At 33.7% G+C, this 72,089-nt stretch overlaps 2 protein-coding genes across 2 annotated transcripts; one reads left to right on the top strand and one right to left on the bottom strand.

Moving 5' to 3' along the window:
• Window positions 1-16,105: 16,105 nt before the first annotated feature.
• Window positions 16,106-55,369, bottom strand: LOC138321553 (nucleolar protein dao-5-like). The gene is made up of 3 exons (XM_069265300.1): window positions 52,319-55,369; window positions 25,749-26,010; window positions 16,106-23,424 (listed from the first exon to the last, which is right to left on the bottom strand). Exons 1-3 carry the CDS (start codon window positions 55,244-55,246, stop codon window positions 23,234-23,236), a joined length of 3,381 nt encoding a protein of 1,126 aa, XP_069121401.1. The 5' UTR covers window positions 55,247-55,369; the 3' UTR covers window positions 16,106-23,233.
• A 405-nt stretch (window positions 55,370-55,774) lies between these two features.
• Window positions 55,775-70,799, top strand: LOC138321554 (tektin-like protein 1). The gene is made up of 6 exons (XM_069265301.1): window positions 55,775-56,318; window positions 64,651-64,755; window positions 65,500-65,883; window positions 66,355-66,450; window positions 67,812-67,925; window positions 68,468-70,799. Exons 1-6 carry the CDS (start codon window positions 55,944-55,946, stop codon window positions 68,651-68,653), a joined length of 1,260 nt encoding a protein of 419 aa, XP_069121402.1. The 5' UTR covers window positions 55,775-55,943; the 3' UTR covers window positions 68,654-70,799.
• The last annotated feature ends 1,290 nt before the right edge of the window (window positions 70,800-72,089 follow it).

Here is a 72,089-nt window from a genome sequence, read left to right as displayed (position 1 = left end):
GGGTAAATACTTTCGCGAACCTTCTTCGTATCATTTGAAAACGTCATTAATTAATGAAGCTTGATATGTAAAATAACACTTTTTGAACAAATCGGGAGAAACTAAATTTCAGCTAATCCGCGAAATTAAGCAATTATAATAGATAACAAAATCTTCAAAGCGTCCATCAGTTGAAGAGATGTTCTTGTTGTTATTGTTGGGTTGTCCAAAAGGTCAAGGTCATTCTAAATCAGGACAGAAGATCAGTTAGTGTCACGCAATCATCCGATTTTTTGCTTCTAAAATAAACCTTGCTTTCATTAGTAAGTACACTTCAGAACCGAAATGACGGAAACGTCCCCATCCAGACAGGCTTATTAAAACACCAAACCTTTCTAGATAGCTCGTCGGCGTAAGTGCATAGTCCGACATCCATTTTGTAATTTCGTGAAAGCTTTTTGTACCTAATATAAGATTGTAAATGTGTGTGGGTCTTCTAAGATATCGTCGATGGAAAAATTAAACGATTCACTAGGTTCTGACGTTCTGTAACCAAATTCGCATTAAAAACCACTCAATATCAGTTTCAACATATGTCATGCTCCTCGCACGGACGGATCCGTTAATGTTCCCCCAGCTCCCTATTTAGGGTTTTAGAAAGCTCCCGGGAAACGCTCAATTTTAGCAAGTTGACTGTAAAATTACCAATAGAATAAAAGCATTAACGTGATTGAGACTGTGTAATCATGCAGTCTAAACGCATCTATCAAGCGTTTGGTTGACCGTCAGAGTGTAATGGCTGATCGGAACTTGCAGAACTTACGGCTTGTCGCTCCCAGTCGAAAAAGGAATGACGTTTAGTTTCTCGTAGATGAACAACTAAAGCCTAAACAGGCTTTTTTTCTAATATCAATTGATTTTTAATCAAAATTCACGATAGCTGACCGATTATGCTGTCAAGTGTCTTATGGCCGTTGACGTTCACATTCAGACACTAACAAGCATGTCAAGCGTCTTTTTTTCTGACCAATTTCACATCTAGTTATTTCTATGCCCATTATAGACCGTTTTCGCGGCTGTTTGACCTCAGCGGAGCAATCTGTCAGTGATTAATGGTGGATAAGTCAAACAGTTAGGTATTGATTAGAGAGATTTAAGTTAAACTACCAGCTTACTGACCTGACATCTCGGTATTCATGTTAAGTTGTTGGATATCTGTCGTGACGAATTCTGCGATTTTCATAAAAAAAATTGCAAGAAAGGACTTTACTTTGAAATCCACAACAAGAAATGAGACGTATGCATTTTAAAGATAAAAGTATAAAAGTTATTTAAACCCAGAGATGGAAGCTACCATCAACTAACTTTATCACAGAGACAATGTTGAAGAAACTTTTCGTTTTCGATTGAAACGGTGGTTTATTCACTCTATAAAAACAACAAAATTTTCGCTTTGAAGTATTAACATAGCTTTGAAATTCAAGTCGACTTCATTAAAGTGATGGAGTTTTTTTAAGAATGATTCAAGATAAATTTGAGAATAAAGTTTAAGTCTTAATTTGAAACCATCAGATTATCATGTTTGCAAATATTCTTTTATCCGCTTGGTTAAATTCCAAAATACAAACGTATGTTCTTTACATCATAATGCTTGCTGGATAGTCTTCATACCCTAAGGCCGGTATTAAGTCTCGACCAAAAACAACCACTGGGAATTTCGATGTAAAATGTCCCCCATACTACCAAAAGAATTTCTCATTATTTTGCTGCATGGATATTATACCAGAAGTTTCAGCAGTTAATATATTCAACTGGGGTAAATTATGCTATCATACGATGAAACGAAATATGTCATTGTAAAGAATATTAAAAGAAACCACCTTAGCTGTTGGTAAGCTTTATTAGGACGTTCTTTAGTGCTGTAACGGCTCAAAGTTGAAACCGACTTAAAGTGAACAGCAATAACAGAAAGCACGGTATTCTGGAACAAATGTTCCACATGTGTAAGCGATCAGTTTTTTTTTGTGGGTGCGTCCGAGGTAAGGTTCTTTATGTAAATGAAAATGAATCCATATTAAATACACTATATGATAATGACAATGAATCATTTTTAAAATTGGTGATGAAATAAAAATTGGATTGTTTTTGTATTGTACCTTTTTCTTAAATTTTCAATTTAGACTTAATGCTGTTTCTTGACCAGGCCTATATTTTCCAATAACACACATCAATTTTGAAGATAGAATAAAGCTCGTATATCTTGAATTGTTGCTGACATTATCAGTCTATCGATATGCTGGATTACATTTTTTGTAAATGGAAAGACTGGATTGGTTTTATACCTGTGTTAACCCGATACCTGGTATCGTAATACGAGGCTCGCTGGCGGAAGGTTAAACAGCGGATCAATGATATTTATGATACGTATAAACGACCAATTTTCATATATGCGTACGTTTTTCTCATCAGTGTTAGATTTCCGCTAAATACAGCGGCAGGTGTTCTTGTACTGGTTTAGTATGTAACGTATATTATCACCGACTCGTTAGGGTATAACGGTGGCTAAATTGTACCGAGAGACGTTCGACATTGCCATCACCAACATTTTATATCTCCATATATATAAGAATAAAATTCTTCACAATGATATCAGTTTCATTTTTCTCTTCCACAGATTAGCTTGAAGTAAAAGTTTATCAATATTTTGTCATGGAAACGAGCAAAGACTTGAAAAGACATTTTCGAGTCATATACTTTAGTATTTGAAAGATAATTATATGTTGGTATAACGTTGTTTGCAAAGATTTAAAAATCTTTTGTTTTACGAGAAACTTATTATCACGTGTAAAACAAAAGTCATAACGTGATATTTTAGTCAGTAACAATGAATCATTTTTGTCTATTGGTATAATTTTGATGTAATGGGCGTCGCAGTGATAATCATTACAAGCAAAGATGTTAATCGAGTGCTTTAAAAGTTTTGAGATTGTTTGTTCAATGTATCCAAATTAAATTGACTATATTACCAAGAACGTGCCACTCAATGTTCGTTATCGAACGTGTTAAAAGTCTGACACCGTATTTCTCCCCTGGAAGGATGTACGAGGGTTTCCCTATTGGCAGCACTGCATACACAAGTATATTAAGACTAATATGTGTCTATAATAATCATCAATTTCTTATAAAGAACATCTTATGTTTTGTGAGTTAATTTGATTCGCGAAGAAAAATTCTGAGATTTTACCTTGTAAGAGTTATTCCAGGGAGCAATTTGTGCGCTGTTAATTCGGTTATCTTATTTTGGACATTTTCACGCCAGAAATTGTGCGCTAAAATATTATGTTTATATCTATATTTCTGTGTATCGTTCATATATCCCTTTAGTAGATTGCGCAAATTCATCATTTTGCTAACCTGTTCAAAGTCACGTACGATAATAGTATCTAAGTTCTCTGAAATTACATAATTTTAATTCCTTGCTAATACTAACAACTATACGTCTTCTAGTACACTTGTGATATAGATATAAAAATCATTATCCTTTTGACTAGCATATCTTCCTACCACGCTATAAAACTGTAAGACATACGTGAAATATCACAACATGTGTCAATGTATTGTAAAACATTAACAGTATGACCCTAGTGAAAATCAATATTTGTAATTGTGTTAAATTGATTTGTACGAAAGCTTTCAATTAAACTAATATTCAATGACACCGTCTGTGCAATTTTATATTGCATAACATGAAGTCTCTGTGGTTACTTTAGATTTGAAACTTCTAAACTATTTCCAAGAATTATATGTGGTTGGCCTATGCTTTGTGACAACTATTTTAATACCGTGTAAACTAAATTCTGTATGCTTATATATGTGGAAAAAAACAGCAACCAAGAAAATAACGTAAATTTATTCGCAACAAACAGTTCATGTTGTACAGTACGCTAACATAATATCAATCTGGAATAAATTTAGGTAAGGATGTAAATGATATAAATGTTGTGTTTGACTGTTGTGTCTGACTGTGTAAACATAGCAGTGTTTCCCATAGAACACAGACCTATAGCACCTTCCGTGGGACAATATATAATTAGTTAACGGGACCCAATTCAATTACGTGGTGGCTACGAGATTGGGGGAGTGTATTAGAGATAGGGGCTAATTAAGACCAGCCATAACAAACCTTATGTCAGTGAGTTTTACGTCGACATAGTTCGGCACGGTAGGAGTAAATCTCCCCCGAAATCATCCTGTCTGTAGCCGCTACCACGCTGGCAATTATTGGCTAGAATTAGCACTAAATATGTAATGACTTCTTTGTCAAAAATAAAGCAGCATATTTATCATGTTTTTTTTCTACCGATCGATTTCTCTACGGAATTACTGGAAGAATGGCACCGTTCTTCCATTGTTCATGGGGATGTTATTAATAATATAATGAACGCCCAATCACAATATTCCGCCCTCATCACAAATTTTGTCACAAATTGAATTCAGCCCCATAAAACATAACAAAACAATTCCTCTATCTAACGCTTTGTGTTATATGTAACTAGTAACATAAATGTGATATATTTTAGCGTAATCTGACATATTATGAACGACATACATATCCTGACCTTTTTTCCTATTTGGTTTGTATATTAAAATCATTTTTATACATCCGGAATCTGAGCTGTACCAAATAGAACGGAAGTTGTTTTTACTGGTGAAATGGTGTAAATTCTCGTTCTTATTCTACGACAGAAAAATGTCAGGTTATTGTTTTGTAAACCTAATAGAATGACACCAAGTGTCACAAATTACTGTAGAGACAGAGGCAATTGTTCAAGCTCCGAGACTAATTATGATTGTATGTATAATTTTCATTAACGCCCCAAGCAGATAGTGGACGTTTTAGAATAAAATGGTTCTTGGTCACAATTACCAGAAATAATGACTTCTAAACCTAATGGAATCCCCGCCATTCGTCTTTGCCAGACAACACACAAAACCCCCGGATTAATAATTGATTTTCATTACACAGGGTGTCAAACAGTAGACCTTTTAACGATTGAAGGGACTAATTATCTAATTACAGATCCGCAGCTCGATAGTGCAATTATGCCGAGATTAAAACGACATTGAAAGGTACTACATAGGCCTTATCAATGACGCGTCATCCATACTGCTTCGCCATTATCTCATGCCGTTCTGTCAATCAACGTCCGCGAAACGCTTATCACAAATCCAATACATCATATTTTTGTTTAGCCAAGGCAGGTAAACAACGCTCTAAAACATCTGAGCGATCTTGATTTCAGAGAAATTAATCTATAAATGGAAAATTGATGAGGTTGATCAGAAGTCTGTACAATGTATATGAGGTTAGTAGGCGATAGCGGTGATGTATGGTCCCACAGCCTCGACCCCATCAGTATGCTGGAACGCCAACACTGTCACTAAGGAGGATATTTATTTGAAAAATAAATAATTAAAGAAAAAACCCAAACTGACGAAAACCAATCATACCATATTGTTTTCTAGCGAATTTTCTCGTAGATTTAAAAAAACCCATTTATTGAAAGTAATTTACTTTTAGTTTGTATACAACAGTGTTCCATATATTGGACCTTCAGAGACAGGTCTGAAACAATATAAGACTCTTTTATATGTGTACATATGATGGTCATGGATATTCTTTCAGAATTATTAAACCCCTAGACTTGTCGTCGAAGTTTTACAACATTTTGGTATTCACGACATACAGTGTTATATATTAAGCACAGAATTATTAAGAAGTGATTATCAAACATAGAAAATGTAAAAAGATAATTTATATTTGATATGCGATAAAGAACGTTGAATGACTGGTTAGATGTGAGAACAGATGCAAAAAGGAGAGAAGCTTCTGTATAGTTGGTAAGTTTCGCGAGTGTAAAATTTCCCGGTTTACTGCTTGGAACTTTTTCGCGGTGCTTATTTTCGTGAATTATATTTAAAGCCAAAAGCTGTGATATGTAAAACCATGATCATGATAAATTTTGCGAGATATTTTTTTCAGCATATTTGGATAAATTCTCGAATTTGAAATGCCCACAAATATTAGCAACCATTGCATATCAGGTATTTTACGACAAAGGACTAAGTGTACAAAGACACCCTATTTCTTTCCCGAAGGACTGCATGACAAAAGAAAAATATTACCCTTCCTGTTTTGTAACGGGTAGAGTATTTTTCGAACAAAGATACACACGTAATAAATTGCAATACTACATATGTATATTAGTTATTTATTAAGTTTAATTAAACTTACTTTTAGGAAAGTTCTTATGTATAGAATAGGACACTGTTGAAGATATGCACGAATAAATATGCATCCCTATGTTCTGAGGTGTGAATTTGTGGTATCTGCTGTGGATATAGCTGTCTTTGATATATATCAGCTCAGCTCAGTGATTTTCTCATATATAAGAGCGTCAATGAAACTATTTCAAGAAGTTAGATTAAAAAAAGTAGTCTGAGGATTCATTATAGATAGCATGCAACAACATCATTATTACATTATAATGTTTTGTTTTACATTTTCGATATACATGTACAGTAGTTACATTTAAAGGTACCTTATTCACAACTTAATCTATGTAAAACTAACAGATAACTAAACGACAATGACGAACCTACGTATGTGGCTAATTTAATGACAAGTAAAAGATTTCAAATAGGCAATCTTCTTAGACATTTTCTAATTTAATGGGTCAGTTACACATACCTTTGGGAGTATATAGCATTTGAGACTTTGTGAGGACGAATACTTAAACTAGAGCTGTATTACAAATATGCATTCCGTATGTTTACAAATGATACACCTCAATGTGAAGCTGTCCTTATTTGCCTCCATTTCTAATCTGAAACTCATTAAGTACAGAACAGGTTATTTGAAAAAGTTAACGATCAAATGTTTACAAAGAGCAAATTTCTATTCGAAATAGCATTGAGACGGTAACATTATCCATAAAGACGTTGAATCATTTTGATTCAATGAGGTTACAACACGGGAAAGACCAATTCTAATTCAATTCTAATTTAATAAACGGTTTATTTAATGAGGTGATTTTCAGACTTAATATCCTGTATGACTAGGACCAATGTCGAGTTTCCATTTGAGAGTTAATGACGCACCATTCTATTTATAAAGGGTGTTTGTCACATGACATGGATACTTCCGGAAGTTGACTTAGTTTAAACCTTTTTTTTTCAATTAAGTACATAAATAAGTAAAATAACAATACATTTCAAAGTAAGGTTTCAAATAAAAGTATAAAAGAAGTTCCCTTAAATATTGCCTTAAAATTAACGACAATATGTTTAAACTTACAAAAAACCTATATATAATATTGGAGAAGGTTCTCTGATAAGACTGGAGATGAATTCTTTATTGGTTTTATGGAAAATGTGATCAGTATCAGAGGTAATAAACTTAATTATAGGAAAAATTAGTGAAAATGCGTACTTACCTATTTTTTTTCCATAAATCATTTTACAAAGGAAATATCCAATCATTTTAAAATGAACTAAAAGACGTTTATCATTTCGAAAAACATGACCATGTTTTACTGTTCACTGCAATCTGTGAGTATAAATATTTCTATATATTCAAAATATATACATGTGTATAAAAATAAAAATGTCACGAAACACATATGCTCATCTTACCATTCCTTTTAGAAACTAAAGGTAAGACTTTAGCACGATCATTTCGGTATCGACATGACCAATTTCATTACTTCTGTATTCGATATGTGATGGAAGACCATTGCTCTTTGTTGTTTTGGCAATCATATAGTAGACTAGGTTTATCTGTGAGTATTTTTTTTCTTTTATATTGAAAAAAAAATTGTCATTTAAAATCAAATTGATGTTCTGTGTTGTATGTTACATAACTGAGAGACAGATTAGATATTTTATTATATATACTGTGGACTACATTTTTCGCAGCAACAGAATTTCGCGATTTAAAAATCCTCGAAGAATAATTTTTTATGGATTTGTGGAAAAATTCACAAATACAAAAGAGATACAGTTCTTTCATCATGGAAATTTTGGTTAATTCAATTACTTGGACATTTTATAACAGATATCAATCAATAGCAAAACAATATTTAAGAAAATCGCATTCAAAGGAAAATTCAGAAGAAACATTATCTTCATAATAGGCAAAGACATGCATGAATAAAGGGTCTGGGTATAGGATGGAAAACAAACACAAAAAACGCAACCTTGGTTTCCAATCCTTGATATTATTCTTACTTATATGTCAAAAAACAAATTGGTTGTCATTCTTATTCCATCAATATATTTTTTTTATTTCAGATTTGAATGCGATTCGTAATCAAGATTGCTATAAAGCTTCGTGGATCGTTTCCAGCGCCATGATGCGGTCTGTTCTGGTGTAGGCTGACAATCGGCAACATCTGACAGTACGTGTACAAAGAACGCTCGTTATTGTCAAATAATGTCACTTTAATCCCGGAATTAGGAAAAATTATATGTATTAGTAAAACTGCACTGAAAAAAGAAAATCCCATTTATCGAGATGGATTCTCTATGGAAATATCAGAAAGATTTGCTTTATTTCAATCAAATTATCCAACAACATTTTAATGAATTCCAATACATTTGCCTAGCTCTCTGGGGCTGTTTGTTTCGACATTAATAACATTCACTGCCAGGGATTCGAGTAGCAGGTCGTCTGCTTTCTACGAGCAGTCACGTTTGGTGATTATACCATTCAAAACTAGAAAGAATCGATCACCATTATCAATATACGTGTATGTATACTTTACTCTCTGTTTTATATACATATATACCATTACAAAAAAAATATAGAATTTACACATTATCGAATAACCAAATATTTTCTTAGGATAAAAGATGCGATTTCAATTTGAAACGAAAAATTAAAAAAAAAACAATTGAACGAATTAAAATTGCGCGATTTAGATCAAAAAGAATAAGTGAATTTTCCATTTCTAATAATATCGCGGATATTTTTTTGCGATCACGACTTGACGACAATGTTCTATGAAATCGTGATGATATCTCCGCGAAATTTACCGGCATCACGGTAACGCTTACGACTTATGTCTAAATGTGATTAGACGTTTTGACACTTTGATTTGTCATTTTATTGATGTCTTCTTATTCTACACAATTTTTGCATTATATTTGTCATGCTTTCAGCGTTTTACAAAACATATATAATTAACAATGCACAATAGGAAATGATAACCGATTATTCCCAACCACAAATGCCATGAAGCCGGAATTCTTCGCGAGAGTGATATATATTGGCAATTTGTGGGAGGTTGTTGAAGTCGCGAAAAAATATATCCACATGTCAGCCATACCTTTTTAGCCTGATCACGAAATTCTCATTCGTAACATTTAAAAAAATCGTCTCCCTTTATGCAGAAATCACGAAAATTCAACCCCGCGGGTATTACAAGTTGCACGAGGTAATGTATTATAAGACTCTTTCATATGTGGATATGAAGAATAGGGATATTCTACACGAGGGTCACAAAATGTAGTAAAACCCGAGGCTTGCCTTCCTTATTAGGAAAATAACGCGTCTGCAAGTCAAATCTCCACACATGAAAATTATGTAATATTTTCAATGCAAATCCCGTCATTTGTATCTTTTGAAGTAAATCCAGCTTAACTTCTAAAAGAAATTGTTAAAATTGGTGTCTAGAAAATAGTAATTTTGTTGACTTTGTGACGTCACGAGGCTTTATTGCATGGGTAGCCATGCAATACAGCTTCAGGCGACATGGGTGTATTGCCCTAGACCAGCCAGTATTGCACGTGTAAGTATGAGAGAAAAAAAGTATACACATATTACGTCTGCGGATAAGGTAATTTGCTGTGTTCCATGTACCCCCATTCATTGGCAAAAGAAACTGAAACCTCATCAATGTATTACTCATAGTCACTTTATCATTCTCCACAGAAAATTTGGATGTCTTCAATTTAGGTAGGCTGGCCTAAGAATCGTAAAGGGTTGATATGACTTTTATATGGAAAGATTACAAATAATTTATTACGTAACATTAGGAATATGTTTTCAAAAGAAAATAAAAATAGTAAAACCAAAAAAGTAAAGCAGGGGCCAGATCAATAATTCAAGGAATCCAAGATATTCGACTCATCCGAGGTTGGTCACGATTGAGTAACGATAGTCAAAATGTTTTGTCTCAAACTATGAAAAACAATAAATGTCAATGACATTTTAATTAATGTGATTTTCAGCATTTTGAATTTTTCAAAAGTGGGTTATGATAGCAATATATCAAATTGAAAACCAATGTAGATCTATTACATAAAAAAGAAAGCTTGAAAATTTCTCAAAGGTCGACCATATGTTCGATGAATACATGGTTTAAGATTATGAAACGGGGATATATTTTTGTTCGAGGAATAAGGAGTATTCGACGAACAAAAGAACGACCTGGTATCACTTACCTGTTTAACGAAAATTTTCCGTGAAGGTATGACACGATTATTGCACGTGCCGTTGTCTTTAAGGTCGCAGACTATGCAATGTCTTTTAACGTTTAAAAACAATGCCTTGTGACATTTAACACTTAGCATAACTAACAGAACAAGTGTGAAGTTTCCAGCTAACAGCTGTTTTCATCTTCAGACCTGCTATAAATGACAACTAAATAAATTGCATGTAGAAAGTATTTTCTTCTGACAAGAACCAGTGTTATTTAGTTATCTTTTCGTAGAACTAGTCTCAATCAACAGAATTACATATATGGAACCATTGTGGCTGTTTAACTCCCAAACTAGCTTACTTAAATCAAGGTTCCAGATATCGTATTCATATTGTTATAGTTTTTAGCGTTTCTTTTTAAACCCATATCTGAACAAATATAAAATAATGAAACCATAGGTATTCAGTACGCTGGTATGTCAAAGACTCACTTGAAATGGCCTTTGACATACAAAAAAGTGTACCGGTGTGCTAAATACATATGATGGAATTCAAATCTACGGGGATCCCGAAAACCTAAGTATCCCCGCATCTGAATGAAGTTTCATTTCGTTGAATTAGCATCAATGGGTAAGTTGTTATAGGTTTTCTGTATTATATACCACTGGTAAGAGTATACTAATTCAGTTCGCATATGTTAGACGGGGCGAGAACCCTAACAGCGGTCGTGGGTATCCCTTACAGTAGCAATCAACAGCGGAAAACGAATGTTGTTGACAATACTGTAACAAGGGCCCGTTACGAGTCCATTATGGAATGAATTATATTAAGTTATTAGCTGAACAATTTGTGTTGCTTTCATCATATAGCTGTCACTCTACTCGAAGGACATTACATCAATTAGAAAATAGAAATTGCCATTTCATAATCAAATTCGATCCGGGTCTTTGTTTGGTCTCAGTCCTGTCCATTAGAGCCGTACCGTGCACTATCCGCCGATGTAAGCCTGCTGCCTGGTCCAGATCACATATCGCTCAATGTAGAAATCGTTACAGACTTCCAGTGAAAAATATAATAACATTATAAAAATGTCAACGGCAAACGTCCAATAAAAAGAAATAAAAGCAAATATAATAGTATAGGTGATGACTAATACGTGTTGTTATGTATATTTTTACGGAACAGCCATCGTTGATGTTTCTCCGCTATTAAATATTGCACTATTGAGACTATTGGCGTTAAGCTGAAAATGGTATTTGAAAAGCCTCGTCATATCTGAGGATTAAATATTTAACAGATCTGTATCAGCTTTCAAAGCGTCATGCTATCTCCTATATGTTATTGGGGTCGGTGGAATTTTGTTGTATTAGATAAACGAATTGTTTTATGCATTTTTTGATATATTGGGACTTGGAACTATGAAGCATCCTCTAGAACAGATGACCGTAAAATGTCATTATCACTGTCAGCTTAGAGTTGTTCATTTCCAGACTCGCTTTACACATGTTTTAGACCATTGTCATAAATTCTTCATTCGATATGCAGACTTTTTATAATATTGTGTTGCAAGAAATGTTTAAAAAGGAACAAAAATGATTTAGAGACAAGCTTTAATAACTATTGTATATGTGCGTAGCTGTTTGTCGACATATACTAATTATGTAATCAATTTTTGTCGACATATACTAATTATGTAATCAATTTCAGTCTTCTCTTTGCTTTTTTTTTAACTTCAAGCATAAAAGGCACACATTTGTGCAATGCCAATTTGTTAAGTTAATTTTAAATTTTAGCTAAAACAGGAAATGTAATAAATATCAATATTTTTTATTAGCTTTAGGCAAAAACACACATGTTCGTCATGCCAAGTTGTTTATTTTAATATATGAAATGTTTACTTAAAAATTTACTTTGTGCTTTTATCCTTACAGTGGCGTAGGAAGATGAAACGTCATGGGGGGGCAAAGATCCTCAATATTTTGTAAACCCCCTCCCCCCCGCCGCACCTACAGGAGGAGATTAATTCAACTCCCAACCATGTATGCTTTATATACATTTTTCATATATCACTAAATTTAATCCTTGTACACATTTATAGACAATGGAGTCGCTAAAAGAAAATTAACGAATACACAAATTAGCGTGTGAGCGTCGAAGGTGCGAGATTTTGGTGTTTTATTAGGGGTCTGAGGGTGACCCCGGGATGAGTTTTATGTATTTTGATAATTTTGCGATCGCCCGAAAGCGCGAGATTTTGGTGTTTTGGGGGTCCGGGAAATTACGATTTAGAATGGCTGAGATGAGTTTTACGATAAATTTTAATGATTATAAAGCGTTCTTAACATGGTAATTTTTCGATTTAAAGCTACCTGCATTTAGAAATGATAATTGTGTCGTCATAACATTATGCAACCCTACTCGATCTGAATATACCGGCTTCACACCATCGGCACATTGTTGTGTAACATAAAAAATGAATTAATAGTCTCGCTAAGTCATATAAACAAATTGATCTTTTAAGAGACATTTTTTTAAATAGTACATAGAATCCCTTGATGGACATTTTTAGTCTAGTTTGTGTGTATTGAATTTTTACTATTTAAGGTTTGACATTATGTGCTTGAACGTTTTAAGAAATGCGCCGCGCAGCGGAAAATTTTCTAGAATGAAGTACGAAAAATATACAGGAGGACCCTTTTTTCTTTCAAATAAGCATTTTTAGAAAATTTCAGTCGGCGAAAATGGGGGGGCAAAAAGACATGTTTGCCCCCCCCGTCCTGGGGAACGGGGGGGGGGGGCAGTTGCCCCCCCTGCCCCCCCCCCGCTTCCTACGCCCCTGCCTTAGGTTAAGATACTACCAACATTTATAGTAATTCTCTGAGATGTTAGGTTAAAGTAATGAGTGCAAACTTGCCCCAGTTTAACGAAAATTCCTTGAATTTAATGATTTCCTTAACTTTAAAGTTTCCGTAGAGAATCATTACATATCTCAAGGAAGGCTACTAAATTTAAAGGGATTTCCTTAACTTCTGTAATGCTTTCAATGGGGAATTTTAAGTTAAGGAATTAGTTAAATTTCAGGAATGTACATGAAACTGGGCCCCAAACTTTTGGATTTGAATGAAGCCAACTTCTGGCAGATCAATCTACCAAGGCGAATTGCTTTAAAACAAACTCTGAATGCCACTAGTATACTGTTAACCAACATCCTTTCGCGGCTACTAATTTTCGCGATTTTTATCGAAAAAAACCAAGTTCGCGAATATGAACATTCATGGATTTAAAATTGAAAGGAAATTCCTATCAGTATGAATGCTGTAGATTTTAATTCGCAGAGATAAACTTTGGCGAATTTACTTGAATCGTGAAATTCACGAAAGCAAATCCCACCCCAAAGAAAGTTGCCTTACAGTGTAGTTGGTTGGTATAAACAATATTTTATTGAAAAGATGTGATGATATAACACTCTTTCATAAGATGTTATGAGGGACGGGACTATTCAACCCGAGGGTCACAAAATGTTGTAAAACACGAGGCTTGCCAAGGGTTTTGGAAAATTTTGTTATCCTGAGGAAAGAATATCCCTATCCTTCATATTCACATACATGAAAGAGTATTTTTCTCTCATACCTTGACGTTTTATTGCAACCATGATATCTCGACATTTTGAAAAAAAAAAAAAAAAAAAAAAAAAAAAAAAAAAAAAAAACCAAACACGTCTGCAAGTCAATTCTGTATACAATATTGCCTGATATCTTTACCACAAATCCTGTTGTTTATATTCTGTAAGTCAAACCAGCCTAGTTTCTGAAAATAATGTGAATAATTTTGTTGACGCAGTGACTTCGGGTAGCCATGTAATACAGCCTCAACCGACATGAGTGCATTTTTAGCGTCTAATGCATAAAAAGTATACACTTTGAGTGTCAACCGGTATGATTTTCAGATACAACAGGTTAAATTCTTCCTTCGAAGAGTAATGGAAAACTTTCAACATCATCTTTAATCATCAAAATCAGCCAAAAACCGAAACTTGGCGATTTCGCATGGCAAAGTACTTGGCATAAAACAATCATTGTCAATATGTGCTGGGAAGGAAGGAAAGGGAAAATGCGCACCAAAAAAGGATAATAAGAGATACGTGTTCAGTTAGGTAAACAATCATTGTCAATATGTGCTGGGGAAGGGAAGGAAAGGGAAAATGCGCACCAAAAAAGGATAATAAGAGATCCATGTTTAGAATTTCAAATTTAGGTTTCTTCATATACCAAGTATGTTGATTTTTTTTTTATTGTAGAAGCAAATTTACAAAAATTAAATCTTTTATTTGCTGAATTGTGAAAACGCTACACGAAAATTTGCAAAAAATCAGCATATATTAAAGGGAGGAAACAGCATGTAATGTCGGTTGTGAATTGTAAAATGAGGTAAAAAAATCATTGTTCCTTGATGTCCAATCGAGTGTCTGTTTAATTACAGCTTTGATCAGCACGTCATGATGTTGTTCACTGCGGAAGCGAGAATTTTTCAGCACTCTAAGGGAGGCAATTCTTACAATATCAATTGACTATCCTCCATGGTCTGTAACTTATAAACTTTGAATAACATGTGTAACCAATTGACGATATATTTATATATGACGATATATTTATATACATACAGTTACAGAACAAAAAGAGGCTCAATTAAAAGGGTCTTTTTAAACGGTCTTCTGACAACCTTGGCACCTGTCAAATAGGAAATATTTGAATACGTTTTTTTTCAAGATGCATTGACATTGGTGCACGTCTTGGATTTTGAACTAAAAAGGTCAATATTTTGCCAGAGTTTAAAAAAACTTTTTAGGCTGCCGTTTCTGTCAATTCGTACAAATTCTTAGTACCTCGTGACTGTGGAATCGAAGAAGATCTTTAATGTGTTTTCAAAATGGTGTCATGGTGGCCATCTTGGATTTTGGATCAACCTCAAAAAATAATAAATTTTAAGAACATTTCATCCAAATTGCACTGGTAGATCTTAAGAAGTTTAAAATACCGAAAAATTTTCTGACATTGCACGACATCAACATATTTTAAGAGTTACTTCCCTTTGTTTCAATCCGACAGCTAACTCAGTCTGATATATCAAGAGTTACTTCCCTTTGTTTCAATCCTACATTTAACTCGGATAGTTTAGAAAAAAATTGCTATTTACTCCAGAGATACAGATGACACTAATGATATATTAATAAAGGTTCTGATTTCTTTAAAGTGAATAGTCGGGCAAAGAAAACCAGTCTAAATGCATTCATTGGCCTTCCAAAAGTTCTCATATATTAATACGACGGCCAAGTTCTGCTTAGTTTACCAGTTCTGACCATTAAAGTAAAGAAAAGTTGAAAGTATTGAAAGCGAGGCTGCGTGGAAATGTAACCACGGACATAGTGAGCCGGGAGGACGTTTTAGAATTTCCATACTTTGAATTAATTTCTTCGTACGCAGACAGATTTTGACGAGAGATTTTATTTTTCCATTTCATAAGAAATTATACTGGATACATTCACACCATTTTTACCGACTTTAGCCATCCTTGCCCGACTGTTCACTTTAAACTCAATATTTTCCTATAAAACCCAAGTAATGAAAAGAAGACATCAAACCTCGATTTGTATGAAGTATATGTGCAATATGCATACCTTTATTAGACAAATGCATGATACAGACAAACATGTGAAGAACATTATCCCATAGACACTGCACTTCCTACTACAATATGTTACAATGACAGACAGAGAAAATACACACATGACAGAATAATCTGAGGAGTCGTCTGATTGGTTCATGAGCATTTGACCAATCATACAAGACAGAACATTCTGAGGGATCCTCGTCAGTAGTAAGAAGTCATCTGATTGGTCAATAATTATTTGACCAATCACACACATCAATGACTTTTAGTAACATCCCTAAAAATAGTTGCAGACAATATTTCTTAAATAGAAAATAATGTTAAGAAAATCCAAAAATCCTTACAAGTCAAAAAAATATTTTAATGAAAAAAAATAAATTGAAAAGACAACAAATTTATTTGGTTCATTTAAACAATAAGGTTTTTAAACAACATTAAGAAAAAATACAAAGAGTTTGTTAAAGAAGGTATCAAAACGCGATCTTTGGAAAAGCTGACTGAATTACAACAAAAATAAGAGCTCCCAGAAGAGTCTGACAGGAGCTCGGAATGTAACAACTAACAAGTGTTAACAAATGTAAACAACGGATGGCACAATATGCCTTCAATTTGGAATAGTCATCTTTCTCATGATTTGGAATCTAGATATCTTAAAACAAAACAACCAATGTTTAAACTGTTTACAGTCAAAACTTTTTGTTAAGAATGGGACAAGTCTGCCGACAACAACCTGTTGTAAGGGAAGTAACTCTAACTAGGAATACATGAGTATGAGATGTTAACATTATGCTACAGATATATATATCGAGATAAAAGCTTTAAAAATTTTGACCAAAGAATAGGTTTGTGTGTTGAATAATCTCTGTTTTATGGTTGTTGTAACATGTTAATATAAGTAGGTAGGTCATATCACATATTACACCAGATAGATTAACTGTTACAGGAGACGCAAGGCTTATGTTGTTAATGTCTCGCTAAGACTTAAGGGTTTATGATACTTTATTTTGATATGGAGAGTTAAGGGTGTATGTTACCTTACTGTGACATGGAGAGTTAAGGGTGTATGTTACCTTATTGTGACATGGAGAGTTAAGGGTGTATGTTACCTTATTGTGACATGGAGACTTAAGGGTGTATGCTACCTTACTTTGATATGGAGAGTTAAGGGTGTATGTTACCTTATTGTGACATGGAGACTTAAGGGTGTATGCTACCTTACTCTGCACATAGAGACTTAAGGGTGTATGTTACCTTACTGTGACAAGGAGACTTAAGAGTGTGTGTTACCTTAATGTGACATGGAGACTTAAGGGTGTATGCTATCTTACTGTGACATGGAGACTTAAGGGTGTATGTTACCTTACTGTGACAAGGAGACTTAAGAGTGTGTGTTACCTTAATGTGACATGGAGACTTAAGGGTGTATGCTATCTTACTGTGACATGGAGACTTAAGGGAATATGTTACCTTCCATTGAAATGAGACTAATAGGTGTAAGACTTTACAATGTGTCACCTTACTTATTCCATTGAGACTTAAGGGTGCATGTCACCTTATATAGCACTCAGAAGTACCACTGCACTGAGACTTGAAGGAGTAAAGGACCTTATTGTAACACAAACTTAAGGAAGCATGTCACCTTACACTAAATAATGAGACCTAACTCTTGGTAATAGAGACATATAACTTTTACATTTTGTAGGCAGACATACAAAAGTGTTTTGAAAACCAGACCAGTTGTCTCAGGAGGTCAACACACAAAATCTATTAGTATTATTAAAGTGGCTGTTGGTTGATGAAACATGAACAATAAAACAAAGCTTGGTCTCTATGTGTACAACATATAACAGTAGACCTATAGACACACGGGTAACATTGATTGAGACAACACTTCCCGGATTTCTGTAGAGCACTTGGACGAAAGTTAAACATTTAAAACGCAGATTTAAGTATTCTGTATTTGATGACATCACAGAGTTATCTGCCCTTGTCAGTAGGTAACTTTGACGTCTAGATTGTAAGTGAAATATTAAGTTGTTTTCTCTAAAACACATGATGTGATGCTCAAAAGTACATGGCATAATAAAAGGCCAGAAAACTCTGCAATATGCAAATACAGACTAAACATTTAACAGCGATTTCTAGCTTCTTATTTATCTCACATAAAATCTCAAGAGTTTTTCAAAATAAAATACAAGATATTTTACACACCATAATATCTAAACTAATGGGTATACCAATATTTTAATAATTCCATCATCATTTTTCATTTCCTTTGCATTAATTTCAAATTCAAACGGAATCATGTTAAATTTCGTTATTTCTATAAATACAAATTATAACTGATTAAGTCTTAGTTTATAGAAGGCTATTAGATATAGTGAGACAGTACACATTAAATGGATATTCAATAAGTAGCAATATGTATAAAAGGAGTTATCTCCCCCCGACAATAACTGAATTATCTCCCCTTGACTATACAGTAACTTGTGTCTTTCCAACATCTGGGTTAGAAAAAAATCTCAAATCATATCTGTCGTCATTTTAATTCTAATTAACTAGAAATATTCATGGAAACAGTATCAAAATTACTTAAAATGAAAGAAGCATCTGATCATTAAGCCATGCAAAACCCAAACATTCATTGAAGCATTACTTTTTTGTATGCAACCCATTGAAAAGATAGACTAAGTGACTAGCTGGACTGCAGTCCATTGCCACTGGTAAGCTGCTGGTTACTGGGCATAATGATTATGATGTATAGTGGACCTGACCGGTTTTGTTTTCTTGTGTAAACTCGTCAGAGGTCAAATGGATATCATTAAAAAGATAGTTAATGTTAAAGTTGCTATTTAAGTCTTTCATACTTAAATGAAACCTTTTAGCTAATTTATAGGGTCAGTAGATCTGTTTAATTAACGTTAAGTAACAGCATTAATTATTATTGGCATGAGGAAGGAAATACTCTACAAACTAGTGAAACAACATATACAGTACGGAGATTGTTTGAAAGGAAATGGGGTTAATTACCACTAAACAGAAACTGTCTGTATTGACAAATTGTTTCAAGTTACAGCAAATACATATTACCTGCAAGAAGATCTATATTAAAAAATCAAGATTTTAATTCATTGGCGTTATTTCATTGTTTGTCTGCTAAAGGTTTAGCTATCATTACTGATGCTAGTTTTGTTGTAAATCTGACAAGGCGCTTTGACAACAATTTGGAGTCTATGTGGAGGAATAGTGAGTTATCTATATAATCAGCCTACAGTCTGACAAATGGAGCATAATGGAGTTTATAGACACAGTAGTTTGTGAGGCTGACGACGAGCAGCATGTAAGTTAAATATGGTAGTGGGACTTGTAATTATTAATGTTAAAATGAGACATTCTTGTCAATCATTTCTGTATGTTGACTATATAATGAAGATGGCGAAAAAAACTGAACTGTAAAATTAACCAGTGATCAAACCAGCCATTTCTACCTTATATTAAGAAATATAATGAAAATTAAGCCTTGAAATACATAGAAAATCTAAGTATCGTTTACATGATCTGCTACAGTTTTAACATATTTCTAGCGAAAATATATAAATTCATATCAAATAATAGTAAAACCATGAGAATACTATATTAAACGGAGAAACCTGAAATGCTGACAAATGTACATCTACATAAATGGTAAAAATTCTGAATTACTATGACACAACTGTTAAGGTTTTAACAGATCATGATTTAGCAGTTTATTTCGTTTTAGTTATCTCCCCTTACTTGTGAGTTGATAAAGCAGTGGAAATTAACACTGCACCACAAGTGTTATAATCATTGCCACAGTTGTCAAAGTATCAAACATTAACTTACAATTTGTTTGGTTAATTACAAATTAAGTAATTAATAAAGACAGATTTCATTTGGAAACTCATCTTCCCCTTCTTATATTAATTTCTACTTCTGTTTACATAGATGAGAGTTTCAAGATGAGGTCATTAAAACCAGTATGAGTGATGCTCATTTGAATAATGTGGAGCTTGCATAATCACCTAGTATCTCTTTCAGAGATAAAATTGTCAGCAAAATTTACATATTTAACAAATATACAAAAATTAGCTATGAACAGTAAGCATTTATGTACAAAAACTTATAACAGATGTAAATTAAATAATAAAAATACAACTTGAATTCAGAAGGAATTATTATAACGATTGATAACAAAATGTGATGAGAATTTGCTGTTCATGGATGTGTGTATGCACAGTTTACAATCTTGGCCATTATACATCACTATTTAGTAGTATAAACAATTAGAAAACAGAAAATAGCATTAATAATATACATGCATGCAGTCTATATATATACACAAATATATATTTCAGTATGAAGACAAAATTGTCTCCAATTAACTAATGGTTCCCCTAATTTAACTAGAGCAACTTGAAATAAAAGTTTTGCATCAAGTTAAATGGTATTAAATTAACACATCATTATAGTTTTTATTGTTCTTAATTGTTTTCCTTGTCCCATCCAATACACAAATGATATTGTATTGAGAATGAGCTTGAATTCTCATTTTTTCTCTCTCTTGTTTTGGACACCTTATTTGCTTGTTATATGTACTCTGAAAATGGAAATATTTGAAATGTGGAAATTTTTGCTTGCCACTTTTTCACTTTGCACATTTATCCACATATCCTGCTGACATTATCTAGGTGTTTATCTTGACACGTAAAAATCAGACTTTTAGATAAAGAGCATGAAAATTACCGCACAGAAAACATTTTGAAAACTGACTGAGCAAGAATATCCACATGCAAAATATCCATGTTTACAATGATTCCTAAAGACATAGCTTTCCCATGAGTAAATATATCAAGTTCTATAATCACTCCAACACTATGTTTGGTCATACTTCAACACCTATACTTTAAAATACAAAAGTAAAATCACCTTCAAAGTCTAAGCACATAAAATTGTACATAGCCATCTTTTAATGAACAGTAATTAACGAACAAATTGTTTATCTTATCAGAACATGAATGTATATTTACAACTACATGTACGACATTGATAAACTCAATCTACTTTCATTTGCCATATATACTTCATTAATGAATTTCTACTTTCATTTTCCATCACATTAACTACATTGATGAAATTTCTACTTTCGTTTTCCATATAAATTAGTAATTGGCACATGACATTTTCACAAAACTGTGAAGCATTCATCATGGACTATATATTGTGAGAAGTAAATAAGTGATACGACTTCCATTGATGCTGATTTTCTCATGGGAGACAGCAATATATTACCATGTATACGGTAATCCATTCACACTGAACGGTAAAAGTAACTAAGTTTATATCGCACAAACAATCTACTGAAAATCTCCTCCATAAGAACACCACATATTGAAAATAAATAAGCTACTGGTTTGCCTATATATGAAACATTTTAAGCTAAAGTCATATTTACAAATATCCCAGATCCTTGTCGATGAACTCAGGAGACCAGCTCCTACTATCTCTAAACATGACAATTTTCAATATAGACATTTAGCCTATTGGCCTATTAAAACTCACTGTCGTTTGTTCTTAATTAATAATTAATCATGATTAGTTAATTTACAAAGATTATCCCCCTCTAACAATGCTTAGTCTTTCCCATAAAGAGTATTTGGTGACAAATAGGGAAATATATACATACCGGGTATAAGTATCTCACTAAACGTTAAATTCCATTCTACCAACTGATTTATCAATTTGGATTCTCAAAGGATTATATGTTGTACTCTTTGTTGCTATTGCATAAATAATGTTGAGAAATCTAAGCTTTCAAACAATATTTAGCAATATTCCAGAACTTGCAAGACTATAGACTCTCATTCATCCCTAAAGACACCTTTAAACTCCACTGATTCAAAGACCGGAACAGCTCATTATGAATTTTCAGGGATGAATGAGTTAACAGGACTTTATAATATGTTCAGACTGTGTTGCCATACTCTATAGAGCTAAAAGAGATTATGGGGGGAGCGGGTCCAATGAATGTCTAATAGAGCTTGTCTTACAAAGGGAGGCTACTCTATCAGATTCAGAATCCATATATTTAATAACACAACAGTCATCAGAGATCAGGGACTCTTTAAAATACCTGATATCAACTGATACATAATGCTACACACACACATACAAACTCCATAATGTTGAGAATTGAATGTTTAAGTACTAAATTCCTACCTAGTTTTACAAGGTGAAACACATTCCATTTGATCTACCGGTATCTGAAATACCAGTACATATGGAATAATGAGTTTATATTTTAAAATACCAAAAGACAATGTAATGTTACTTTTCAAGTGAAACTTGATAAAATACAAATTTCATTTCAGTGCAAAAGCACTAACTTCACTGCCCAGCTAACCTTTCTTTCTGGAATGACTAATGTGCAGCATGAATTCACAGTATGAAGACATTATATATGTAAACATTTCTGAATCAAATACTTTCTTAAAAATCAAAAATAAAAACAAATCTTGGAATGTCACCTATAATTGTCACCTGTTCTCTCTGCCAAAGATGACCACCATCGCTGTTATTTATGTTGATGTGGTAACATGGATATACAGGCACTGAAGCATTGTTTTGAGGTGTGCCTCCAAGCTTATTGTTTCAGTTTCATGGAAGACCAGTTATGTAATGAGCTTGGGATCACGATTGTCTCCACACACAGGGAATGTTGTCTGTTTGTACACTATGGCTAAGCAAAAAAAAAATTTCTCTAGTAGAATTATTATTCTAACGAATGAGACTTTGCATTCAGTAGAATTATTATTCTAACGAATGAGACTTTGCATTCCTAACTCGTTATCCTTTGCTCTATCACACGAAATAACGAACAGTCGAACACTACTGGCGACACACTTCTAATACCTAGCTAGGCAGCACTATACAACCCTCGGGACCGTTTACAGGAATCTACAGCATGAAGGCTCAGTATAGTCTATCGATTTGAGTCTTGACATTGAGCCTCGGTCTCTCTAATGAACAGTCTCAGTATCTGAGAGGTTGATCTAAAATGAATTATCAGCCCAGCCAATGAGAGAATCAGAACAGCAGATCTGCACTACTGTTGTCTGTCCAGTTAAATGTTTCGTCCTCGGCCATGGGTAGAAGGTCTCTCTCCTCCGAATTCTCCACGGGGTCAGGATCAGGGGAGGCAACTGGGGGCTCCTCCGCCATCGACATTCCAAACTCAAAGTCAACGGACATCTTGGATTTGTAGCCACCAAATGAGCCTGTAAAGCAGTAATTTTGATACCATGATTAATGTAATATACCGATATTCATTCCATACATACAGAGTAATTGATTTCGTTTGTGTAAGAGAACAACTGAATCAAGTTATTACGGTTAATGAATCATGTATAAGGGATACTTTCATGGGTCAAAGTTTTGACTAAAAAGGATATGGGATCACAATTTTCTAAATTTTGACTAAAAAAAAGAGAATATTCAATTTTACCAGTTTTAAAAATTTGCTATCTGGAAATACTATAGGTAAATATTTAAATTATGAAATCATTAAGCAATATTTTTGCAGATTATTAATTGTGAAAATATCTCTCAAAAGTTATAATTATATAGTAACTGTTTAAGAAATGGAAATCCCTGGTAATATATTTTTATCAAATGTTACAGATTATAATTTTATTGTTAGCACGATTTTTATAAATACATGCATATAAATTACAGCTGTATGTCAGGAAGTTGAAGGGAGACTTTGTATGAATCAGCTGAGAGCTGCAAGCCATAGTCTCTTGACATTGAAACAAAGCGTCTCGACCTCTCAATACTGTTTGTTGTTTTACGGAGCTATCAGATTTAGTCGATCGTTCTCGTGGCAAAACATGACACATCACGAGGGGGTTGACCCCAACACAGGACAACCGACTCGTAATAACACATAAGGACTTTTTTTTTATTTAACAGGGATGCTATTTCCTTGTCTGAGAAGTCATTGAAAAAAAAAGGATTTATTCTATAAAGGGGCTATGATTCATAACTAACTACAGTGGAACATAACTTAACATTTATAGATCAAAGGTTTTCAAAGCTGGCTGTTACACACTGTAATGTGGAGATGTAATTAATATTACTTTCTTAGACAATGTGTTTATCTAGTAACAATACGATGTTCATAAATGACATTTGATGAAACCAAAGAACAGCAAAAAAGTACCCATGCATTGTAACAATGAGCAAAGGTAAAATTAATTGCTTCTTGTATTAGACGCAATTTCACTGATCCTAATGTTATGTTTCATATTTTTTCCCGAGTCATATGTATATAGGTCTGCAGTGTTGCCATTGGGCAGGGAAGAAATTCATATCTATAGATAATATTATGAATTATCAAATACATTTTGATACTATTTTCAAATATAAAGTCAATTATCTGCCTTGTCAAATTTATCAATATTTTTACATGACAGACTAATTCAGTACAGTAGTATATACATAATCAGCACCTTATGAATGTAAGTGTAGATTATTTATACATAATTCCACAATATCATTTCATTGTAAATGATGTTTATATGTATATGTCCTGTTTGTATGTTCCACACAGTGTATGTTTATGAGTATAAAATCATTGTTAAATTTCTATTGTAACAGTTACATCTTATGGAATAGTTTTGATTCAATAAATAAATGCCTACATTTGTTTACTTTCTTGTATCGATATATTTTGATTGAATATCGCTCTGAAGGCTATTATATAGTCTCTTATGTCAGACAAACTGTGGGCCCTATATACAGAAGGTTATAATGAAAGAACAACACAGATGTTGGTGAGCATTTACATGTATCAACTGTTGTATAACATTCTGAATCCTAACTGTACAGCTGTGAAAAAAAAATTCAATTTCAACAGAACAGAATGGGTCAATAAACAGCAGAGAGATTTAATCCAACACAGACCATCTCGTTCTACAATGGTATCTGCTCTATATATCACAGACATGATTAATTTAAACCCGAAACCCCAGCCTACTCCATCATCGAACCAGTCAACAAGAACCTTATATGTGTATGTATGCCAACTTTTTAGGACACTTGGTGAGTACAGTGCAGACTGTTTGAAAAGTAAATGGATGTACGTATACTGAATCGGTATTATAAGGAAAAGTTAACGAAATGATGCTTATAGTCAATGGAAAAGTCCCAACATTCAATTAACAAGTAGAATTAGGGACAATATATGAAGTAACATACACAAATCAAATATAATTATATTGAGTTCATTATATAGTACATGTCCATATTTTATCCGTATAAGCTTATTTCAGCCCCTTTTCTCACCATAAATTTTGCGCTTAAATATATTTTCAGTTTTTTTTTTGACGTTCATTTAGCAATTTTTAAAAATGTTCAATTCATTATTGACTTGTTCAAACTCAATATTGTGCTGAAATTTGATTTTTTTATTTGAAATGTGTAAATATAAGCTCCATCCAGGGAGAGCAATAACAAATAAATCATTGCCCCAAACAACCAGGGATATTATAACTATATAACTGGTACTTTTACGATATTATTTATGATGAAAATACTTTACCTCCTCCAGACAATGGGGTGTTACTACGAATAGAACTGCTGTCGTTCATGCCGCCATTACGAGGTGTCTCCGGCGCGTCGTCAGACGTCTCGTCAGCGTACTCAAAGTCCTCTAGTTTGATAACGGTTTTTTCTTCCTCCTCTGCTTGTTTCTTCACTTCCTCTTCCTCCGTCGGATGGATGACAAGGTAGTCATGCAGTGCTGCATTCTCAGACTGGTACTCATGTGTGGCAGTGGCTTTGTCATTGAACGAAATCTTTAACTGCAAAATACAAAACATGGGTCAAGGTAAAAATAAACATAGCTTTGTCATTAAATAAAATTCAACATCAAAATATATTTTGTAATCATACTGCAAAACAAAACATGGGTCAAGGTCAAAACAAACACTGTTTTGTATCAATTGCATGTAAGATTATAATACTTGGTTTAAAACTAGAAGAAGAATGATCTGTTTTCCTGTATGACACTTTATGGCACAAGCTTAGAAACATTGGTTTCTATTTTTTTGTCCTATTACTAGGTAACAGCCATGGTCATATAAGGATGAGTCAGGTTGAGAAGGTGTACCTGGAGAAAAAATCACCTACCTACAGTCAGTACCTCAGCCATAGCAACTGCCCCACATGGAATTCAAACCCAAAACCCACAGATTATCTAGGGCTATAGTGGTAATATGTTGGAACACCTTAGCCACAGATTATCTAGGGCTATAGCGGTAATATGTTGGAACACCTTAGCCACAGATTATCTAGGGCTATAGTGGTAATATGTTGGAACACCTTAGCCACTTGACAGCTATACACATCCTAAACATTTGGAAACATTTAAGTTAGATTTGAGATACAGTGACATTATTAGATGTTGATGAAGTGTATTTATCACTAAGCTAGGGTGTCACTATATGTGGGTCACTTTGTTCAGTTCAACACCACTTACACCATTGATAATGTAAAATAATTTTATCTATTAACATTTTCATTACCCAACTAGTGTAATTTCACGTGTGACGATTCAACGATTAGTATGGTGTGTACCTGTACCATATCACCTTCATCAGACAAATGAATGACCATGGAGCCAGCACAAGTATACACACAGGTGTAAAAAGCGTAGGTGAACATCAAATATTGATGTTTGATGTCAATTACACATGAAAGTTTCACTGGTTGTGTAACATAAACAATACTTTCCAATCTGAAGAAAATATTTAGTAATAGATGTGAAATATTCTTGATTTTAAAAGCATTATATATCTTTGGGTCATCACTTCTTTCCTTTTTTGTTTAATTAATATTACCCTAGTGCTGTTAGGACTTGGTGGACATTTTGACCTATACAAAAACATAAATAATCAATATTGACCTTGAGATCTATAAATGACTATTATTGACGAGAATGTATTGATATTGTTTCACATGAATGAGTTCCCTGAATACTACATAAAACAGGTGTAATACTGACAGGTAGATGGGACAATGCGACAGTTGACCCTAATCAGCGGATGTTCATACGTGGTCAGTTGTCAACTGACCGCAAGTTTCACCTGGTCTTAATGGGCCGAGGACGAGGTTAGGATTGTATCTGTTTGTATTATCCTCTTGATTATAAACGTCCTGTGCACTACGCTAAATATAGGACACACCTATGTGAATCATAATGTACATAAGACACTGTATATAGCTATAGGGCATTTCTAAACTGGTATAACTTTCTGTCATTGAATTACGTTTTATTTAAACTCCATGTAGTAATAACATCCAAATGGTATGAATTAACAAGAGAAACCTTCCGATACACATTTTGATAAATCCTTTGTTTTCAGTGGTGAACTAGCTAGCACCTGACATAATAGCAACACATTTTGAATAATATCCACACATAATATACATTATTCTATCCTTAAAAGCTGAACTCTAATTTGATTTAATCAAACCTATTATGTAATATCAAATTCTTTATTATTCAACAGCCACTGACTTGGTATTTCATTTGTTTATATTAACTATAAACACATATGTTTCTATAATTCTAAATACAATTTGTAATCGCATTGACTTTTGATATGTTGTAACAATAACAGTTTATTTACAAGAAAACTAGGAAAAGGATAAATCAATTTCAGATCATGTTTGTACAATAAACAGCTATTGTGTGTATCAACCAGTGACCTTTAACCCTAATCATGTAGTTATGTTACGTAATCTGGAGTATAATCCTTATTTATTCTAACTGTATAAGCTGTGTTGACTGATCATCGCATATAAACAGGCTTAGGTCACAAATCAAAGTCAAGTCGCATATAAAGACATTATCTAGGCAGTAAATGTCTGCATCACACAGCAAAACTAAATAACTTTTTTGAAGTGTTATCTTGCTGAATATGAAGTATACCACCATATTTATGAACAATACACGCGATACACCTCAATATGGTCATGCACATACTGACATGCCAGTTGTCCTTAGATACTCATTCCCTTTATGTTGAAACAATACTAACAACAATTACAATGTAAATGAGATAGTGAAAATCATTTTCTAGATCAGTTTGAAGCTTAGGATATGTACCTGAAAGATCCATGTTCTGGGAAGTGAAACTAATCAAACTGGATTAATTTACGTAAAGGTCATCAAACTATAGAACATCTTCTTCATCAGGCAATCAAGAGTGAGAAAATGGAACAATAGAGACTCCATGTATAGTATATAAAACTTATATTTTCTATTGGTTCCACAACAACCACGAAAATATTAAAGTTACTACACACACGAATATTGCATGGTTTGCAGTATGATATTAAAGTCTCGAAATGTTCTTTCTTTCAACATATTGGACTTGTAACCAGTACATACCATCGGTATAAATATTACAACACTATGGGACCATCAGCTTTGGCTTTAGAGTCGGATTGAACAATTTGAATATCAGACAAAGACGACAGCAACGCCCCCTTTCCTGAGCCGAGCTGAAAATTACATTTGTATGTAAATGTAACACCAAATCCATTTCATTACATGTGATGCAATTTGCATTTGGTCGCTCTAACAAAGAACAGGACAGCTATACACAAGAACCCAGGTTCACAGTACTAGTTATCCTATAAGAACTCTCAATAAATTACTGCTCGTCAACCTACATATGCACAAAGATTACTCATGTCTCATCAAATTTTGAATACTAATATGATTACATAAGCAGTAATCAGTTTTACCTTCTTCTTAAGATTTCCTGTTTCAAATTTACAGATCATGGATTTGACGTGATTTCTGCGTGGGACGACGCGTTCGTCCACAAATAGATGGAGAGTGGAGGGCTGGCCTAAGACCTGACGGCCAGAGTTAGACTGCCAAATAAGGTGACACTGTCCTCTTCTTGTAGAACTCATAAACTCCGTCATCATTTCCACATTTACATACATATCCATGCTCTCGCGGAAACTTCCTGAGGGATCAAACTGTTGATAGATACCGGAATAACATTACCTATGTACGACTAATGCACCATGAGAGTTTTTGTTTTAAATTCCAGAAATCACATGACAGTTATGTCATAACGGTATAATTGTTTAGAAATTCGAAAACGAAACACGTTAAAAGGTTTCCTTTTTAAGTGCAACAGTTATTATGTCCTTGAAGAAATTCTCCTAAATTAGATGTTGTGAAAATTTCAAATATAGAGAAATAAACCTTAGAATTTCATCAACACATCTAAGATCCCACAAAGTAATTAATCCAGCAAATATTCCGTCATGTTTTCTTCCGGAAATACAAAAACATCCTCATTTTCCCAAAATTTCATTTCATCGTGTCCGTTAATGACTTTGACTCATACCAGGTAATTCTTGTGCCCAGTAATGTTTGTACATTCTAAATGTATGTAGACCACATCATATTTGGAATGTCTGAAAGAGTTCAACTTCCTCAAAAGACAAGACCAGATTTGAGGCGATGAGCAGGCTGAAGCCTGATAGAAAATTCTGTTTCCTTACGAAATTGGGACATCCAGAGAGCTGATTTTAGGCGAGAAGCTTTTAAACCTCTACAGAAAACGTCTTGATTCCTTCAGAATCTGGACGACAAGTGTAGACTTTGACTCTTCCTTGAGAAGTTGGATGACGAGTGTAGATTTTGGGTGTAGAGATGTTTACCCGCGATAGAAGACGTCTTTCTTCCTTGAGAAGGTGGATGGGGAGTAGAGATTGCGGGTGCCAAGATGTTTACCCTGGGTCACGAGATCAGCTGACTTCCGTAATGAGTGGGTATCTATGTTCTGTCTCATCACCACCGGCATGACTGATTACATAGTACGGTGACGAAACAGACTGCCTGTCAGTGCTAAAAGCATTCAGGTAGCAGTCACGGCTTTAAATAATACTTATGTTTTTGCATGTTTTCATGTGAAAATCACGATGGAAAGCGACGGCAGGAGAAATTTTTAACCTTGGAGGAAATACTTAAGATAAGCTTTAAAAATTTGTTCTAATTCATGTTTACATGTTGAAATTTCACAAGAACTTTTTTACATAAATTTATTTCATTAGAAAATTTAATTAGTCAGGCAATTAAGATACACATTTATTATTAATGAGGTAATTTCTCACAAAGCATAGCACTGTGGTAACTGTCATAAAGACCGTTCTGAAGATTTCAACTATATTTATCATCATTATCACGTCCTGAACGAGTTTGTCAGTTTTGAGTCTGTAATACATCTTATACAACTACACGTCTATATATGGCTCCATTCATCAGGATTACGTCTGTTCGTTAACCAAACGAGAGTCTAATGTATTGATTTTTTCAGCATTTTACATGATTATCACACATCAGAATTTTTATCAGGATACAACCTAAAACAATGGTTTCAATGAGTTTTTTTTTTTTTTTTATCTCTGATGCACTTAGCTTTAATGGATATTTTGTTTTCATTCTCTGCTCTATCAATTATAAAAACACTGGTTTCAGTAGTGGAACAAAGTCAGAGTCCCAGGAAAAACAGCTGACATATGTTGGCCACACATTCATTACCCAGATGTAGATGACTATTAGGTGGTAAAATGTCAAACATTAAAGCTACTCTCAGTCAAACCTTGGTATAGTATTAGACTTTCCCTTCAAATTAAATACAGTAAAAATGATTCAACTTTAACATGCGACAGTTTAGTACTTATCTTAAGTGGTGTTAAAAGACCAGAGAAATGTGATATTTATAACTCCTTAATGGACTATTTCCAATTAAAAGTTTTCCCCTGCAGTCATTCATACAAAGGGAAGGCCTGTACAATGTGTTAAATGTAATAATTTTGTAACGTCCTCCATCCTCAAGTTTTATTTCTTATTTCTTAACTGATTGAGGTCCACCCTATAAACTACCAAAAGGCAATACCATGTGAAATAGCAAAACGCCCTACCCGGTGAACAACCAAAAGGCCTTATCCTGTGAACTAGCAAAAGACTTAACCCTGATAATAGCAAAAATCCCTTCTTTGTGAGCTGAGCAAAAAGCCAGAGAACTAGCAAAAGGCACTACTTTATGAACTAGCAAAAGCACTTAACTTGGCGAACACTAAGCAAAAGACACAACCATGTGAACTAGCAAAAGTTACTACCCTGTGAACTAGTAAAAGGCAGTACCCCATGAACAAGTAAGACACTACGTATACCATGTGAACTAGCAAAGGAAAACTACCCTGTGAACTAGCAAAAGCAGTACCCTGTGAACTGTAAGACATTACCCTGTGAACTAGCAAAAGACAGTACCCTGTGAACTAGCAAAAAATACTAGCTGCCCTGTGAATTAGCAAAAGGCCCTACAAAGGCACAGGACAATTCATTATAGCACTTGAGTGCACAGCGAGGCCTTAGTCCACAATTAGTGGAGACAGTTTGGACATAAAGCACCTGTCTACGGGCCACCTAAGTGACAGCTCTATCATGTAGCTGTCACAGAGTTTTAGCGGGGTGATAAGTATGGCTGTAAGATCAGGAACATAAAGATAACATTAACACTTCCACTAGCCTTTGTTTATGTGTCCTCAAGTCTTGTTTCACATTAGCATGGGCAAATTATTAGTCAACACCATATATATACTTTATGACAATATATTGTATATTATAATCTGTTGTTGTGGTCACACTTGCCGTATTCGACCCAATAAGCGCCCAGGGCGCTTAAAAAAATTGATAAAAATGAAAAGGTGCTTATAAGTCAAAATTATTGCAAATTTATACAGTTTTATGTAGTTTTGGTCCTTATTTATGCCTGGGCAATTGAAATTGAGTCCTCAAAAACGGGGAGGGGCGCTTATAGGGACATGGGCGCTTATTGGGTCGAATACGGTAATCGAAGATTGTCAATCATAGGCATTTAGAGACTGAATATTTCAATGATATATTTGATGTAGTAGCTGGTGGCTTCCTCTCTAACAACACTAAAAATACCATATTTTTATGCATAACCTATCATTAGTGTAAAGCACCTTGCACAAGGTCACACTACATCAGTAAAGACCAGCCTGTTGCTCAGTTTGCACAGAAACACAAACCACTAATAGTAAGGGTTTTCCTGATGTTTGAGTAGATTAAATTAGCATTTTCCACAAGACATCAGTGCTTAATTTTTATTGAAAATTTGTTCAAAAGTTGTTAATTGTTATTCTATGGTACAAGTTTCTACCTTGGAGATGCAAGTGCCTGACTAATCCGGTACAGACATGCAGATAAAATATGCATATATCAGTTAGCTTCCTCCAGACCTGTCACCAAGTTAATCTATTCATTTTAAAATTAACAAAACCACATAGGTTTTTCCCATTAGAGATTTTAAACAGTCAAAAACACGTCATAACCAGGCCTATCAACTGAATATTGATTCCATTTGTAACTGTAAAGTTAAAAAGTTTGTAAATTGAACAGCACACTGGTACACTTATATCAACACAAAAAATATTATTTAGAATGATAAATAGCTTGCAACCTTAGTTCAAGAAATATACCATAGCTTCAAGGGTGAAATAATATATACTTGAGAATCATTACCTAGTAAACTTGATACAAAAGTTAAAACGATTCTGGTAAAGGGAGATCAAAAACAAATAATAATAATAGGAATATATAATATACTCTAGCTACGGGTCAAAAGATTGAAAATATGTTCAAAAGGAAGCTCAGCCTTGTCTTAATTTCTTGCCACAAAAATTCCTTCAGTTCCTCCAAACCGAATTGTAGATTTAGTTATAGAGCATAAATACAATTTACAGAACTGTATTTTATCAATGAACAAACTTCACCAAAAGTAGCAGATGTAGAGCACTACAAATCTGGGGCCCTAATCTTAAGTGTTGTGTGTTGGTAATCTGGTGGAGAACCAGATAAATTAGCTAGCTATCACAGACAAATGGTAGTGTATTTACTTTCCTTATCCCTAATACTAACCTACATCAGGCTCCGGTCACAGGAAAGAAATACTCTCATACACAGGGCCACCTATTTACCTATTCCTACGTATACATACAATGATTATCACCTTTATGTCTTTTACTTATCTTACCTACAGATACTTTAATCCCATCTTTGTGACACTGAATCCATTCCCTGACAATTATTACATAGAACACATTGTACCAAGTACACATGGACCAAGATCTTGGAGGTATACAAATATAATTATCACAATAGTACGGTATAAATACCAGAGTTGTAACTTTAAAGTCTGCAAATGTCAGACCCCTCAGACTTTAATTTACATACCAGTTAACAAATAATAATATAATAATAGCTGATTTTTTAATTAATGATATAATGATAATGATGGTGGTGATGATCGCTGGCCAAAAATATAGGCAAGGCTTATCATACGCAAAATAAAATAGTATAATATAACTCATTTACCCCTAAAGACACATTTGGGCTCTTCTAAATAAAAGACTAGACTAGTCCATTATGAAATCACAGGGGTGAATGAGGTAATATACTAAAAGAGAATAACATGTTAATATCATATATATAACCAAAATATACCATAACCAGATGATAGTAGAGGTATTCAAACAAGGAAGATGGTGAGTGAAAATGACATCAACGCAGTGTGTTTCATAGAAGAACTAAGGATATAGTTAAGTGGCTGAATATTTGGAATTAGAAATGTTTTAGGTGACAGTAAAACAAAATTAAGGATAATATACACATAAACCTCTGGTGTATAATATTAGTTGTGATTAGGTACTATGTCCCCAGTCTTTGTATTACCTTGGTAGAAGAATACAATACTATGGCAGGTAAAAATCTATATATAAATACCCAGGATGATCTAATTCAGTATAAAGTCTAAGTTTTCTGATACCTGTGTATATTATTATGGGGAATACCCCTGCTTACTAAGGGAATACAATCCTACCTGCGTACAATGTCACATTCCATCTCTGATGGTTATCAGCAGGAATGCATGTACAGACGTTGTCTAGATATATATCTAAATATGTTCATGTTTCAATAGCAGTTACAATGATGTTATCATCATTATTCTGTAACATTTTGAAATCCTTTTATAATCATAACAGTGATGATCTTCCGTGATTCTAATCCACACAGTGAAAGCACAGTATCAGTTATAGACCTCTTGTCAGGTTAAGGTGATGCTATCCTAACCTGCTACTTCTCAAAATACTGACCAAATGTTTAAATGGGTTTATCATTAGCTAGAACAATGTTAAGATATCTGAGGTTTTCATGACCTTGCCAGTATACCAAAATTATTAGAACAAAAGACAGTTCTTGTGATATAAATATCCATGCAGAATTGCATTTTCTAAATACTTGAAGTGTTTGTCAACATGTGGAGATGAACAAATATTTTATTTGATTATCAAATGTCTTGTTCTATATTTACATACAACAGAGTTATCTGCCCTTGCTTTTAAGTAATTACATTTTTTTCAGAAAAAAAGGTTTTGCTCACAATACACTAATGACGCATATTCAAATTATGAACTCTGCATTATGCAATGATGTAATGTTTCTAACACCGTATTTGCCCAATACATGGATCTAATCTATTTTTATCATGGTTTTTCTAATTTTCTAAAATATATTGGTAAGAAAAATTGCTATATTTCCAATCAAGCCAGAATGTTTTCGTTCGTTGTTATTGAGATTTAGCAATGATGCTGAATTATGGTGAGTAAACAAGTTGTTCTGTTCTAACAGAGGTACTGGGATCGTCACACAACAACAGGTGTCATTGTGGCTGTACATTACCATGACAGTGGAGTGTTTTATACCCCTCGTCCATTGTACTCCACAAGTATCCCACATATGTATTCACACAAGTCATCGACCACAAAATTATTCATGTGAAAAAAAAGCAAGCAACATCTTGCAGAATAGTATTGTAGTACAAAATGATTGAAACATTTTTGTAGCTTGGTAACGGAAATGACATGTAGTTTGTATCCTACTATTTCATATCCCAATCTGTAAGAGCTTTTCATACAAGTGTTGTTTTTAAAGGAAATATGTCACAAAAACACTTTATTATGGAGGAAGTTTAACAGGGCCTTTTTTATCAGCATTATCTGGTGTTAGCTAATACACACACCGAAAATCAAAATGAAATCATGTACTCCTAGTCCGCCTACATCGACAATATTTATTGTACATGTTGCCATTGATTTTTCAAGTCTGACATTTAAAACAATACTGACATTGACCAGGTTTTAACTAGCTTTTAAATCATTAATTTCTTTTCAAAATGGAATTCAATAGTTTCCAGTACATTATTATGTTAGTGATTTTATCACGGACTGTAATTGAATGATGCACAGATGTACAACACAACTTTTTACGTGCAACATACGGTGCAACATTCAGAAAATTTGTCTCACAGATATTCAGCTTTCATAAAGAAACATATCAGAAGGCTGAATATGACATTTTCTTACTATGATGAAATATGAGCATAATTCTGACAATTTTCATTGGCCAATATAAATGTTCACATATATGTATTTAAGATATTGGCGGGATGTTTATGTTGATTTTTTTTAAGATAGAGGCAAAAGAGGCATGCATTCTAACTAGGAATGTCGGCAAGATATATGAAAGGTCCTTAGACCCCAGTTTCTGAAAATAAAAATCACAGGCTTTAGTTATAACCGAAGTCACCATCAAAATATCGCCCCCCACCCCTCCCTCTCTCTTCTTGTAAAGCCCTGCTCCCTCTCCTGTTCTGACAACAAAATATCTTCTTTATAATTACACAAAAAATACTATATGTAAAAAAAAAGTAAATGTAAATTTGGTTAAATCTAACCAAAATCTAAGTCTTTCCTTTTTGATTTGTTTTCTGTGAAAGCCATCTGACTTTACATAAAACCTAACACCTGCCAAGGCTTGCTCCTGTGCTGACGACACCATAGGTACGTAGGTGTACTTTTATCTATATTGGGTGTCCCGACAACAATTTAGGCTACTTTATCACAACTTTATCTTTTCGTGTTTCATTTATAAGATAAAATGTTGGTATGTTTATCTTGTCTTATTTTGAACATCCACATTTGACACTGCCAGGTAAACACACACGACGTGAGGTCCACCACACTGGAATCACACGGGTATTCAGGGCGATTATCTCCCCTGTATATCTAGTATCATAACCTTATTTTTATCATACAATTATAAAGAAACAGCTCTACATTGATTGTTTCCAGGAGATAAGCGGAAAAAAAACCCACATTTTCTTTATCAGTTCGTAATATTTTCATTATATGTAGGTCAGTCACTGGCTTTTATATCATAATTTAATTTGAACAAAATTTCCTGGGCAGTTCTTTACATCTTACAGTAATAAAACATTGATCATCTTTGTGCAAAACTCAACCCCCACTCTTTCCACCAGATGTCACTTAACATGGAAGATAAATTTAATTTCGGAAATTATTCAGGGTTTTTTTATTACCAAAACCTTCAGTTGAAGTTTGGGGTGAGAAAAAATTACATTAATATACAGTATAATACGGTTATAATGAACCTCCATGAATTGTTATATCAAGCATAACGGGAATGGAAATTACTTTGTTATGACCATGAATTCGCAGTAATCATGTTTTACCATAGACATTTCACCCACCCCCCTCATCCCCCGAAAATGGAAATTACTTTGTTATGACCATGAATTCGCAGTAATCATGTTTTACCATAGACATTTCACCCACCCCCCTCACCCCCGAAAATCAAATCATCAAGTGTACAGCAACGTGTTTCTTCAAGTCAAGGAAATTTTTTGGTTGAATTAGCTCAATTAAAATTTCATCAAAGAAATAAAATAATCAAAGGTGTATATATAAACGAGCGTCCCCTAATTTTAACTACATTATCAACACCTAGCAGATACACCCGAGTAATTGGAATTTTGTCAATGATAAATTTGGAATGTACATATTTGGACAGCGGGGTGTTACTTGGGAAGATGGACTACTCCATGTACATTAGACAATGAAGAGAACAAGCTCGAACGACGATATATACCCGTGAGTCTGTCAAAGATATCTAACACCAATTCGTATGGTAACATAACCCCCATGGTTAACTGGGACACATAGGATACATTGCATTGTATCTTCAAATTCATCTTTTAACCCCTCTAATACCTGCCTTAGATGATATCCATAGATAGTATGAGAAGTCCTATCAAATTGTTCATACCAGACTATTTCTCAAGATCTTAACATTTTTGAATTACGTACTATAATTTTAGTTGTCTTCATTAAAGGTCAAGGTTGCTATTTCAAACTTTGTTACCCCTCAAGTTCAAGGCCACCTCTACATTCTGAATATATCTGCTAATTGCTTTGCTTTTATTAAATTATAGTTATTGAAAGGAAAAAGTCCCTTGGACTTAAAACTCAATAACATATCTGACTTATTTGACAAGACATAACTGCCAGACAATTTCAATAAGAGGAATTAAAACCTGAATAAGTTATACATATGCGCAAAATGTGTATAATTTATATTTTTGCGATTCTAAATAGAGACATTAGTTTTGTCATTACTGTACACAATCATAGATCCATAACTTACCTATATATTTACATTGCACCCTACCTAAGAACCATGCTGATTGATTAATGTAACCGTTTATTGACTTTTCTATCTGGCCACCCATCACACATCTACAGTAACATATGGAGCACTAACTCACAAGTAGAAATGTTAAAATATGCATGTCAACGTCCAGACAGGCAGAGCAAGCATTAATGCACTCAGTTCAGTGCAATAAGCTGTGAGAGAGTATATCAGAGATACAATCCACTGCACTCTCATTAACACCGGAGGCCTCAGAATAAATTTTGCACCTGGTTAGGATAATATATCTGTGTATTTAGAAATAACAGTCTGTCTGTCAAACCTCTGCAATTTATTAAAAAGACCACTTAAGGGGCAAAGAAAAATAAATCTTAAAAGTACATAGGTCAAGTTGTGTTAAAGTTGCATTTGGGATCCTAAGAAAGTGATCTTATATGCAACAGAATGTCGTACTACAAAGGTGTTCCCTAAGGCAGGATTTGATGTACACGAATGTAACTTTTTTTTCCCTATGAATTTGATTAAAAAAATATCCTGCTTTTCTCATTTTCTTCTACTGTATAAAACGCTTGTCTGACCATCATCTCTCTCAGTGCTAGCCGTAGCCACTTGACCACTATGACCCTCAATTTACCGATATCTTTGTAATTATACTGGGGTTGTTTACACACTAAACTAGATATTGTGCTGTATTTGTTTAAGAAATGTTTGAATGAAAAATTTTGTCTACTCTAAATAGGACTGCAGTGGTTCAGAAGTTTCTAGTGTTGGTGAGGGAAAAGAGAATCGCATATGTATGTGGATGGTTTTACTACGAGTACTCCAACTTTTTCCCACCTTTAACTCATTCACCCCTGGAAATTCAAAATGAACTTTTTCAATTTTTGAATCAGAAGAGTCTAAATGTGTCGTCAGGGGTGAATGAGTTAATTAGCTAGCACATCCTAATATGGTCGTGGCTATTGATACAACAACAACACAATTTGGTCCACAGGGGGATAGAGGTATTGCTTCTTTATAATTTGGATGATAGATAAACAATTTGTGTATATTTATGTATATTGAATAAATTTACTTATATACTTATAAACACACCTAATCCATGTCATTACGTATAATACACATCATCATACCAAATGATGCAGAAACCTTTATCAAACTTAGCACATCAATAGTCAATCTGTAAAAGTGATGTGATTTCAGACTGGCAGAATATACAAATTGTATATGTGATGAATACAGATGCATAACCATGTATACAGTTCATGTGAGCTCCCCCTGGGCTTCACTTAGAAAGATGTGTATGATTATGATAATAGCTAAATGACACCATCTATTTGTGAATGATTTGAGGAAATGTTGCCAAGATTGGCCAGGCCAGGATTAGACACTTGTCAGTGTGGCCCTGTATCTGTCTACTTATCGAGCTTATATCGTGAAATGTATTGAAATACAGCCCTAACACTGGCCTAACACGGTCACAAATATTTACCCCGCAATCCCACATTCTTGTGTCGCCCCTTGGTCACTGTTTCACTACCATCTAATTGTGTCCAATAGGGCCACAACACTCTCATCAACTTGGATGTTATAGCCACGTTTGGTGATACAGAAACTTGCCTTAAGTGACCACCTCTGTATGAAAACCACCTACTTTACAAGATCATTGATAATTTAACCTCTGTATAAAGACTGCCTACTGAACAAGACCATTGACAATTTAACCTCTGTATAAAGACCACCTACTTAACAAAACCATTGACAATTTGACCTCTGTATGAAGACCATTGACAATTTGACCTCTGTATGAAGACCATTGACAATTTGACCTCTGTATGAAGACCACCTGCTTTACAAGACCATTGACAATTTGACCTCTGTATGAAGACCACCTGCTTTACAAGACCATTGATTATTTGACCTCTGTATAAAGACCACCTGCTTTACAAGACCATTAACAATTTGACCTCTGTATGAAGACCACCTGCTTTACAAGACCATTGACAATTTGACCTCTGTATGAAGACCACCTGCTTTACAAGACCATTGACAATTTGACATCTGTATAAAGACCACCTGCTTTACAAGACCATTAACAATTTGACCTCTGTATGAAGACCACCTGCTTTACAAGACCATTGACAATTTGACCTCTGTATGAAGACCACCTGCTTTACAAGACCATTGACAATTTGACCTCTGTATGAAGACCACCTGCTTTACAAGACCATTGATAATTTGACATCTGTATAAAGACCACCTGCTTTACAAGACCATTAACAATTTGACCTCTGTATGAAGACCACCTGCTTTACAAGACCATTGACAATTTGACCTCTGTATAAAGACCACCTGCTTTACAAGACCATTGACAATTTGACCTCTGTATAAAGACCACCTGCTTTACAAGACCATTGACAATTTGACCTCTGTATGAAGACCACCTGCTTTACAAGACCATTGATAATTTGACCTCTGTATAAAGACCACCTGCTTTACAAGACCATTGACAATTTGACCTCTGTATAAAGACCACCTGCTTTACAAGACCATTGACAATTTGACCTCTGTATAAAGACCACCTGCTTTACAAGACCATTTACAATTTGACCTCTGTATGAAGACCACCTGCTTTACAAGACCATTGACAATTTGACCTCTGTATGAAGACCACTTGACTGTAAAGACCTTCTTTTCAGATTTCACAATAATTTTTATTTCACACACTAATTAAGGTACATTTCAGGCCAGTTTTTTGCATGCAATGTATTAATTTGAATAACTATTTACTAAACTTTTAGTGCAGAACTTTGTGGACCAAAAATACCACTGGTACCACTGCATTCACTTTAATTCCCTGAACAATAGTGCAGTTTTTAGGTGAAGCATTTTGTGTTATTCTATACAAAATTTACTGAATATTCAATTAAAGTAATGAAATTTAATTTGTTATACTGCAGTAGTGCCAATCAACTTGGTTACTCATAAAATACAATGTTATGTATAATAATATGAATGCATGAAGTAATTATAAATGCATCTTGTAAATGTTGACAAGTGGACAGAGAGTGCAGAAAGCAACATGAAGTAATCAGCCTTCCTTCCGCTCCACTGTTGCCATGACACAGGAACCTCAAGTGATTTTTACTGTATCAGAAGCTTCTATTCAGTATAATCTTTAAAACTGCAGTCACATGGCCAGTTAAAGATTTGATGGTGATGTGTAATGTCTGGGAGTTTGCCAGCTGATGTAGCTGTATCTGGTAACACAACACAAGCTGTGACTTCTGTAACAGACAGCTCTCTTTGTTTGTATACGATGATGATGATGATTAGATATTAGACCATCCAGGTGAAAAATGGAGCTAAATAGCGGTAAACTTGTAGATAAAGCTAAAGAGCTGTAAACTTGTAGATAAAGCTAAATAGCTGTAAACTTGTAGATAAAAGCTAAATAGCGGTAAACTTGTAGATAAAAGCTAAATAGCTGTAAACTTGTAGATAAAAGCTAAATAGCTGTAAACTTGTAGATAAAAGCTAAATAGATAAAAGCTAAATAGCTATAAACTTGCAGATAAAAGCTAAATAGCTGTAAACTTGTAGAGATACAGCTATATAGCTGTAAACTTGTAGATAAAAGCTAAATAGCGGTAAACTTGTAGATAAAAGCTAAATAGCTGTAAACTTGTAGATAAAAGCTAAATAGCTGTAAACTTGTAGATAAAAGCTAAATAGCTGTAAACTTGTAGATAAAGCTATATAGCTGTAAACTTGTAGATAAAAGCTAAATAGCTGTAAACTTGTAGATAAAAGCTAAATAGCTGTAAACTTGTAGATAAAGCTAAATAGCTGTAAACTTGTAGATAAAAGCTAAATAGCTGTAAACTTGTAGATAAAAGCTAAATAGCTGTAAACTTGTAGATAAAAGCTAAATAGCTGTAAACTTGTAGATAAAGCTAAATAGCTGTAAACTTGTAGATAAAAGCTAAATAGCTGTAAACTTGTAGATAAAAGCTAAATAGCTGTAAACTTGTAGATAAAAGCTAAATAGCTGTAAACTTGTAGATAAAAGCTAAATAGCGGTAAACTTGTAGATAAAGCTAAATAGCTGTAAAGTTGTAGACAAAGCTAACATGGTTGTAAAAACGTTTTGATACAGCTATAGTTGTAAACTTGTAAACAACAATATTACATACTGTTTTGCAATCATAACTTTGCACAATATATTTTTAATCTGTAAGACCTTTCATGAAATTATTGTATTTATATATAGAAAGCCACAAGTCAATGTGCAAAAGAAATAAGTTAAATAAACTACATGGTATTCATATGGTTAGTCTGTATTTGATCTATGGTATCAAAGTCATTGATTTTAAGACGTCAAATATCAGATGCTCGGGCGTTCATTGCGTTGAATATGGTATATAAGTGAATGACTAGTACAACTACCAAATGTTTGCCACAGAGTACAAGGCCAGTAATTTCACTAGTATTTGCTGTATATATACTACAGTATAGGCAATATTTTTTTAATATTATTTCATGGGTACAATATATAGAATTCAATGTAATACACTTTCTCTATTGCCCTTTTCATGTTTCCCATTTCCAAGATTCTAACAAAAAAGAGATCTCCCTTGAGATTACACACGTAACATTCCTTTTTTGTGTGTTGTTACAGGAAACTTGACAGTCGCCAAAAATCAATAGGTCTACCACTAAAAATAGATTATATGTATACTGAGCCAGCCAGTGTGAGTATTGGTAGATCTATAGACGAGTTCACAATGACGATTATTTAATAATGTTTCTTTAAGATCTAGTCCCAGTCTACCAACATGGCTGTCTTCACAGTATGCATGAGTTGACTCACTACACACATTCTTGATAAAGAGTGGTTAAAATTCCCCTTTGGCTTCCCTTACAAAGGAGATGTCTTTACAGAAAGAGAATTCATATTTATCATTCTAATTGCATGCTAGCATGCTCACTAGCATGCTCATTCCACAAATCTAAGGGAAATAATTGGTATGAAATATGCAATAGATCTGAATTAGTTCGTAGCTATGAAATCTTAGGCCTTTTCTTTTTTGAAGAAAATCATAAAATATTCAACGCTCGCCTATGTAAGGCAGGCTTTCCTTGTCTCAGTGTGTGAGCGAGTTGTACATGTAGTTGGTGAACATTGCCACAGTCTAAACAACTACATTCACCACACAACCAACAAGCTAAAAGGATTACTTCCTTTCTCCCCACAGACTAGAGACAACCCTGAGTGTACAAAGGAGATGCACTATTAGAAATGAATTATGCATGAACTTTAATTCCTCAAATCAATCTGCATTGCCATTCTATGGAACTGTACAGGGATCAAATTCTCAATCCCACCAGGATCCCATAACAGTTCATGTACTCATTCCTCTAGCATGCAATGTGAGGTCCAACTCTATCTCGTAGTTGTTGTAAAATGCTTTGATTCTCAGCATTCTATTTGTAAAAAGCACAATGATTTTTCACACTATGCAAATGCTTCCTTGTCAAATCAGCCCTAAAAAGACAGATTGCAATTGACCGCTGACCATCAATGATGTTGACCTTGACAGCAGGCATTGAAACTTTGACCTCACCATGTCATGGAAAGCAACATTTTAGAGAACATAAACTCATGTCATGAACATGATATTGGTCAAGTTCATTTTAACACATATTCCTTATATGTTTTTCATGTCACAAAGTTCCAGAGACAAGCACATCATCTACAAGATCAAATCTACATGTTGGTGTAATCGATCATTACATCAAAACATTGTTTAATAAAGGATTACATTGTAAGCACCTTATATGGAGATTTAACAACATGCTCATCATATAGATGCATCAAGCTTATAACATCTGCGTGACATTTAATTTCAATATTGTCTGCAATGGTTTATATTGACAAAGGCAAAGTCAATACAGATTAAATACAGTATAGCGAGGCTGGATAATGGGTCGATCATCCGTGGCCAGGTAGCCCACTAATCAGTGGAGTATTTAGCTAGTGTTTGGAGGTCCTGGGTTTGAGCCCGGATATGGATGCTATACCTTTACTCCTGTTCAATGAAAATAAGATCAACTCAGGTTGGTCATGATGTAACATAATATAATGCAAATATTATCAAATATATCAAATATATATATATGCAATTTCTTCAAAACTAAATATCTAAATCGATCTTGTCCATGTACAACATTTTTCTATTTTATATCGTTTCTACACAAAAATGAATGAACTGAAGGTGAGACAAGATTACATACATATGTACCTTACCAGTGAACCAGATAATGAGAGATAATTACAGTGGTTTGTCTATTGTAGGTTACAGACAGTCATGAATAACTTCAGAATATACATGTGACCAGGCAACGTCCAAGATCCAGCCACATGACTCCTGGTCAACTTAACTCCTTCAGTGATCTGTGTTATGTTTGCTAACAGTATGCTAACCAGACTTTTTATGGTCCGTGGCAGGTCCAGCCTGCTGTGAGACCTATACAGAACAAGTACTCATTATTGCCCTATATGGGGATATGTTTGCCAGGGTTTTATATGTCCAAATATGTCAAGCACTATGCTAGAAACCTGTAAACAATTCAAGGACGCACAAAAGGCGTTGTATAAATACCCAATCCTGACCCAATCATGGTTTTAATACCTCATCTTTCAGTATAAGAAAACAGCACTTACATTAAACTTTAACGATACTTTCAATGTGTTTGATAAACGTAAATGAACCACCTTTAAATTTATTCTTAATTTGATTACAGGTTTAAACAAGATAGGTCTTGTCAAATGTTAAATGTTGATACATGGAGGTAATTAAGTGCATCAAATATCATTATACAACCTCTAATTGCTAAAGATGTTTTGGGGGTAATTTGATTTGAAAAGTCATAATAATCATTGATAGAATCTCAAAATATTATTTCACTGATCTGAAGAGGCAATTATATATACAAAATTGATCCTCTCTTCTCCCAGTGATAAAGATCTAACTTGATACTTTCCTCTTTCAATACAAGATATTTCATTCACAGGAATTCTCTTCCAAAAGGAAGTTTACAAATGTTCAACCCTTTTAACAAGAGTTTGGGAGAGATATGTTCATCCAACCAAAGAAAATCAATTTCTTGTTTACAGCTGTAGTCAAATTGATATTTAAGTCAAACAATATATATCACTTTTTGAGAACTTATTCACCCCTGCAAACACTTTTGTACTCTACTAATTCAAAGACAGGGATAGTTCATTATGAACTTTCAGGGGAGAACGAGTTAATGGCCAAAATTCATTGATATTTCTGTTTTCCTAGTCTTCTTGTTCTTTTTACAAAACACCTGTTGTAACATCTGTGATAAAGGTAATTATCATAATCAACTAATTAGTACCTGGGCTCCTCAGACTTGTGGAAGGACACTTACGTGTGCCACATCATATGATAATTTGTCTAAGCAATAAAATCATAGGAATATTCATTCATGCATATCATACAGCTAGCCAGAAATATTAAATACCGTGACCAGGGATGGATATATTATATATGCAAGAAATAACATTGTCATCTATAGGCGATGAATGCAGTATACAGGCAAAGAATTTTATCATTGAACAAGAGGTCACATATAAGAGATATGATGATATATATATATATCTATCATTAAGTCAAACAATATGACAGTTATATATTATATATCATAGCTGATAAATAATGATTTTTTTTCCCTTCTAAAACAAAACTTTTTTACACTCACTAAATTACATTTATCGTATTCGACCCAATAAACGCCCATATCCCTATCAGCGCCCCTCCCCCTTTTTGAGGCCTCAATTTCCCAGGTATAAATAAAAACCAAAACTACACAAAACTGTATAGGTTTGCAATAATTTCTTCTTATCAATATATGCATCTTTTCACTTTTTTAATTTTTTAAACATCCTGGGTGCTTATTGGGTCGAATAAGGCATATATTAAACCGTAAACATTATCTTAACATGTTTTGTAGTTGTAACCCATCCTTTGATTGACCTGATTTTCTTTTACTCATGATCTGTTTATAACTTGGAACGTTGTTGATTCACTGTGTAAAAACTTGGAAACACAATGCTGGATTACCTTCTTTGTATTAAAAGTCTTTACGAAAATATCCTTTAAATTCTTTAACCTGACAATATAGCTATAGTGTAAAAGTATACGAATACACATCTATTTAGTTATAAATAGTAGAATTAAAGTCCAGTTGGCGGTTTGTTGGTGCACTTAAGGACTCCCAACAACAGGCCTATGGGGATGTTTTCAAACAGCATTAAAATAAGCAAGAAAGAACTTGTGGATAAAGAATGAGTCAACTAATGTACATTCATATCTGTATCACACACACACAACTATTACAGTGTAATCAGGTTGGAATGAAGAGGTGCTACAAAAAGATATCACTAATTCTTAGATTTCACCATTTGAGCAGTATTGAATTTTTTATCAATATTATTATTTCAAAATAATATATTCAAAATTCTTTTTCGATACAGATTACTAATTGATGAAGAGCTTATAACATTAAGTCAGAGAGTGGTTGTCACAGATTTGATCAATATTAATTTTTTTCCAGGTATGCTAGCTGGATTAAAATATTTTTGACGTGATAATGATGATCAATATTTTCCCAACTTACAATTTATAAATGGAATTCATTATGATACGGGAAGTTAAATAATGTTTCAAGTGAAGTGGACCTATATATATATACCTGGTCTAATATTTCAATGACTAATCATTGACAAAGGTCAGCAATTAAACTTTTATTGAGATAGATATCTAAAGGTTTAAACGCTGCTTATACTTTTAATAGTCATGTAAAATCTTTATAAAATTCACCTGGACTGTTTGAGACGTGAACCATGAACTGTACTGTGTTTATTTTATGTGTATTCCTCGATCATGACATGATGATGTCAGCGAAGAAGACGCACAAAGACCAACACAGCATTACCACACCCATTGACATTTTCCATTTGTTTTGTTTAAAAGGATGATTACATTTTGATACAAATTGAAATTGTATAAATCTATAGTTATGTTCATATCATGAAATAAAGTTATTTTTGGATTTTGAAAATAAAACAACATGGGTGTGTATTTATTCGAAGTGAGATAAATTATGTACTGTTCCAATTTTACGATTTAGCTTAAAAAAGAAATGTATGCACAGTGCACGCATGATAGATTATGAACCATGAAATATTATCAATTCTGGTTCTATTTAGCGAAATCTGTCAGCTTTCTTACTATGACGCAGCACATTAAGTTAATAAGAAGCCAAGGATGTGGCCATGATATTATGTACAGTTATTATGACTAATGTATTGTGCTCACAAGGAGTGGGTCAAGTACAGGATATTATTCACATCCCTCTAACACATGTACTGTAGCTATACTTCCTAGACCAGAATTTTATATTTTCTTATTTCATGGTCACAAGGAGGATATGAAATATCAAGTCAAAATTTATTTTTGATGTTTTGTTACAATATGTTATGAGAATTAAGGGAGTAAGGTGATGATCCGAATGGGATTACATATAGGCAGGAGTAGGGGTAAGGAGATCCTGGAGGGACCACAAGTGTTTGATCATGATATGAAGATTATCTCTCCCTAGTTTGAAACTCTTAAATTGGACATATCATAGAAATAAAAATCAACAAGATATTTTAGTGATAATTCAAATATACTAAAGACTAATCCCTAAGCTTAGACCTAGCAGTGCTGTATTAAATTTTTATAAAGCATTCGAATAAAGTTTTTTGAACTGTCAATAGGACCGAGGGAAGTAACAAATATGTTATAAGGGCATACAAGTTAAGGGTTATTGGGTCTACACACCGCTAGTGATTATGAAAACCAGGAAGTCTAATCAGGTTTAAATAAAGCGTATCTAATCAGTTATATACACCATAAGTGAAAACAGACAGCTATAGATCATGATGTATGGATGCACGATCATGGATATTTTATGCCTTAAAGCATGTCAGCACCATGTACATAATGAGCATGTGTTATGCATTTATATATCAATATATATATAGACATTTGCACTTGCACATCAATATAAATCTAAATCATCAATGTTTATAACCTTGTCAATAAACATTTCACTAATAAAACTGTCTATAGAACTTCACAATTTCACTTTCAAATGCTGACATCTTTTTTACCGGGGTAACTGTAAAGGTTTTTGTTTAATTTCCTTACCTTGGTACATATAGCTTATCTATACATAGAGATTTTTTTTAGGAAAATCCTGTGTATCATTTATATCAAGTAACATACCATATAAAATACAATTGTTATTATCAGTATCTATTTCTAGAAACCCAATACTCGACTATATAATCCAAATCAAAGTAATAATAATTTAAGAGTCCCTCAAAAAAACCAAAGTAAATCTGAACATGTAAAGTACCATTAATCTGTATAAAACACTTCACTATAAATTATCTTTAGAAAGGCAAATCATTACTGCTATCGACCCTATAAGCGTCCCATAACAAAAAAAGAGCCTTTTCCCTTTTTTGAGGCCCCAAGCTATTTCTATTTTTCACTTTGTTTCATTTAAAGATGCTCCACCGCTGACAAATGGTATTTTTTCACTATCAAAAACAGGAGCTGACGATTTAGTATTTTTCTTCAGTTACAAAAGTTACTTACTTTACACCATTACCACCAATGAAAAGTTTGAGTTTCTAATTTTACTTCAAGATAAATATATGAATAATTAATTGCATCCCGAAAAAATTCTGCAGCACTATATCCTATATGGAACGAAGTACTGAATGCGCACACACCAAAGGCGAAACAAACTATTTTATACTATTTTTTGTGTTAATTAGGCATATATATACACGATTAAACACCAATTATTATTCAAATGATGAATATGATTTATGTTCTGTCGGCGGTGGAGCATCTTTAAATTTTTATCAAATAGACTGAAAATTTGGCAAATGGCAAATAGGTTTGTTGATTACTTTAAACAATTTATTGTCTAAATTTGATCCTGATAAGCACATCACAATTTTTTAGTGTCCAGGTTGCTTACTTCACCAAATACGGTATATGACACATAATTGAGGCACTGACTACTAAAAGTCATAAATAAACTTGATCTTAGTTATAAGAAAACATGCACAGGAAATATACACTATAGAAAATAGTTAAGTGACTCATTCTCATTATAAACTAGAGCATTGTTAAGGGCCCTGATAGGTAACAGCAAGCAAGTCGACTTAGTTTTTAGTTTTATTTTAAATCCGTTTTCAACGGTTACATTTAACGATTCTAGAAGCTCAAAATAATTAAAGTGTTCTTAATTTCCAGGTTGTTACTTATAAGCGTTATTGAAATGTAAATTACGAGGTTTATTTCATTTTTAAAACTGCCTCCAGGCTTAAGCCATTGGAATTTAAACTGCACATAGTACAGATGTTAGAACCCCAGATTTTATAGGTAAGAATATGTAGACAACTCTACCAAAGGAACAGAGTACATTAGGCATATGTCCAAGTGTTGTTTTAAGGTTTTATGCTTACTTAGATAAATTCATACAAATTACATATATGTTCTATTTGATGTGCATAGAACACTTTTATCTTGATGCACTGTTAGCAGCTGTCATTGGCAAAATATGTTAAAAGTCATCTGTTCTTTAAAAACTGATATGATTTTAACCTTTCTAAGAGTACAAATATTGGTGCAGAACTGCATAATGAAGACCATTGAACACCTGCATTCTCGGAATGGAACATTATTTTATATCTGATGACAGTAAATCAATTACTGTTAAAATAACTTACAAAATGTGTTGATAGAACACAAATTTCCAATACTAAGTGTTTTTTGTGTTTTTTAGACCTTTACTAATTTATGCATATAGTTCAGAAATATATAGCCTAGTTGGATCTATAGAATGATATAAATAAGACAAGAAGGTATGGTATTCCTCTCTCAGTCTCCCCTCCATCAAAAAGACAACTTTACTGACTTGAAATTATTGAATAACACCCTTTTAATATTTATTTTTCCTTGGAGGTCGGACTGCATTTATTTTTGTTAAAATTCACAGGATTTTTTTTGCCAGTCACTTTCTTAAATTACAAACAAGTAAAGCAGACCAAAACCAAGATGTTGATCAGAGCTAGACATTACCATATTCATCCTGAAATAAGACCCATTCCGCAAATAAGACACCCTCCAACCCCTAATATTTTTACAAACATTTAAACTATTGATAATTGAAGCACTATTGCATCTCAAAATTTACTGTACAAATGGTGTCATAGAATAATCCTGTGCTGTTAGTTTGCGTATTTCAAGATAAATAATATAGATCTATTATATCATAGGTACATGGCAGTTTGTACTTTATATTGGCAATACGATATTCATGAGCTGAAAGGAACTCGAGGCCATATACGAAAGGACAGTTGTGCATGTGCACATTAAATAGCAAGATCATGAATACACTTACAGAATGTCTGTGTAACAAGCACAGATGTGTTATACACAGACATTGTTCTCCGAACTAGCTAATACAATGATATATGATAATGTCTATAAGTACATTTTGTATTACCCTATATAGGCTATACCTATAGTCCTCATAAATCTTTACTACATAAAAGACACAAGTCATTCTACCAAAGATCTGAATTATGTAATCACATTCTTCTGTATGATCTCTCTTACCAGTCTAGCATATTGTAAATTGGCAAATTATTAAGATTTTAATGTTTATTTTGTTATAAACAGAAACATAAAAGTTAATTCTGAAGCTTTAGATCTATGAGATGGTTATTTGTTGAAACTAAAATCCTGACATGTTTATTAATTAGATGGATATTGACACAATGACAGATGTTTCTGTTTACCTATCTATTGTATATCAAATATAGATTAATTTACATGTGTCCGACCAATGTTTATCATTAATGCAGTATGATGCTGACAGGAATGCATATTTTCACTCAAAGCTGCTTTTCTATTTAGCTTGTAATTATAAATCCTTCAGTAATTCTTGAAACAACAATTCATTAACATGATTTTCATTAATATTTGAATCAATCTATGACACATGTACACCAATTATCTTTTCAACTTTTCCTTTAAATGCTCTGGGAACATATTTTTATTTCCAAGGTTAAGGCCAAACTGGAAAACATTTATAAACATTTGCTTCCTGATACATGACACTTTCAAGGAATGGTACAGCAGCAAATATACATGGTTTGAGAAGCAAACAGACTATTTTGACTGTTCTAATTAGTGTTGTCCCAATGATCAATTGTAATCCATGTCTTATCGAAAAGACAACCAATTTCGATTAATCAATTATGATATGTCAACATCGATGATCGGTATCAAAACAGGAAGTGAATTCTACTTTCATTTTCCCTTAGAGAGTTAATGCCGTTATTCTCTTTAGCATTGAATTCTTACTAAACCTGCTCTTAAAACAAATATAATATACATATAACAAAATAAACATTATAGGCCTAATTAGTTCATCAATGAAGATTGTTACATTGACTTGAGTCAATGACAGATAATGAATTAGGATACGAAACTATGCAGAATAAAGCTAGTATGAAAACAAAATGCATTAATGACGGCCATCAATATCGTGAAGCTTTTTATTTCACATAGGCCTACATTTATATTTTTTAGCTCATGTTAAATTTAAACATTTCTAAGAAAATTGCGTAACAAAAAAGTAACTGATTAATTATAGAAATTATATTGACACCAACAGATTTTATCCGATCATCAATGATGAAATCTAAACCGATTCCCAACACTAGTTCTAATAGAAACATTTCCCCTTAGAAAAAATGTGATTTGCCTGAAACAAAAAACATGAAAATGAAAATTAATCTCTCCCCTTGTAAAGTTCATTTACAAGACACAAGCCTACTTAGCACTGAAATAAACCCCATAGCTGTGGTGACCAAGAGGTCAAGGCGTCCCAACACATGACAACAAGCCCTCCAGCCACCACATCTGGGCTACAGTGGCCGAGTGGTGAGCGGTTGTGTCCAGGCCCGAAAATCATGAAGTAGTATAAAGTCTAACATCAATCTTAAATTTAAACTTAGCCAATAAAAATGATGTTACAAAAAGTTACATCATTTCTGATTTGCTAAGTCTAAGATTATTACATGATCCTGGAGCCTTGACTTCACTAAACATTACCACTACAACAACCCATTTCTGGGTCACGGTTTTAAAACCCATGTTGGCAGTTGCCAGGTACTGACAGTAAGTTTGATGGTTTTTCTCTGGATACTCCGGCTCTCCTCTTAAGCCTACTCATCCTCCAATGACTCTGGCTGTTAATAGGACAAAAAGCAAAAACAGACGAAAAATTGAGAAAAAAGAGAGTGTGACACCTACCTTGGTCTTCCTGGTCTTGGCTAATGGTTGTGTAGGACCCTTTACACCAGCACCAACAAATTTGATCTTGCATGGCTCAATCTTTGTTGGTATATAACCCTCTTGGTATGGATGGTTCTTCTTCTCTTCAATCAACGAAAGATCCAGAGGAGGCACTCCATTACTGGCAGCATTTGTAGTTGTAGGCGCCGGCTTCGCCGCCGGTATCATGCTGGAACTGAACACAGCTGAGGGACTATTTCTTTTCCCTCGTATAAGGTCATCTATACTATTAGATGACCCAGCATTGTTCTTTTTGGCAATAACATTTTTACGGGTTTTCTCTAACGCAGTTTCCTCGTTAGATTGTCCTTTTTTCTTTGGCACAGGGGATGATATAGCTCCGTTCATGAGCCCTTTTGCCCTAAATTGACTGGGTTTTACTAAACTGTGATTTATTTCATCGTCACTATCGTCTTTATCATTGGTTTTGCTCTCCTGAGACTGGTCTTTTCTGTCTTTTAAGAATCTATTAGCTATAATTGTAGGGATACCTTTAGTTGGTCTCCCAGAAGCACTGTTGAGCTCTTCATTCTTTTGGTTCAACACACCAACAGGTTCAAAGTTACTTGTTCTAACAGCAGGAGTAGAACCTGCATTAGAAATCAACGAGGAGTTGTTGCTGTTATCCTGAGTTTTGAGCTTGTTGTTGTCAACATTTGGAGTTGATTTAGCAACTGGAGTAAACCGATTTCGAGTTTCAGGTTTTGGTGGTGGTTCAGCTTGCACCATTTCTTCTGTCTTCTCCTCAGACTTCTTTACTGCTGTAGTTACTGGTTTCTCTTTTGGAACTGAAACCACTGCTTCAACTTTCTCCTCTTTCTCTGCAGCTTTTGCTTGTTCCTCTTCAGAATTAGAACGGCTTAATTTTCGTGCCATTGCCTTTGGTCTTGGCGGAGCCCTCTTCTTTTCGGTTTGATCTGGAGCTTTTTTATCAACAGATGAAACAGGTATTATTGAGGATGAATCGAATATATGTTTTTGCTCCACTGGGATTTTCGGCTTCTGTTGTATACTTTCTACTTTAGGAGGAATAGGAGCAACAGTTTTCTTTTTAGTAATGTCTGTGTTCGATTTTATTTCAATATTTTCCATTTTGGTTTCAGTAACTACAGCATTACTAACAGTTGCTTCCTTAGATGTATCTGTTTCAGTCTCATTTTTGACCGTTACACGTGAAATATTTCGTGGAGCAGGTCTTCTTGGTTTAACTGGAACTGGCTTAGGTCCTGTAGCTACAATGGCATTGGAATCAAATATGGATTTCATTTCACCGATATTTTTCTTCCTCGTCACGGGAGAATCAAAAGCTTTAGGTGGCCTTCCTGGAATGTTGCTAAGATTATTGTCTGTAGATTGTTTGTCTTTTAAAACATCTGTTGATTTTTCTTTTACAACCATTTCAAAAGAAGTATCGGACACAACAGTAGCACTATCACTGGGTGAATCCTTGACCTTGGATGTTACCGTAACCTTGGTAACCTGTTCAGATGTTGAGTCTGATGATGAATGAGATGATACACTTGGTGTTACAGTTGAAGTTGAATGAGGGACCAATGGTTTAACGTCATGATCATCTGATTCCTGTGAGCTCGGCATTTCTGCCTTCTTTGTCGGTTTATCCGTAGCTGGTGGCTTCTCCGTGTGAGGAAGTGGTGGTTTTGACCTTGACACTGGTGGTTTGCTTACTGATGCAGATATAAACTTTGGTGATCGTGGTGCATCAGGAAGAATTTTTCTCCTATTTACCTTTGTATTAGCTTCAAATAATGTCCGAAATGTTGAAACTGTATTAGGTTTAGGAAGTTCACCTTCCTCATTCTCACTTTTTAACGTTTTTATATCCTGCTCGTCTCCACCTTTTGGACTAGCAGGAGGTTTAGAAGGTTGTTCAATGATAATAATGTCATCTGATGAAATTTGCATTTCTGTAGTAGTACCTTGTGGTTTAGGCAATTTTTGTTCCTCTACACTTGAGCCCGAATCTTTCCTTACCAGCGGAGCTTTACTGGTGATAATTTTAGGTGGTTTTTGCACTGCTGGCTTCACTGTGGTGGTCACATCCTTATCATCTTTAAGGGTTTTACTGTCAAAACTATTTCTCTTACCATCAGTACTACTCCTTGCACCTCTAGATACATCGGATCTCAAGTAGCTTTTCTGTGATTTTACTGGTTCTGTTTTTTCTGGAGATGATCCCCTTCCCAGCAGATTGTCCAAGCTTCCGTACCGTTTGAGCTTTGACGCAGCACCCTGAAGAGTTTTTTCATGACTTGAAAGATATGTAAACTTTTTACGTAATTTTTGTACTATACCGGAGTGTGGGCTATAGTCATTTGCTTCTTCCTCTGTTGTACAAGTACTGACACTGTCGCTGCGAGATAACTGGGGACTTTCAGGAAGTGAATCACTTATTAACTTACCATGCGGATGTGTGACCCCGCCAAGCTCTACGAAAAATGGGTTGCTCTGTACATGTTTTAAATGTGTACTGTCAATAGCCACTTTGCCATTACGGCTGGCCTTATCCGCCGAGGTATATGTCTCCCTATCTTCCATCATATCACTTACTTCCGTAGTGTCGCCCCCTAAACTAAACTTCACTTTACCTCCATTTCCCTCGGCAGCTGAATGGGGGAAGTTATTGTTTACCTGACTAGATTTACTATCAACCGAGGAACTACTACTGGATCGTACATGATCCCGAGGTTTACTGTTATTGCTACTCATGTTCACAAAACTTCGTTTCCATGTCGGAATGTCATTTATGTTGTTATACTTATCGTTGGAATGTCCTCCCGGTTCACCTGAATCATCAAACACACGACCATTTTCCATAATGTTCAGCTTCCACGTTGGAATGGAAGCCACTTCTACCATGCCAGTCATCAATACGAATGTTCTGACACCGAATACATGAAGAAAAACAATAAGATATCCCTAGATGAGTCCTCTCGCTCCTCACAGACAGCTCATTTTATCCCATGACGTCACATCTGGTAGGTGCGAACCCAACATTCTGAAGGTGAAGGTCGTAATATATTAATCTAATAAAATGATTCATTTGCTTTATTTTTCCCAAATAAATAAATATTCGGCTTCGTATGTTGGAATCGTTTATAAATCTTTGATGTTGTTGGGACGACAGGTCTTGCCGACACATGTCTAGGGTATTATAAATGACACACATTCCACAGTTGACCTTGTTTCGTTTTACCTGACCCTTTGATCAATCGATAATTACAGGTATATAATATTTTTTCTTCATCTAACACCAAATTATCTTTGTGAAAAATACTAAGAATATTTTTCATGGCCTTCAAAAACCACCTTTTTACAATTAACACGAAAATGGTAAAATATAATTATCGCCAATGAGAAAGTAAAACCTAAACCGGAAGTGAACGGACGACGGAAGTGGTCCGCGAAGCCCCGTTTCCATGAGCAACGTCACACAGAGAACGACGCCAGTCTGGTAGTTTGTAGAATTTGTCAATAATTTACCAGCACGTATCGGGATACAGAGACCAGTTGGGCTTTGACAGCCATTGTTTGTGTACGGAGGTGAGGTGTTAAAGCCACAACCATGCTGGGAACTAAAGCAGCAACCACCATAGGACCTGAATCGTGGAGAAACAATACATTGAAAGGGATAAAAATATCTCAAACAATTGTTCAAAAGAGTGACAAAAGTTGTGATGTTGGACGGGCTCTAGATCCTTTACCTCATCTCCGAGACACAGTAGCCCAACTGAGCAATGATGAAATTCACAGATATACTAGAGAGGTTAGAATTGTGGTAGCCAGACTCAGAGAGAGTCTTTTGGACACAAATGAAGAAATTAAAGCCCTCTCCAGGGGAAAAGAAGCACTTGAAAAGTCTTTGGAGCATACCAGAAAAGATATCAGATTGAATAAAGACAGTCAAGATATAAGGGTATCCAGACCAGCAAAAGAAAGGGTATGTTGTCTTAATGACATATGCATTTTGATGTTGCATTATTTTCACTAGCACTAGATATTTTAGGGGTTAACTTAATCTTTTGTGATTCCATGATACAACTTACAAGGTGACATGCTGAAACTTTACGTAATGATGGCATTCATTTGTTTTTAAATGGGATTTAATTATTCGAAGACATACTAATAATGAATGACCGCCTTGTTGGTTTGGGCCACAGTGTTAAATTGTCACGTTACAATTCAATAATGAAAGCAACAAAGTTAGAGATACTCAACTTATTTTGTTACATCCATGTTTATGGGGCATTAAAATCTGGGATCTCTGAAATCTTACATTGATTCTAGATGACATTCAGTCTAGTCTAGTTTGCTACATTTATCCATCAGCTTCAAGTCTTTGATTCTGGCAACATACTCAAAATCTATATCATGTCGCATGCATGGATATTTAAATGGATGCTGTGCTTTAGACAAAAATGTTAGCTACCTTTCAATGAAATTGAATGAAGGTACATGTATTCTAGTTGCAAAAAACTTTTATTATTTGTTTTGTCAGAGATGCAGATAACTTATATCACTCAGAGAAAATCCTACTACTGATCCTAAGCATTTACTAATAGTGTCCCAATTGACATGCATATAACATGTCGTTATTGTTATTGTCTTCACAATTATATGATTGATTTAAGGCTATTTTGTGTCTATTGTCAATAAGTATGCATTGTATGATTTATTTAATTTCAGGCTCCAAATGTTTAGTAAAACCAACAACACTTAGTCTTGAGCCTGAGAAACAATTCTGTCTTATCAACACTAATGGTAGTTGAACATCACTAATCAGATAAAATCAATGATACCTAATAGAGGATAATTAAAAAACAGATACAGACACATTATCATTACATTTAATGTATGCTTTGGTACATCTCTTGCTGTTGAAGTAGACACCTTTGACAGAGCTCTGAGAGCATAATACATAGGCCCTAGTTTCCATTGGAACATTAACATGAACATGTTCTTAATTTGAATAGAAAATTAACATAAAAGCTATAAGCCGTTGTTTGATAGAAATGATTTCTTTAGTAACACAAACATTATTCACAACCCTGAAGTAGGTTTACTTGTAATGCATTCAACAGTAATTCCATTGATCTTCAAATGAAGCAATTTATGTAGAGGCCTTCATTATATTTGTGCAACAAAAGCCTTTTAGTATTTAATGCCAGCCATACAAAACTTTCATTGTATTTATTTATGTGTGGTTTGCCCAATAAAAGAATAGTATACATACACCAGGGCAGGCTTTTAAGTATACAATCACCGTTGTCCATTGTAATTTTATCACCTTTTAATAGTAACTTTGATTATTTAATACCACATAGATCAATTGTAACATTTTAATTGATTTCAAACATATTTTTTGTATTCTGATAATATACTGTTACAAGTTTTTAGTTTTTATCAACCATTGTGTTGTGATATCTATTATTTATTAATTCTATGGTAAGAATCTATTTTTTATGGATTTCAGTCCATAGCTGAATATATATATATTTTTTTTTGTAAAAAGAAAAATATTTATAATTGTTACCAAAATATATTTCCACTGATTGCACTAATCTAGTTATTGCCACATACAAAAATAATGAAATGGTTAAGGTATTCAAAATTTTACCATTTGTCCTCCACCTCTGGGTTGCAATATGGCTTAGTGGTACACTGGTTAATTTTAGATGCTCGCCTAATTTTCTACTAATAGCCCATCCAACAAGAGCCACATTAGTTCAAAGCTTAATGGCCAGTTTGGATGGTGGTTCAATTCCTTCTCTCCAAGACATCTGCCACTTCTCCAAAACCTAGCCGTAGGTATGAAAACTAAAAAAAAGAGAAAGATATACGTATATGTTTAAATAGAAATCTTTTACAGGAAATTAACTTTCAAAAATCATTTCATAACTATTTAGAAATTCACTACCAATTATGCAGTTAAAACATTTGCTGTTAATTCTTTAGATTGCTAAACACTGGGTATTCATTTACTGAAAAGGTTCAGACTTGAAAAGTGGAATTCAATATTTAGTTTTTTCAAAAACATGCTATGAAGGGGCTTATGTCCATGTAAAACAAACAAACATTATTAATTGTTATTTACAAGCCACTCCTGAAAGTAAAACCATAGTTAAACAATCTTAGGCCTTTTAACCCCATCATATTTAATCTTGAAATAATCTGATGTAATCCACATCATAATGTTATGCAGGTCTATATGGGAGTATTTTTCAAATGTAATTTAGTCTATAGAAAACCCCCAGAAGTATCAGTTTCAAAAGTCATGAAATCATACTAGGGGGAGATAATCTGATTAATATAGAGATAAAATTCTCCCAAAAAGATAAGATATTACATATGTCAGATGCCAATGTTATAAAACTTATATCACATTATGCCATAGCAGGTTATTGGTGACAATGACTTATATGTTCAAACAAGAACTTTTTGTGAAACACATCCTATAATTATTGCTTTGAATTAATTATCAAAATGGCTAGCCAGATCTAGTTTCATAGCAAAACTCACCACAGTGTAAGTTTGTCATACATTTTATATTATAAAAACAGTACAAATTAGCAGATCAATAATAGAAAATCAGTCGTATATAAATGATTAAAATTGAATTAGGCTGACTAATCGATACCTATCAGATATACCTGTATAGGATTCAGTACACTGGACGACATGCCATGGTAACTATACAATATTGTCTGCCATGCGAAGTAAATTGCTGGTAAATAATTCAAGACCAAAATGTATCAGCACTAATTCATTGTATGTTCTCTTTATATATACCTGGAGTCAGATGATTCTATAACAAGTCGGCTAGTCAGCGAAATCAATACTCAATAACCTGATAGAGTCGCCAAACAAAGACCATTTTTATAAAATTTCACATTATAATGGAGAGGTAGAGACCAGCTAGTGCATAGCATGGTATACATGACAAAATATGACACAGTATGTTTAAACTTGACATGCTTATTTACCTTTGAAAATAACTATAAGGCAAGCACTTGGTGCATATCAATTATGATTTAGCTGTTCTGCCCCAATTTTTTACTCCAGTTTTGATGTATTATTTCTTCACTTAAAATTATCCATAGAAAGCTTTAAATTATCACAGAGGTTAAAGGAATAATCTTAGTTTTGTATGTACTCTCTTGAACTTTTGAAATGCTTTTCATGGAGAATTTTAAATTAAATTAAGAGTTTTGAGTTTAACAGAAAAATCTTAATTAAGTGAACTCTCTCAAACTTCTTTAAAGCTTTCCTATGGATAAATCTAAAGTTCAGCATTTCCCTTAACTTTCACTTCTTCTTCAATGCTTTCCTATTAAATTTTAGGTTCAGCATTTTCCTCAAGTTTTAAATATTAATAAAGCTGGGGCCAGAATGATCAGGTGTAGCTTTGTTATAATTTCACATAATGTATTGAACTGAAGTGACCAGTGGTTAGACTGACTATACTTATCGACCATTATACATATTGATAAGCTGCTTGACCACTCTAATTGACTTCAATTGGTCACTGCTGTCCAGTTCATTTCTGATGAACCTCTTCATTCATGGCTTTGTTCTTTGTGTTGCACTTATTGAACGACAAGGCCCATTCTAATCACCATGAAGTGGAATCCATGACAACTGTAACATTGAAATGATACAGCAATATATATATTATCGGTAGCTAGCTTTGCTCGATATAACAAGTTAAAAACTTTTGACATTTGAAAAGAAAAATTCAGTGACATTCATAGCTTAGTGAGCATTAATAGCACAATCATATGGAGTGGTTATGAGCCATGAGTGAACTCAATTTGCATGACTAATCAGAGCCCAATATCACAAACATTCCTTACCTTTATGGAATTCTTAACTTAAAATTCTCCATTACAGAAATTATAAGGAAAAATCTCAAATTAATTAGCCTTCCTGGCTTATGGAGAATTTGAAGTTAATTAAGGAATTAATTTCTTTAAAGTAATGTTTGTTGAAAACTTAAAATAATTAAATTAATTGAGTTAAAATTGGTCAAAGTGTATAATGTTGCTTTGCCATTTTCACACATCTTTTGCAAAATTGATTGAGCTGTGTTCATCATCAGTCTCCCAACTGTACCAGCTTATAACAAATTGGGAATAAGCAACTGTAAATGTCATTTAGAAATAAAATTTGTAGACTAAGGGGAGATAACTTTAATTTATTTCAGTTTAGTGCATTATATTCAAATTATTTGAAATAACTCCACTTTGTAAAGCTAGAATTATGCAGTATAAACTTTGCTGGATTTCCTAGATTAAATTGATATTATACTGATGATATATACATTTATGTGTTATACTGATCAATGACTCAGTAACTATATTTAAGTATGTAAATTTACATTACACATGCATATCTCTCATGATATTGAATGTATTACCTGCGTTTGTTTGAAGTGCCTATTGATTTAGCTTTTACCAGAAGTGATTTCCTGTTTGGTCTGTAACAGGGATGCATGGAAATTACATCATTATTCATCATACCAATCAGCAACAGAAATTTAGAGAAATATAACATTTCATGGTTACTAGTAATGCAATTGACTTGTACCAAAAAGAAAAAAATAAGTATATCCATGTAAATAATTTTTTGCTGCTAAAAAAAAATAAAAAAAAAAGCAATAACATTATTAATTAAGAGGTACGATAAATCATATAATGTTGCAAGAGGAAAAAATGCTAAAATAGTACTAGGGAAAATGAGATAGATAAAAGACTGCAAAAGTTAAGATATAAAGCTATTAAGTTATAAATAACAGAAAAAATAAGTTACAACAGAAAAAAAATGCTACAGAAATGAAAAAAAACCTTACTCCTGTCCAAGACCCCGACCGACCCACCCGTCCCCTTGCCCACTAGAAAAACCATCAAAAAGCAACAACAACAAAAAACCCATAAAAATAATACAGATTTACAGAAAGTACAGTCAAAGGTAACAACAGAAAAAGAAACAAAAAATAACATATGGTAACAAAAGAAATGATAAAGTAACCAAAGAAATGATTAAGTAAACAAAGAAATGATAAAGTAAACAAAGAAATGATAAAGTAAACAAAGAAATGATAAAGTAACAAAAAGATAAAGTGCGTGGAGAGAGGGGAGATAAAGAGTATAAACAATAAAAACAAACAGGTAAGATTGTAAAACTAACTGAATCAGCATTAATTAAATCATAAATCAGATAAAACAACAACAAATGATAATAAAAACAAAGTAGCTATCGAACAGTGCTGATCGTGGTAATCAGACAGCCTCCGTATACCTGTAGGTTTTATTCTCCAACACCACTGGTAACGATTGGTCGTAACCAATGTAAACATGTCATTAGCCTGTTTAGTTCTACCACACATGTAGATGGTGAGGCGTCTTTATAATCAATTATTAAAAACAATTTCCCAAAACAACAATTAGTGACCTGTATCAAGTCGATTGAGGCTGGGGTCAGTACGACTATAAAAATGGTCAGTTTCTGTGGGCCAAAGGAAAGTTCCGTTACTCTACCACAAAAAGTGATTTTTATGAGGCTAGGTTCATCTGACTATCAAAATGGTCAGTTTGTATGGACCCAAGGACTTTTTACCACAGTAAGTTATTCGGGCTAGGGTCATCCAACTATAAAATTGGTCACTTTCTATATGGGCAAAATGAAACTTTACTGCACCACACAACTGTGGCTTAGGGTCATTTTACTATGACTTGAATTGAATTGAATTGAATTACTATGAAAATGGTCAGTTCCTATTGACCACAGGAAACTTCATAGCTGAAAAGTTGTCTTAGACTGTTGTTTAATACTGAATTTAAAAAAAAAAAGTTGTTTTTTTACTTCAGTCTCAGCTGATCATGATAATGCCAGCACCATTTTAATGATAACCATACATTTTAACAACTTATATAGGCATCTCTGTAGCATGAATATTGTATAATTTATTGACAGTAGCAATGATATGATAGGCTATATACACATGCAGTCTTGAATGGAATTTTAACCCCTGTGCTTTCTCTCTCTGCTTTTGGAATGGGGCCCATGCCTTTGAAATTGGGAAAATGTGTGACAAAACAAAAATTTGGGAAAAATTGTGAACTATGTAATAAAGCATAACAAAAAAGATTTTTTATTTCCAGTGTAGTTAACTAAGTTCATACAATATTTTTGGATAGTTTTTAAGAATTTTTGATTTTTGGAAATTAAAGGCTTGAATTGGGAAAAATTTAGAGGCTTTTGCCATGGGAATCAGCCCCAAATAACACTGAAAACAAAGCCCTGCACACATCCCAGTTCCCTTCCCCTCCTCCAAAAAAATCTCTTACACTCTGTTAAAAAAAAAAACCCAAAAAACCATAACACACACCCTGTCACACATTATATGTATGGTTATTATTTTGAACTATAGGATTAATTTATTTATATGGTATATATGGTATTTTTTTATCACTTCTGTTAAACATTTTTTCACCATTTTCCATTTTGACAATTTATTTATATCTCAACAAACAATATTTGTTCTTGTTCTTCACAATGGAACAAGGTTCAGGCTTAAGTTTCCTCATGTAAATATAATAAATGTTAATAGATTGACCTACCATAGTTACCTGTACCCCAAGCTGTGGTTGGGATGGGGAGGTGAAATTAGAACCTGTTGGTACAGGTATCCTAGTGCACTAGGTACCATGTAATTATATACTTAATATGTACCTATCATAAAGGTTAACCAACAACCCTTCCATTAAAAGCATCAAGAACATTAAAAGATTAGTCATAACTTCATTATAATATATTTTTGTAATTATACACAATTTTAAATTTCATAATCACATGTAAATACATAAAGTGCATATAACTTTATTTTTCCTTTAGCAGTATCATTATAATTTTCACTTAAATTAGAAGTTTTTAATATATATGTACTAATTCAAAATGAAACAAGATTGAACCACCTTAAAAGAAAATGCAGTTTACCAAATGCTGTATGACTTATAAATAATATCATTGAATTTAACACCCTTATCAACATAAAAAAGACATATAATTAGTAAGTCAAATAATCAATAATACCGCTACTGTAAATAATATTGATTTGATTTTTGTTTAAAGTTTAATTTTTATTGTTTGAATTGTTAATGGTATAAAACTGAAATGTTGATTTTGTCTATCGAGATATATATATATATATATATATCACAGGCTTTTAATAATATTACATGTATTTGATATTTGGGTTGAACGGTCAGACACATTTTGGTGTTGAGTCGAGCTGTCAGTATAACGTTTGTCTGGAGTACCTGGTTATAATACAAATACTTCACCAACAATGGCAACCATTCATGGTTACACACATACAAACACCTAGGTCACAAGTATGCCTTATTCACACTGAACCTATACCTCCATTAAAGTTTAACAGCTAAAGCTCTTGGCTATACACATCGATAGTACCTATTGTTCTCTCAATTGTAATTCCGTCGGAATGGCAGTTCACTTTCCTTTGATGCCATGTTTACGGCAAGAATGATGAAAACATTGTGAAATAATTACTACTGCAATTATTGAGTGAATGAATTTGCGTACGATTTGAATTTTGTAATGCCTATTATAAGGAGAGATAATTTTCAAGACAAAATATGTAAAAGAGCTGCATTAACAGAATCATTGTATGGAAAGACTTTTCAACAGGGCCTACAAATTTTTTTCGAAATGTTAATTGTCAAAAAGTTCCTCTCTAAATTTTTTTGGAAAATGTTTATTACCTGAGAACAAACTAATATGTTTGTTAAATATAAAACCATTTATTAACGTTTACACATTTCTGGACCAAATCGTTGTAAAGTTTATATATGTACATGTATTTGGTTTGGACTTCTACTCAAAGTAAGCCTTTTGCCAAATCTTTACTGCTAAGGTGTACATAGTAAATGGCCCAATTATACATTGTTGTGTAAGATGAGAGGTATCTATATACCTATAGGAATGGATCAAAGCCAGATTGACGTCAGTCTTACCCAAAGCCTACTACATGTATAGTATTTTTGGTCATAACAATATTACCTTCATAATATTGCCTAGGTCATACATTAAGTATCATTATACATTGTATATTATAAATTGTGTCATAAGTACCTGGGGTATGTTAAACTTATCATAATTTTTTCACTACAAGAGCATTGGCTGATGATTTTCTCAAACTTATTATAAAAACGTAAAATTGGATTTTAAAATAATATTTTTGATTCCTACAGGAGCACGACGGAGCTGATGATTTACTCAATGCTGAGAGGGCTCACCTGTTAAACTGTAAAAAGGCTTTAGAGCAACAGCTCAAATCTGTCCAACAACAACTCCAGGTCAGTGTTAACTCGTAGACTTTGTGGTCAATGTCATAATAATCTGTAGTACAGAAGACATCTCTTATTATAACAGATATTTCAATTCTGAAAAAAAAAAAAAAAATATTTATTTTAATGGTAAAGTTTTGTAACCAAGATGAAACCCAGCTTCATTTCAAATCTGGAATAACACATCAGTTATAACATGATTACTGTAGCTATACGCATATATGAGATTAAAAAATCCTACATTGGTCTGTCATCTCAAGTACTAAAATAAAGAGGTATATGTCTCAACTTACGTGACAGAAATTTGTTTATCAGCACAAGGCTCGTCGAATGCTGACCAGCCAAACTTTTTCATGAGGGTAAAAATATCCTTATGAAATTATTAATTTGACAGACTGATGTCTGATTATTTTTCTTTCATACTTTAAAGAAAAAAAAAGAAGAAATAGCAAGTTGTCTTAATGATATCATTACAGGCTCACTTAATGTATGCATGAAAATTTGTTTTGTTATATACAACGTTTGCTTTGGTAATGTTGTATGTGTTGATACAATTTAAAATATGTAACTATTTTAGTGCATGTAAGCTGTTTTACAACAACCATGTGAGATGGAGTTATCCCTGTAGTGTGTGAGAATATAAATTATGCAATATACAAATTGTAATTGATATTCTTACCATATTCTGTTCCTATTTTGGGCTAGCTATTTCACTTACTTACCTAACGGAATCCAACTGAATGTTTTATATAGGTATTGGACGCTGCCCGTCGCCGCCTTTTTGCCACACTACAGGAACGATCCCGTGTGCTGGACCTACTGAACCATGCTCTGTCCTCCATCAGCAACACCTCCGCCAGTATGTGCGGTCCCGGCGGCCTACATCGCAGTAAAACTTCCCTGGACGGTCGTCTGTCCCGTCTCGCCCTGGCCACCACACAGGCTGACCCATTAGGACCCTTCACACCCGAGGCTGACCAGGCTCTGTTAGACGCAGAGGAAGCCAGGTCGAGGAGTGGATACCTCAGAAAGGAGCTTAAAGAAGCCATCGAGAGGACAGAGAAATTGAAGGAGGCTGCTCACAAGTCTGTCAATGACGGCATCACACAGAAGCTCTCTGAAACCATCACATTGAAGGTAGGTTTTACTATTCCAATGTTCAAAGATATGGCAGTTATATAATTATAAAAGTGAAAAATAACATACAAGTAAAATTTGGGGGCAATGGTGGTCGTGTAATTAAGGTGTTTTGACATATTATATTACACCTCTGGTGGTGAGTTTGAATTCCATGTGGGACAATTGCCTTATATCATATATATACTGACCATAGGTCTAGGTTTTTTTTTCTGTGAGGTCTAGGTTTTTTTTTCTGTGTACTCCAGCTTTTCTTCATCTCCTAAACCTGGCACATCCTGAAATGACCTTCGCTGTTAGTATAGGATGTAAATAAAATAAGCATAACATAATTAGTATGTAAGGATCTTTCAAAATATATAGTAATATGATTATGACAAGTTAACAGACCACCAAATCTTGAAGAATAAGTCCATTCTGTAACTTGTTAAGATGAAGAGATATTGACAACTCGCATGTCTTTACTTATAGCAACATCTTGGTGTGACATTGGGAGAGAACAGACATGGAATCCACCGAGCCCAGCGTTGGTACGACGCTACAGAGAAGGCTAGAGGCTACACACTGGTAAGTTATCTCAACAAAATATACAGAATATTTAATTTATTTTACGTGTATTAAAAGTTTCTTACCTTTATCATATCTTAAAGATGAGTTTATAGATACATTGTTCGACCCATTACTTAAGCTCCTCAGTGTTCCTGTTAGCCCCAAATACCCTGCATGGGGTCTCAAGTTCACCTACCATGAATCTAAGTCTTTATGAAATACAGACTTATAATATGAATACCTTGTAGTTTTCTCTGGAAACTGATTTGTGGCTTATTTTGGGAATCAATTTTTTTCAATAAGATCCCCAACACTATTTTAACAAATTTCCAGAAATTTGACACACCATATTTCCATTTTACTGGAGGATGGATTTGACAAATGGAATAATAATGAAGATCACAAGAATTATTTATATACCAGTACTGTTCTTAATTTGTTTTACAGGAAAAGAAAAATCAAAAAGTAAACAACAGTTTGTTTGTTAGTTATTATTGTTATTTAGACTGTTAATTCACAAGTGATTTTCTGCGTTTAAATATCAAGTATTAGAATTGTGAATATTGCTTAGGTTTAATTGAAGGATATTTTCGACAAATACATGCCCACATATGAAATCAGCATGGTCAAGTTGATTATCAAGTTAAAATATGTTTTTTTTGTCAATGTTACATACCTGTAGTTCAGTTGGAGAAATCATGCTTTACATAATTTCTGTTTCCATGATGTGGTTTCCTTTACTCGGCATAGTGAGTAAACAAAACAACTAGCTGAAATTCTGTATCTAGGATGAATACAAATATACTTGCTACAATGTTTCAATGCAGTTTATATTTGCATTAATTTCTGAAATATTATAAAGATAATTTACCACATTGATATAACTAAACTGATCAAATTCCCAAATACAGCCCAATGTGAAATTGAGAAAGCATGGTTTCATTACCCAACGCTGTTATTAACACTTCTGAATTCCGAAATTTTGTTTGTTATTGGTTCATTTTGTGTTTCTTCAATCAGTGAAAAATGTTCATGAAACTCGTTCAAAAAAGTGATCAGGCCTACTACTACTATTTAGATTTTAATTTGTCGTAATATTGAAATTTATTTATCATCTACATTATCGCTATAGATAGTAGAACACCTTGATGTTAGTTGTATGATTCTCGGCTATTACAGCAACGAAAGATGTTCAAAAAACCAAGATGAGGACCTACATTTGTACTAGCTTTCAGAGTTTTTAGATCAATGTTGTCAGACAGGTTTTCTGAAAATAAGAACTCCAACTGCTTTTCACCTTAAGTTTATTTCTTCTCTGGGTTGGGGGGTATTATTTGCGGTAGTCAATATACATTACATATTCTGAACTTACTATTCAGGGACCAGTGACCAGTGCTGATCTGACCACCAGAGAAAGGCTTGACCGACCCCTAGTGAGGGTATTCCAGAGACATCCCGGCACACAGCTTCCCGAGGCCCAGGAGATCATCAAGGTAGGTCACTCACAAGGGTGAACTCCATCCTTGTCAGAGCTTGTCTTCGCTCTTTGATCAGCAGAGATTTTATAGATTCTTTTGGTTTTTTTTTGGTTCAGTCTGGGTTCATCAGGGCTTGTCATATGTATATGGTTCTTAAAGGCTTGCAAAAACATTGATCATCAAGGCTTGTCCGAGCTCTTTTGGGCTTGTTGTGGCTCTTCTGGTCTTCTGGGCTTGTCAGGTCTTGTCTGACCCCAAAGTATGAAATTGTCTAAGTTTTTAATTAACAGTATGATGTAGTTTGTAGACTGAGCCAATTACAGTGCATGTTACAAAAATTAAATCAACCAAAGTTTAAGATTGTTTTATGATTCTAGATCTTTTGGGCTTTCCGGGCTCATTAGGAATTATCACTTTAAAGTATTTGATTATCATACAGGAAATAATGAGCTACCTTTTATGGTATTGTGGGCAACATTTTCATTATGGCATTCAATATGAAATATTTTAGCCATATATATAACAGTACTGACCTGTGAAATGTTTTTTCTCTGTAGAATGGTGGAGGTTTGCTACAATCACTGACCGCCACCAGTAGGAATATCGGGCTGCTCAATCTAGCTAACATCAAACTCCGGGAAGACATCAAGAGCAAGGGTGCCGCTTCCTCTGTCGATGCCAGCATCATCCGTCTCCGCCGTAGGAGGGGAGACCATAGATGGACATTAGGAGCTGCGTTCTAGCTGTATTTACTGCATGTTTGCTGTGAACTTTATAAAATAGGTGCAACGCATCCACGGGAGGGAATGAATTAGCATCTTAAGGATGACTACTACACTGTGTATCTAGTCTGTTACCAACAGGTTTAAACTAAAATGTTATTATTTTTACGAATTATTGCCAGGAAAATTCTATAACTTTCTTATTACTTTGGTTGTGTTTTGTGTTCTGAGGTCCGTTACAGGATATAGGTGAATGTGAGTGAGAGAAAATGGAAATTGATTGATCTGGATTTTAAGAAGTAAAGAAAAGCTTGTAGAATTTTTCTGGCTATTGATAAGAACTGGATTGAGTGATAATGACATTTTTTGGTGATTTAGTGGATGGTTACAAACCTTGACCTACTTGTTATAAAAAGTATTACAACAATTTCTATATTGTTTGTTTTTTACTTGTTATCAGTTTATATATATATACCAGTTAATTTGGTATATATATTTTTTCTTCCCCGTTGAAACATCTTGTATTAGCAAAGTTATTAAGATCGCAAAACAACTTTTTTGTAATATTGTCCTATATTAATTCAAAATAAATTTTACTTTCCTTTTGTTTTACTTTAAAATCAATAATGGAAAATGCTGAAATAAAATTCAAAGTCATTTTGTGTGTTTCAGATTTAATTATAATTACTTTAGCATCATGTGACATATTTTGTATTGAAAAATTATCATTTTAAAGACAACATGCCAGGTAATTTGTTAAAGTTATGAATATGGACAATTCCTAAAAAAAATCTGTGATTTTCTCTTTTCTTAATTTATTGATACAAAAATGTATTTGATTGTGTAGTATGGTTATATATCAAGCTTTAGTGCTGCACTTCATAGATATGTGTCAAATAAAACTTTTAATCTTTTTTTACCAATCTGATTGATTTCAGTATTAGAGAGTAGCTATGGTTGTTACATGTTATACGTATCAGTATTATATGTTGCTGTGCTTTAAGCAGCAGCCATGACCATGTGAGGAATCTGATTGATAATTTTACAGTATTGAACTGCTGAAACCCAGTGCGTAGTATTAATTATTAAGTATTGTTTAAAAGCAGTATTGGATTATAACAAAGGGATATGACCAGTTTGTTTTTAATATTAAAACAGGATTAAGTTGAACATTCCCCGACATTGCTCAAGCAAATATTGTTTTTGGTCTCCTGATGTTCTATTTGCATGTGAAGAAATTGGATCAAACCAACATTTTACATTTATTACTGGTATATATTTTTTTTTTTTCATTTATTCCATTGTTTGTAAGATATATATACAATACAAAGTATTTGTTAATTGCTTATTGTTAATGTAAAAAAAAACAAATATTATATATTGTTCTGTTCACTTTGTGAATATTATATTTATACATAATTATCATTTACATGTGTAATTAATGACTTGCTGTCAAACTGTGATACCAATTTGTTAGTGACGTTTTTTTGTTGTTGAGTTGTTATATGCTGCTAATTAAGTATCATATGCATTCATTTTTTTCCTCCCTTTGTTTTATTTCTACTTTGATTGAAGAATCTTCTTTAGGTACCCGTAACACTACTCAAATTGATGATAAACTGTGATACCCAATGTGGAACAATTTTTGCCATCAGTATACTGGCCTAAATATTATATTGCTTGTTTAAGGTGTTACTAAGTGTTATCTTCTATTTAAATAATCTACAATAAATGTTCTGTTACATAGATAAATGTTTTCAAAATATCTGTAGTGTACATTTTTACACATATTCCAAAACTTTTTAAACCTTATTCCCCAACATGTGCTTTTAACCCCCAAAGACAGTTATGGATTCTTCTAGTTCAAACACTGAAACAGTTCATTATGAAATTTCGGGGATGAATGAGTTAATAGTTTAAGAAATCTGTACAAAACTGTAGAAAAATAAAAACAACTGCTCCTTGAAGAACACAAGACAGCATGAGTGTGCAGTTACAAGTTTAGAGCCTAAATATAGTTTGTAGTATTGGTTGTCTTTAGACCATCAAAACATTCATTCACTTCTTAGTTCATCGTCGGCACTGTATCATTGCACTGCAAACAAACTTTTTTTGTTGCACACCTTATCAAACTATTGAGAGTGCTAAATAAAATGCTTGATAGGCATTCTTGGTGTTTGTTTTGTTTGTTTGTTGACTGGCTCTCTTACAATCAGGGCTAAGTGTCACGAACATTCCTAAATTAACTTACACAGAAAATTCTTAAAGATGCTCCACCGCTGATAAATGGTATTTTTTCCCTTTCAAAAACAAGAACAGACAATAAAGTATTTTTCTTCAGTTACAAAAGTTACTCACTTTACACTATTCTCACCATCGAAAAGTTTGAGCTTCTAATTTTACTTAAAGATAAAAATATCAAAAATAATTAATTGCATCCCAAAAAAATTCCGTGGCACTATGTCCTATATGGAGTGCAGTACTGATTGCGCATGCACCAAAAGCAAAACAAATTATTTTAAATTATTTTTTATGTTAATTAGACATATATATACACGATTAAACACTAGTTATTGCTCAAATGATGAGTATCATTTATGCTCTGTCTGCGGTGGAGCATCTTTAAAAGTTCTCAATGAAAAAGTTAGTTAGAGAAAGTTTCCAAAAGAAATTTAAAGCATTACAGAAGTTAGGGAAACCTACTTGGCTGAAGATTTTATACTTCAAACTTCATTAATGCTTTTTCAATGGAGAATTTGGAAGTTTTTAAAATTCTTTAAAATAAAGAAATTTTCATGAAACTTGGTCCAAGTGATAGAGTCAATCTTGTCTTTAAAGAAAAAATTACAGATTTTCACTTATCAAAATTTTGCAATCAGATATGATCAACTGGCCACCAGACCTTGGTTATTGATTTTCTCAGCAGAATTCTAATACTAGATTATCTCCCCTAGTTTGAAACTTTGAATCTGACATATTGCAGACCCAAAGTTCATAAAGCACTAATTCACCCATTAATTTTGTTGTGGCCTCGATACTGTTTAATGAAAAAACAAAAATATACCTGAAAAAATAAGCTATTATATACCTGATGTTAAGGTGTCTACCATGCATTGTATCCAAGACACAGTGCCAGGTACTTGCTAGCTATAGGTTGCTGGTATTCCTCCATGAACTTGGCTTTTATTCCTAAAAAAGAAAGTGGTAAGTCCTTAAATGACAACAGATGGTCACAAAAATAAAAATAACACATTTTAAAGTAAAATATTCAGTTAATCATATAGAGATTAATTTTCAACATTCATGTCTTATCAAGAGTTGGTCAGACAAAAGATAAGTTTACTGTCAACAGAACATCCTCTATATTCCAGGGGTTACTATCACTGTCGTGATACTTGTAACCACCCCTGGACTAATATATGTCATAGCAAAACCTGAAGGCAGTTCAGAAGAAAAA

Source organism: Argopecten irradians, chromosome 4 (assembly GCF_041381155.1).
Source record: "Argopecten irradians isolate NY chromosome 4, Ai_NY, whole genome shotgun sequence".
Classification (NCBI taxonomy): Eukaryota; Metazoa; Mollusca; class Bivalvia; order Pectinida; family Pectinidae; genus Argopecten; species Argopecten irradians.
Note: the sequence above shows the minus strand (reverse complement) of the source record. Positions and strands in the feature narration are given on the sequence as shown.

What these genes read in the sequence shown, in the direction of transcription:
- LOC138321553 (XM_069265300.1), bottom strand. Translation starts at nt 55,246, where the DNA reads ATGACTGGCATGGTAGAAGTGGCTTCCATTCCAACGTGGAAGCTGAAC. An exon ending in CCAAGACCAGGAAGACCAAG is followed by an intron (nt 26,011 to 52,318) that starts GTAGGTGTCACA and finishes TGTATTTTGCAG; the next exon opens with TTAAAGATTTCGTTCAATGA. An exon ending in CACCCCATTGTCTGGAGGAG is followed by an intron (nt 23,425 to 25,748) that starts GTAAAGTATTTT and finishes ACTGCTTTACAG; the next exon opens with GCTCATTTGGTGGCTACAAA.
- LOC138321554 (XM_069265301.1), top strand. Translation starts at nt 55,944, where the DNA reads ATGCTGGGAACTAAAGCAGCAACCACCATAGGACCTGAATCGTGGAGA. An exon ending in CTGAAACCATCACATTGAAG is followed by an intron (nt 65,884 to 66,354) that starts GTAGGTTTTACT and finishes CTTTACTTATAG; the next exon opens with CAACATCTTGGTGTGACATT. An exon ending in AGGCTAGAGGCTACACACTG is followed by an intron (nt 66,451 to 67,811) that starts GTAAGTTATCTC and finishes CTTACTATTCAG; the next exon opens with GGACCAGTGACCAGTGCTGA.